At 47.2% G+C, this 71,863-nt stretch overlaps 1 protein-coding gene across 1 annotated transcript; it reads right to left on the minus strand.

Moving 5' to 3' along the window:
- Window positions 1-15,198: 15,198 nt before the first annotated feature.
- LGI2 (leucine rich repeat LGI family member 2) lies at window positions 15,199-43,387 on the minus strand. Its single transcript, XM_012737469.3, has 8 exons — window positions 43,182-43,387; window positions 41,201-41,272; window positions 39,175-39,246; window positions 37,138-37,209; window positions 31,761-31,832; window positions 30,897-31,066; window positions 24,598-24,762; window positions 15,199-17,644 (listed from the first exon to the last, which is right to left on the minus strand). Exons 1-8 carry the CDS (start codon window positions 43,385-43,387, stop codon window positions 16,827-16,829), a joined length of 1,647 nt encoding a protein of 548 aa, XP_012592923.1. The 3' UTR covers window positions 15,199-16,826.
- Between the last annotated feature and the right edge of the window lie 28,476 nt (window positions 43,388-71,863).

Consider the following 71,863-nt stretch of genomic DNA (forward strand, 5'->3'; position numbering starts at 1 on the left):
ACCCACAGCACTGGCCCTAGGAGATGTGGAGAAGCGTCCGGGCGCCCGACATTTTCCACATCACTATAAATAGAAAGAAATTAATTGGCCAACTAATATATATAGAAAAAATGAGCCAGGCATGGTGGTCCATGCCTGTAGTCCCAGCTACTCGGGAGGCTGAGGCAGGAGGATCGCTTGAGCCCAGGAGTTTAAGGTTGCTGTGAGCTAGGCTGACGCCACGGCACTCACTCTAGCCTGGACAACAAAGCGAGACTCTGTCTCATAAATAAATAAATAAATAAATAAATAAATAAATAAATAAATAAATGCATAGCGTGTGCAGGAGAGTGTGTGCAGGGTGAGGGGCGCGGGCGGGGGAGGCTGGGCCCGGGACAGGCGAACTGCCCGGGCGCGCAGAGTGGCGTTGGGATGCCGGTGTTCTGGTGGCCGTTGGAGTGCCATGCATGACCCACAAAGGCAGTAGCTTGAAACGGTCGCTGTGTCATTAGCTCTCACTGTTTCTGTGGGCCAGGAACTTGGAGAAGGGCCCCGGCCAGGGTCCCAGCAAGGCAGGCGGAAGCCGAGCACCCTCGCGGCCACACCCCCGGGACGGCCTGCGGCCCCTGTCCCCTGTGGCAGCACTCTGCACCATCGCCTCCCCTCGAGGTCCCCACAACTGCGCCTGGAGTGTAAATCCACCAAATTGGCCAAGGGCATGGGGTGTCGCTCGCGATCGCGTTCTGTGAGGCGGTAAGGGGGTCGGATGCGAGTAAGGTCCCTCGTCAGTTAACTGTGAGTGGGCCTGACCTAATCCTGTGACCCTCGGAAAGGCAGCCTGGGCCCTCCCTGAAGCCAGAGAATCCAAACAGCAGAGTCAGTCTCAGCCCTGACCCCCAACCTCAGAATGGGAGTGTGGGGGACAGCACTTTTAGCACGGGGACTGTGCTAAAAGGAGACTGTGAGGGTGGGCCCTGAGCCAGGCTGACTGGTGTCCTTCCAGGAGGAGGAGGGAGGGACACCAGGGCAGTGCACACAGGTTGGGAAAGACCAAAGGACCCAGCGAGGACACGGTGAGCAGACGGCCACCGGCAAGCCCAGGAGAAGGGCCTCCGAGAAAACCCAACCTGCCAACGCCTTGATCACATGTTTCCAGCCTCCAGAACTGTGAGAAGATAAATGTCTGTTGTTTAAGCCACCCAGTCTGCGGTATTTTGTCACGGCAGCCCTAGTCTTGCCTTGAAGACGTCAGCTGCCGCAAATTCTACGGTCTCAAGAAAATGGATTCTGCCAGGAGCCTGGGGGAGCTTGAAATGGATTCTTCCCTAGCTGAGCCTTCAGATAAGAACACAGCCAACACCTTGATTCCGTCCTCGGGACGGGAGATCCTGAGCAGGGAATTCAGCTAAGCTGTGCCCCGTCTTCTGACCCACAGCAAGTGTGAGATACTAAGCGCTGTGGTCGTTTGTCATGCCACATAGAAACCTAACTCATGTGCAATGATCCAGCTTTGGAATATGCAACACCACTTCTGCTGCATTTTATTGGTTACAAGTGAGCCACGGGGCCCACTCAAATTCTAGCACTGGGATGGGAGATGTTGCTATGGCCAAATTTGGAAAATACAGCCTGTGACACCTGCGTAATTGAATTTTAATTTGTGGCTCATATTTGAAACTGCAGCTGGCTTTCTGCGTCTACATCGTCTTAATTTACTCTGCATGTTTCCTCCGATTGGTCTTCACATGGGCTTCTTGGGAGGCCTATTTGGGTCCCTCTGAGGGATGTCTCCCTGTCCCTTTGAGGAGCCCCCAAAGTACCAACACCAGCACAATTTATGAAGCAGGCTTCTCCAAACATGCCCTCCACATGTGACGACTGTTCATTCAGGCATTTTCACACGATGCTTTCACAAATAGAAGCATCTATTTATTCGTGTAGATTTTCTTTCATCACACCTTTGCTCCTGGTGGCTGTTCCACTGGTCAAGCCTGTGAAAGCACAGGGCGATTGGCCGACTGAAGTGTGTATCTCGGCACCTTGCAAAGCGGCCCCCGAAACAGGTGCGTGCAGCCAGTTCTCAGGGGCGTACCTGCTCCTAGAAGCCCCCAGTCTGGGCCTGCACTGTTCCCGGGAGCCCAACAGGAAAAGCAGAGACTAGAGCCCTGGCCCAGGCTGGAAAGGCTGAAGGGCCCTTGGCGCTCCAATTGCCATGACACTCTCGTAGGCCCTCAGCTAAGAAGGACCTCGGAGGACATTTGGGCCACCCAGACGTCTGGTGCTCAGTTCCCTTCTACAACATCCCCACCTAGTGGATCTGCCAGAGTGCTTCCCCAGCGGGACGGTCATAACTCCCAGTTGCCCCAGGGAAGGAGACGGAAGGTTTTACCCAGAAGAAAGAGGCCATTAGTCAGCTGGAGTCTCTAGGCTGCCCTTGACCTCTTTAGCAAGACAATGATCTTGACAGCCAGGCGCTGTCAACAGACGAGGATTTTCTACACTAGTTTCATGACTACGTTAGAGCTTGGCTGACTAGGTCATAGAGTTTTACCACAAGACAGAGGGGAAAGAAGCCATGGGTATGCAGAGGAAAAGGCAAGAATATTCCTTCTAAGCCAGGAGATTGTGGGAGGCAGAGGAGAGAGGTAGGAGAAGCAGAGAGGGACCCGCTGAGGTTCTCCATCCAGATGTTCAGGCAAGGGCCAAGAACTCTGCAGAGCCAGGACACCTTCCCCATGAGTCCCCAGCAGAAGCTCCAGGTGTCTCGGAGAAGCCACCAAGTGGCCTGTTTCAACATGATACAACATGGGGGCAACAACTACGGCAGACTTAGCACTTAGCACTGGACACAAGGAACCTTGCTTACGCGCCTTGGTGAGAGACATGGAGATGCTGAGGTGGCTGGCAGAGTGGCCTGCCAGGGGACAGAGAGGCCACTGACAAAATGGCCAAGATCCAGTGATGGGTGCTGGCCAACAACAACATACCAACAGGTATCCCTTGCTTCCTAAGCGTGAGGCTTTTCTACGTGCCTTCCATTTATTGGCTCATATTTTAATCTTTGAATTCGTTTTGTGAGGTAGGTATTATCATGATCCCCATTTTTCAGATGAGGAAACTGAGCAAGAATCAACCAGACTCAGTGGTCCCAAGGTCAGAGACCCCCAAGCTAGGGCAGGGCAGAAGACAAGGAGTATCCAGAAGAGTCTATATGTGTGTGAGGACCCTTCCCTTTCCCACTCCCACTGCCACAGGGATCCTGGAAAGTTCTCCTGAAGGAGAAGAGTGCGGAAATATGAAAAGGTGAGGATTTCTGCATGTTTGAGTGGAGCGAGAGTAAATGCCTGACTTGGCTTCAGTTGCTAGCTTGGCCTGTCCAAGGCGCTCTGCGGTCTGCACCAGGGAGTCGGCTCTGGGTTTGCGTCCAGCTGAGCGACTCTCTTGCTGTTTGACTCTGAACAACTTCGTTAACCCTTAAGGGCTTCATTTTCTCCATGTGAGAAACGATAATAATGGGTGTGTATCCTTTAGAGCAGAGGCCAGCAAACATTTTCTATGAAAGGCTAGCGAGTAAATATTTTAGGCTTCGAAGGCCATGGGCTCTCTGTGGCCCCTCCTCAGCACTGCATTCAGGCACGGCAGCAGCCGCAGACGGTGCATAAAAGGATGAGCGTGCCCGACATCCAGCAACGCTTCATTCACAAAGCAGACAGAGAGCCAGCCAGGCGAGGCCCAAGAGCCGTAGTATGGTGACCCCTGGGTCGAGTACAGGCTGCACAGTGACAAAGACATCCCAGAATATAGTGTCTTAAATAAAGCAGGAGTTTATTTCTGTCCCCTGTTCACAGTCTAGAAGGGAGTGGTCTGGGCTGCTAGGGCATGTCTGCTGCACGTGCCATTCAGGATCCAGGGTCTTTCTCTCTTTTGCTCTTCCATGCCTAGGGAGCATTCAGGGAACAGCGAGAGCAAGGCTGGAATCAGGAGATGAGGTTAGAAAGTGTATGTGTGTGTGTGTGTGTGTGTGAGAGAGAGAGAGAGAGAGAGAGAGAGAGAGAGAGAGAGAGAGAGAGAAATAGAAACAAACAGAGAGAGAGAGTAGTTTAGGTTCTTTTAGGCCATTGTAGAAATTTGGCTTTTGCTCTGCGAATGATGGGAAGCCCTGACTTTCCCCCGAGCCACCTGCTCTGACTTACAGCCTAACAGAGTCCCCGCAGCCACCAAGTGCAGGACAGATGGGGAGGCAGGGAGGCAGCAGGGGCCCAGTAAGGCGGCCACTGCAGTAAGCAAGGCAAGAGAACACAGTGACTTCGATGAGGGTGGCCGTGGTCAGATTTTGGACGTATTTTTCAATGCAAGTGTGTTTTTATTTTATTTTATTTTATTTTATTTTATTTTATTTTATTATTTTCTTGCTGAGAAGGTTCAGCTTATCAAAATTGATTCCCCCAAAAACTATGAGTCACTGTGCAGGCCAGTCACCTTTGAGATATGACCAAAGGCCTCAGGGAACCATGTAATTCCTGTGTTTCACAGTAAATAGCTCCACACGAGCAGGAACTTGTGTCTTTTTTGTTAAACACCAAATATCCAGTGCTTGGCATAGTGTGCGACTCACAGCAGGCCCTTAACAAATATTTGGAAAAGGAAGGGAGGGAGGGATGAAGGGAATTTCTCCAATAAAATGCAAAAACTCAAGAAAGTACACATGCAGCAGTTAACACAGATCTGCCATAAACTAAACCTCTGCGTTACCTTCATACAGGTGCGCGCGGTTCCCACCGTGCAGAGAACAAGAGTGCCAAGTTGAGACAGAGGTGTCGGCACAGGCTGGCCCAGCCCCTCCCAGGCCGCGGCCTCACAGGTCCCCTAGCTGTGATTCTGTAAATCACAAGGTCATGGGCTTTCACAGCCTTGACTACTTGGAACCGAGAGGGTTAAAGCTGCAATTCCCAGGTGGCGCCCTGTTCATAACCCCTCACTGGAAAGGCAAAGCACAAGCAGGAAAATGCCAGGTCACCACCCTTAGGCCAGACTTGTCACCTCTGGACCTCGGCTTCCTATCTGGAATTCGAGGGCGTAGGAAGAAAGGCTCCAAAGGATTTCAGGCCCTCGTGAGCCATGATTCCAGACTCATGCCTGGTCCTCCTGGTCCTGGACACTAGAGAGGGCAGCTGGCTAGTGGCACAGGAGAGGGGCCCACGTCAGGTGGGTAAGTGGGTGAAGTAAGTGCAGAAAAGGCAGCCTTAGGGGGCCGTTGGCCAGGGACTACCTGTGCGGCTTCTCACATCACCCATGCAGCAAAACAGCCCCTGCACCCACTACCGCATGCACATTCTTTCCTTGGAATGGATACAGAAAGTGCATGGACTTTGGAGTCTACTACATCAGGATCAGGACTTGGCACCTACAAAGCTGTAGCTTTTTGTGCATTTGAGGATTGAAAAGGGAGCATAGCACAGTGGATAAAAGTACACACTCCGGTGCCAGAGTTTCTTGGATTCAAATCCAAGCTCCTCTATCCGCTGGCTGTGTGACTCCAGACAAGTTCCTTAACCTCTCTGTGCCTCTGTTGATTCATCTGTAAAATGAGGACAATGATTGGGCCTGCCTCACAGAATTTGTGAGGACTGAGATAGCAGGTATAGAGCCTTTGGTATAGCATCTGGCACTGGCCAAATGTAGGTTAGAAATGATAATTATTTTCCGTGTCACCTTGGGCAAGACACATAAGCTATTTGGGTCTCAGCTTCTTCATCTATAAAAGGAGATAATAATATTGACCCTGTCCATTGGTTATGAGGATTGGTTGTATAAACTACGTAAATATACAAACTAAGATGACCATGGGGTCGCTCTTCCTGGCTGCCGTCTGAGCACCTTGAAGACAGCGCAGTGCAGTGGTTAAACGTGCGGGTTCTGGATGAGGGTTCCCAGATTTAGTATTTACAGGATGGTCTATTAAATTTTAATTCAGAAAAACAAAAACAAAATCATTTTTTAGCATTAGTATGTCCCATGCAATATTTGGGACATCCTTAACTAAAATAAAATTTGTTGTTTATCTGAAATTCAAATTTAACTGGGCACCCTGCATTTTATCTGGCAACCCTTTTCTGGAAGTGAACTCCTTTGCGTTCCAGGTCTTACTGGCTGTGCAAACCTGAGCTAATTACCTAAGCAGTCCTGGCAGTGCTTTCCTAGCTTTGCCACTCTTTTGCCATGTGATCCGAGGAAGCGCTCAACATCTTTGGGTGCCTCCATTTGCTCATCTGTAAAATGGGGATATGAGAGTGCCTGCATCACAGAATAGTCATAAGAATACACGAGTTAAGGCACGTAACACTCTTTGCCTAGTGACTGGCACCCAACAAATACCAGTCATGCATTCAGTCTGCATCCTTTCAGCAAATATTAATTGAGGAGCCCTTTTGGGCTAGGCGTGCTGGAGAAACAGCGGTGACCCACACAGGCACAGCCTCTGAAATGACAGCCTCCTCCTGCCATGGCCTCCCATCCCACTGTCTGCTTTAATGGTTATAGAAAACTGAACGTCAATTTCATGTCTTTAACTTGCTAACAGCTCAGCGAGCGTTTGTTTGAACTCACCTACTTTTCCTTTACAAATGCCCACTTTTCCCTTCCTGTAGGCCGTCATGACTATAAATCACCCTCTACGATTCCATGCTTGGACAGAGCCAGGGCTACAGCCTATGCCATTGGAGGGTTTTACTGGGTTATTTATTGCCACAGAAAATGCAAATGTGTTGGAAGTAAACATAAGGGGAAAAGCTACTTCAGCAGCATGTGTGGAACGTAAATGCAGATGGAAATGGGGGTGTGGAGTGGCATTTATAGTAAGTAGAGCAGATACTCCACTTTGCTGAAAATATGAAATACCAGAAAATTCTCCTGACTTTTGATGTTACTGAAAGAAATGTAAGGCTGACCTGCTTCCTCTTCCAGGACCCAGGAATGACATTATATTTTGCGATAGTTGGTGCTATTCAATGTGAAAAGCTGATAAAATAGCAAATAAAGAGGCAGAAAGGGAATGTCTGAGAGAACAGAGCTTTACTGAGCCGCATCAGCCCTTCTCGTCACCTGCACTGCAGAGAGATCCTCTCCCGGTGCTGCCAAATTTCCCTTGACTCCTCTGTTTCATACCAAAAACGTTTCTTCCAAGTGGTTAAAAATATTTTTTCCTGGGCTCTGTGAATAACTTGCAAATAGAATTAGGAAACAGGAAGCCCGAGCTCCCCAGATCCGCTCGAGGACAAAGAAGCACTGCCTTGTTCTGAGTAGCTGACGTTAGAGGGAAAAGGCTTGTTTGTGCTCCTGATGTTTCCTTCCACGTGGAGGGAGCCCCAGGAGCAGAACACTCCTGCACCAGTCTGCAAGCCTCTCCTTGGTGGGATGTCCTGATAGGATTGGCGAGCTGGGACCAAGAAACTGGGCCCGCTAAAGCCAATCTGGCCCTCTCCTTCCGGCCTGCCTGTCAAGCGCAGACGTTTCCTCCGCTCCTCTGTACTGCAAATCTGTCACCAGTTTTGCCAAAATGCCTGCTTTGGGGGTCAGCATTAGGAACCCCACTTGCCTGCAGGTAAGTCGCAGTCTGCAAGCTTTGCCTCACTTTAACTGTGTGACCGGGGAATCTCTCAACCTCTTTGTGCCTCCATCGGTAATGAAGGTGCTATTCTGGCAGTTTCCCTGTGTCTCAAGGGTTGCAATATTCAGACAGAGAACCAGGGCTTGTGACAGGGCTACATCAAACCCCAGGAGGTGACAGATGACTCTGAGATGTCATAGGTGGTCCTCAGGGTATCTTCATCTTCCTCAGAGTCGGCCACAACCCACAAAACACAGGCTGGAAGACCTTATTTGTCACAAAGAAATCTCAGCAGTGGTTAAGGAAATTAAGGTGATTGCATTCTCTTTGGCAGTCAGCCTCAGTCTAGACTCTGCTTGAAATGCTTTTGAGAAATCTCACCTGATTTTTTAGTTAAATCGATCACTTCCCTCTTTTGACTTTAATACAGCTGTTTTACTCACCCGGGCACAAATTATGTGTGGAAACGGCATGTCTCCATTAAGCAACCTGGGAGCGTGTGTGTGGCATGGTGTGGTGTGGTATATGTACGTGTTGGTTCTTAAACTTTCTCAAATTAATGGAGGCATTGGCAGCAACTTCATTCCTATAAGCCAATGGAAATGGTGATGTATTAGCAATGCATTACTGCGTAACAAATGACTCCAAACTTCCTCAACGTGAACAGTAAACGCGTATTGTCTCGCATGGTTCCTATGGATCGGGAGTCCAAGAGTAGCTTAATAGCAGCACAGGTTTCTCAGGAGGCTGTACTCACGATGTTGGCCAGATCTGGGATCACCTGAAGGCTTGACTGGGGTTGACAGAGCCACGGTGGACAGAGTGACGGTTCACTCTCGTGGTGCTGGTTGTTGGCAGGAGGCTCAGTTCCTCCCATGTGGCCTCTCAGGCTGCGTGAGTGTCTTTTTTTTTTTTTTTTTTTTTTTGAGACAGAGTCTCACTTTGTCGCCCAGGCTAGAGTGAGTGCCGTGGCGTCAGCCTAGCTCACAGCAACCTCAAACTCCTGGGCTCAGGCGATCCTCCTGTCTCAGCCTCCCGAGTAGCTGGGACTACAGGCATGCGCCACCATGCCTGGCTAATTTTTTGTATATATATTTTTAGTTGTCCAATTAATTTTTTTCTATTTTTAGTAGAGACGGGGTCTCGCTCAGGCTGGTTTTGAACTCCTGACCTTGAGCAATCCGCCTGCCTCGGCCTCCCAGAGTGCTAGGATTACAGGCGTGAGCCACCGCGCCCGGCCTGCATGAGTGTCTTGAGTGTCTTCGCATCATGGCGGCCGGCCTCCGAGCAAGCAAGCCAAGACCTATTCTGGGAATCACACACCGACACTTTTGCCAGGTTCTACCCCTTGGAAGCAAGTCGCTAAGTACAGCTCACACTCCAGGGCAGGGAATCAGGCTCCGCTTCCTGAAGGCAGGAGCATCAAAGAATTTGCAAGCATATTTTAACACCACCACAGGTAACATGGTGCAGAAAGATAGGAGCGAGGCAGAAGAATGTTAACATCTACTGAATTTACAATAGAAAGAATAAAATATATTCATGTTTGAAAATCTGGAGCTTCTTCCCCTCTGCCCAGGAAACTGATGCAAAGAAATGGGGAAAGAGGGCTGGACAGTGGAGTGGTCACAGAAGGGGGAGTTTTATCAAAGAGTGTAGGGCGAGCACTGGGGGTGGCTGCTGGTTGTGGGTGGCAGGAAATCACGAGGCTTGGGGGGACCGGGTTTCAGAAGCAGCGGTGTGGACAGTTGTGAACAGACTTTGCGCTTTTGCAGGGACACGGCACAGGCCAGAATCAGTTGTATGACTGCTTGGTTTGGGGGCCGTTTCAGTAAGTGCTGCACTGGGCTGAGACTGGATCACGTGGACCAGATTATTTATTCAGGTTACATTCACATTCTCTGAGAATTTCCACCCCATGTAAAATGGCAAGAAAGCACCATTTTTTGAAGCTTCTTAAATGCTTTTGTATCTTTCTTAAGACTTTTGTATCCTCAGTACCAGCACAGCATGTTCACATAGTGGCTCCTCAAGATTAGCAGAATAGACTCAAGTGAAAAAGATAGTTTGAATTTTCACGTGATTTGTGAGCCAAAATGCTGTGATCCAAAGGGACAGGAAAATGATGTGAACCTGAAATAAAAATATTTGGGGGTGACGATGTGTCTAGAACTCTTAGCTGGATTAAGAGAAACAAAGGCAAGAAACTAGGAGTAAATCATGGCAGGTGGAGCAGGGTCAAGCCTGGCCCAGCCTTAGCCTCAAGAGTGCTGCTTCCTCCTGAGGCCCCGCCCTCCTTTCCCACAGTCCGCAGCCCACACTCCCTTGAAAGCAAACAGGGAGATGGCAGAACTGCTGGGCTGGTGACACGACCTGGAATCTTTCAGGACTACAATCGGGGGTGCTGATCAGAGCTCTGCGTCACTTCTGGGGGTGATGGATGGTATGAGGTAGGGCACAGAGAACCCGACTTGTTTCTCTTTGCCCCTAAAAACTATTTTATGGACGATAAAGAGAACTTAGCTCTACTTTCTCTCTTGGTTTTTGCAGACTCGCTGGCGTAGACACTGGGAGATGTGTGCAGGAGCATGCGTTTTGGAACCTCTGCACATATTTCAGCAAGTGCTAAGGATTTAGGGGTAGCATTTCCATGGCTGTCAGCCTGTCTCCCTGTGTTGCCTTGGTTTGCTGTCTGGCCGAAGGCAGGAGCAGGAAGAGCAAGTCACAGTCAGCAAGGCACTGTCTGGAGCACAGGCCAGGAAGCAGGGTTTGTCCAAGGCTTTCGGTCTCAGCTCTGCTACCAATTTGTTGGAAAAAATCATTTGTGCCAATTATACCCTGGTTAGTAAAGGGTTGTCCTGCCTAGGATGCAAGTACAGGAGCCAATTGCAAGGACAGGTGATCAATGAAGGTGACACATTACTTATGCCTCCAATTCTTCTCAGTCCTCAATTTCTGAGAAACAGAGAAAATAAATGTACTTGCCTTGCTAATGGGTATGTGGTCAAGACTGGGCAATTTACACAGAGCATGTTAGTTCCAAGATGAAATGCACTGAGATATTAGGATTAGTCTCTGCTTTAATGAGTTTCTTTTTTTTTTTTTTTTTTTTTTTTTTTTTTTTGAGACAGAGTCTCGCTTTGTTGCCCAGGCTAGAGTGAGTGCCATGGCGTCAGCCTAGCTCACAGCAACCTCAAACTCCTGGGCTCCAGCGATCCTTCTGCCTCAGCCTCCCGGGACTACAGGCATGCGCCACCATGCCCGGCTAATTTTTTATATATATATCAGTTGGCCAATTAATTTCTTTCTATTTATAGTAGAGACGGGGTCTCGCTCTTGCTCAGGCTGGTTTTGAACTCCTGACCTCGAGCAATCCGCCCGCCTCGGCCTCCCAAGAGCTAGGATTACAGGCGTGAGCCACAGCGCCCGGCCTTTAATGAGTTTCTGACTTGCAGGTTTGAAAAAAAACTTTGTTCTCTTCTGTACTTCTCCACAAACACATAACAGTGATTTAATGGTAAAATAACAATGAAAAGAAACAAAGTCCTTCTCCTCTCTATACTGGTCAAAAGGGAACTTCCCCTGGCCTGAAATAATCTCTTCTCCCATGAAGTTATTATCTGTATTCACAGCTCACATTCCACTGAAATGCACTGGGTCCAGGTAAATGGTTGCTTATGGTCAGTGTCCACTCTGATGAGCTGGGCATCCATTCTGTTTGGTTGGTGCCTGCGATGGACACACCTTAAGGTGACTCCCCGAGCCTCCTGAATCCTATTCTCCTATAATCCCATCCCCTTGAGAGCAGAACATGTGACCTGCTGCAAACCAGTAGGACAGGGCAAAGGTGATGGGACATCTGTTTATCACTGCTGTTTCATTCATTGCACAGTCACACATTATTTTGTAATGCAGAATTTTACCTAGACCTTGTATTGTTCACCATAGCTTCAGGCACCTATGGCTTTCCCTCTTAACTAGATTTTAAGTTTTACGAAAGCAAGAACTCTGTTCTTGAACATGTTTTAAAGACTCACAGCACATCAAAGTACTTGGTACACAGTAAGTATATGTAATTTGAGTTTTTGACCCTTCATTTGTCCAACTAAGCCAAATGAGTCTTAGACTACGACTCACGCAGCAAACACTGCACACCTACTGTGAGCCAGGTTAGAGATGCAGAGAACAAGTCAAAAGTCCTGCCCTCCAGGAGTTCATGGTTCAACCAGCCAGTGAAGTCTTACAATCTCACCTCCTTCTTACCAGGCAGACTCAGAAGACACCCAAAGATCCCTAGTTCTTTGTCAGTCTATCAGGATTATAATTCCCCAGATGAGGCAGAGTTGTAACTGTGAAGTTCTTCAGTGAGTTTTGAGTGACTTTTCAGTTTGCAAGTAGAAGCAGTAAAAGCCCCTGGTGGTGCCCATCTTCCATTCAAGCAGGAAGTGAGCCCCAAAATACCACTGCCCCTCAGTTGCCCATCATGGTGTCCCTTCCAATCTATGACTCAAGTGGGCATATCTACATCCAAGCAGACCAGAGATCAAAGCTACATGAGGCAAAAAGCACTTTTTATTCATAGGCTTACAGAATGTATCGAATTAAGAGGCATATCATTTGTTAACTCTATTTACCAAAAAGAGCTAAATATGCATACAGCCTAAAATGCATCCACTGAAGTCTGCATACGGCAAAACTTGTTTCCATATACATATAAACTATTCTTATTTTACCTAAGTTATGCATTTAAAATACATAAAAATGGTACCCAATGGCATACTGGCCTATTTTGTCACAATTCTTAACACATTCCTGATCATCAAAGGGATTGATAGAGAATGCATAGTTTCCTTACTAGAAAAAAAGTAGATTTTGATACAAACAATGGAATACAGTAAGGATCAGAGTGCCTTGGTTAGGTCTCAGTAGCTTTACAATGTAATTCTTATTCAACTAGCATTACATTTGGTTCTTTTCACTAATAATTGGGATGCTGTTCATTTGCCTGGTCATTCTACCTTCTGCTTGCCTGGTGGAAGCAAAGGAAATCAGTATCACTCTTTCTTTTCTTCTGGTTCATTTTCTACTTTCCCCAAAGAGTATCCTCCAGGTCCATTTGTCCTGCTTCTCTGCCCATTCTGTTTCCTTGCCCTCCCCCCCCCCCAAATCTGGACCATCTTTCTTGCTGCATCAGCAACTAGATTATGGTATTTCACTCCAGGAAGCTGTTGAACAGAATCTTTGGCCACTGCCTAATTAAAGAACTTTCTTTCTCAGCTGCAAATGAGGGGCTGATACCTCTGCAGAAGACTCGGGAAGCCGGTTAAAGAGATCTTTTCCTTCGGTGGCATGCAAAGAGACGCCCCTCCTGCAGATCCCCCATCCCTCTCTCATCATACCCCAGGCCAGAGAAATTTCCATCACGAATGCTCCTGGCGGCCAAACCTCTGGCATCCCACACCGATTTCTTTCCTAAAAATACACAGCTTCTCACTCCACAGGGAAGAAAACTGCAACGGTGCCATTTCCAGCGTGCTCCCTAAAGGCTGACGACGGCCGGGAGCAATTCATCATCACTCGTGCATTTGGGTTTTTAATTTTTCCTTCACAGAAGTCTTCTTGTTTGTCTTCTAGACATTGTGACATGAACCAGATGCATCTCGACCTTAGCATCCCTCCCATACCTCTGTGGGGGCTGGGGAGGGAGAAAAACATTCACGCCACCTAGAAATCCTCTCTAGAATAGCAGAAAACTATCTGAAATTTCTGGAAGACTTTCCAAAGTGGGGCCTCATGTGTACTGGCAGTTCCATAATGTTTGTTGATTGTTAAATGGACCGGTTGATCGAATGGTGTCTATTCAGCATGATTTTCCTTCTGGCTGTGCGTGCTTTGTTGCACTTTTATTTTATTTCAAGGTGCTGCTATATTCAAAATCATGATAAAAATGAAAGTCTTTCTCTGGGAGGGTATAGCAGAGTGTCACATAAAGAAAATACAATGCCCGCTGATCAGAAGGAAAGTTCACTCCCTACTGGATAACCATGGGCAGGCAATCCACTTAGATTTTGTGTCTATTTCCTTCTTCCTGAAATTAGAGTAATACCTGTCCTCCAATCAACTGTAAAACTATTTATTAACAAATGAGATGGACTCCAATGTTCACTGAAAAAATATAAAGCTCTGCTGAAATGCGAGGTGGGCTTATTAGCCAGTGCCCAAGAACACAGTGCTCTTCACATGTAAGGTTTGTTTTCTGAGTTTTGATAAGAGGCCTATTCCCAGCCCTATGGACAAGGGGACAAGTCCAGGGGACAAATCCTGGGGACATTTTCTCCCTTTAGGGGAGGGCTGTATGGAGGGGCGGGCCAGGAGCCTAGACAAAGAGACTATAAAGGAGAAACAAGGTGAGCAGGTGCTGCCCATGAGATGTGGGAGGGAGGAAGAAGCAAGAGCTGCCCCCTCAGGCTGATCTCCACAGGGGACGGTCCCCACGTTTCTCGGCCTTGGGCATTTGCTGTTGTTTAGTTGGTTTTGTGTGTTATGTTATTACTGGAAGAAAGCTTCTTGCAGAAATTGTTTAAAACTTCAGGGATTCTTGGGCTGAAGCAGTAAGATTAATGGAGCAAACTTCCACTACTTCGTGCCAAGAACATCTACGCTCCTTTAGCAAGTTGGCCAGAACAAATTTCTCCTCCCACAGCACAGGCACTCTGTAGATTGCAGGCTCTAGTCTTGTACAAAATCAAAGGAAGGAAGGAAAGAAGGAAGGGAGAGAGGGAAGGAGGGAGAGAGGCCTGACTGTAGTTGAGTGGATCATCCACCTCTCACCCCCACCCATCATCTGCTTAGATCTTTCTTTCACCCCCTAAAACCCCATCTGGACTCAACAGATCCACCCCTCCCAAGCCCAGCACCTGTGCTTCCTGGTTTTCCAGATTCCAGGCACCGGTGAGCAGAGTGGTAAGTGCGGGCGGTCAGTCCCTAACTCACTCTCAGAGGTACAGCTGGGACCGTGGTTCAGCTCTGCAGCGACAGCACTGTGAAAAGACGGCCCAGTTGCTTTCCCTGCAGGCAGCTGGAATCAGGAACATCTCTCTGACCTGGCAAAGTGCTGGGATTGTCTAAATGTCTCCTACACTATCTGCCAAGTATCCATTTTTCTGCCCGGGCTTGTCTGAGGGGTTCCACGCTAGTGAAAGGATAGCTTGCCCGTCTTTACAGCCAGAAGAACAGCAGAGTTTTGTCGTTTCCGCCTCCAATGTGGGGATCTGGGCATTTGTAGTCCATTCAAATACACCACGAAGGCGAAAGACTGCAGAAGAGTGATTTATGCTTTAAAAATGAAAACAAACCACTTTTCTCCTGTTTGCTCAGTATTTAGGAGAAGTTTCAAGCAACAACACAAGTATGTGTGGGTGAGTTAGTTCATTAAAATCCCTGGTTTCCTAGGCTGGAAGCCTCAGCCTGCACTCCCGGAATGTTCCCAAAACACCAGTGCATCCTTCTCTGAGTGCTATTTATTGCCTCAGTCTGCATTGCTTAAATCCGGAAACAACCAACACATTCATATTTGTGGCAAAACATCTACCTACTCATGACATGACAAATAATCATTAGAAAATAATAATACAGTACACAGTGTGATTGTGGCACTTTCATGGCTAGAAGTGAAGTTGTAGGGTCAATCTTTCACGGCTGCCCCTAAAAGCATTCACTTCTTATGCTCTGACGAGAACCAGCCACCTGGGCGGAACATCCACTAGGAACCTTCCACTCAACTAGACTCCGTGAGCTCCCCTGTTGTCTGTGGGAAAGGCCCATTTTGAAATAGGCCACCTGGTCCCCACCTGGTTTGGGGGTTCAGCTTGTCTGGCCCCGTATCTGGTCCCTACTGATCAGCCCGAGGTCCCCAGCCTGTACAGGATGACCCCGCTGCCAACTTGTGGCCCCGTGTGGGTGTGGGGGCGCTGGGGGGAGGAGGGCTCCTTTGCTAAAGTGCAGGGAGGAGAAGGAGTGTTACTATCATGAGTATCCGGGTTGCGGTCTGGTGTCTGCAGCACCTGCAGTCGGCTACACTAGCAGCAGAAATAGCAGCAACTCAACAAAACACGACTGTTACGTGATTAGGGAGGTAGGCAGATGGGCAGGTAGGGAAGTTGGTATTCAATCACTTGAAATATTAAGTTGTCCAGAGGGCAAAGACATGCACACATCAAAGAGCCACCTACAGGTTTCAAAGCACATGGAGACCTACAGAAAGTCCCTTTGGCCCCATACAATCTCACTTCAAAAATTGTACCGAATGCTCATCAGATGGAAATACCTGTTTCATCCCTCTACAGGATGGAACAGAAAGCACCATTCAGTCTTTGGCCTGTCTGCTGGTTACCCACAAACTCAAAGGACGGGCTCGGAGAAGCAGATGAGTCCTGAAGAGCATCAGACAAGCCTTATTGCCCCAGCCACCACGAGGGTCAGCTTTGAACCAGAAGAAAGAGGGAAAACTCCCTTTGTCTCACTGCTGAGCCCTCGCCCCATGCTGGGCCTAGACATGTGTCACCAGGGTGTTTTCTTTGTGGCAGAGGAAGCAATGTCAAAACATTAAATTGTTAGCATACCCATGACAAGCATCCATGCGGGCCAACAAAATAGCCAAGGTTCTGCTATTAAGGAGGATTTGCGGGGCTGGGCGTTACTTTCAGGAAACTAGGATGGCTCAAAATAGCACTGCTGAGTGGTATAAGATTTTTAAACTAATCATCAGCAAATCTTTTCAGCTGACTTTGGCTTTAAGCGTTCTTACCAAAAAGACTGCTAAAGTGGAATGAGAAGGGCCCATAGTTTGTTTGGTTGGGTTTTTTATTTCATTATAAGAGCCGTCCCATCTTATCCAATTTTCTCCTTCCTCATTAAAAAGAAAAAAAAAAAAAAAGAGGAAAAGAAAAAGCACATTACTTTTCTAGATGGTAAGAGTAAATGCTATACTCTTTTCTCAGAAATTACAGGCTTTAGGATGTCTTTTTAAATGGTGGAAGGAGCATGTCATGCAGTTAGCCAATAAATGCAATCCCTGATTAAAATGTGAGCTCTAAAAGTTGGAAAACTTCTAACTATTTCCCCAGTGCATTTTTAACCTCAGAGCGCCGCGCCTGGCTTTTATTGATTCGTTTATTTTCCTTCTTGGTCCTCTCTTGTGAGGGCTGATGCTGCCTGCCTTTTAAACTCACCCGCCACACCTTCACAAACTTAGGTCAACGATGATATGCTCAAAAATCTTTGTCTTCCCTTTGAAACTGGACGCAAAAAAGAAATCTCTCCTGTCGGTGGAGACGGCTGTGAAGGAACGGGGCGCCTGCACGTAAATCTCCTTGAACTTTTTGAACAGCTGCTTCTCTTTATCCCACTGGTAAATCTGGGAGAACGTGTAGTCGCTCCCCAGGGCCAGGTAGTGATTATCTTTAAAAGAAAAGGGCTGCAGGGTCATGGCGCCCCGGGACGGAAGGGCCTGGATCTCCACGAACTGCTTACCGTTCCACTTCATGACCCTGGAGTCCCCGATGAAGCGGGTGAGGGAGAGGTAGAGGGCGTTCTGCATCCGGAAGCTCTTCACGGCCAGCACGTCCTCCATGTTGGGGATGTCGCCGTGGGGGACGAACTTCTTAGAGCTTTTGTTCCACTGGAGGATGATGGGCACCTGGGAGCGGCTGGACAGGATTAGATGCGATTTCCCGTCTATATCCACAAACTCTGCATCCGTGTCCCTGAACCACTCGTGCAGGGACTGGTAAGAGTAGAAGCCTTTGCTGTTCCACTTATAAACTGTGGACAGGCCCGCTTTAGAGCTGTCGGCGATGACGAAGAACGTCTCGTCGTCGATCTGGAACAGCTCGATGTCATTGGGCTTGGAAATGCGAGAGACTTCTATGTCCTGGAATTTGACGAACTTGGTCCAGTTCTCGTCGTATTTGTAAATGTGGGAGCCGCCGAAGAGCTGGGCCACCACCACAAAGACCTGGCTGTCGATGAGGATGGCCTTACAGCCCACGATGGACTGACCTGGGCTCCAAAACAAAAAAGAGGGATTAGCGCAGCTACAGTTAAAAACGCACCTTGAGAGTGGAGTCGGCACCCTCGGGCACGGCTGGCCGGGAATGTGAAATGGTGCAGCCACTGCGGGAAACAGTATGGTGGCTCCTTGGAAAATTAAGCGTGGAATTGCCATAGGAACCAGCAATTCCACCTCCTGGTATATACACAAAAGAACTGAAAACAGGGACTCGAAGAGGTATCCATGTACCCGATGCTATGGACTGAATGTCTGTAGCCCCCACATTAATACACTGAAACCTGATCTCCTGTGTGACAGCGTTCGGAGGCGAGGCCCTTGGGAGGAGATTATGTCACGGAGGAACCGGATGAGTGCCCTTATAAGGAGACCCCAGAAAGCTCCCTCTGCCCTCCCACCACATGAGGACACAGCAAAAAGGTGGTTAGCTGCGAAGTGGGCCCTCACCACACAGCAGTCCTTCCCGGCCTCCAATCAAACCATGAGAAGTAGATTTCTGTCGTTTATAAGCCGCCTCGGCCGCAGCATTCATCTCAGCAGCCGGAACCGACTAAGACACCCACTCGCACGGCCTCGTTACCCACGACGGCCAAAAGGCGGAGCAGCCCAAGCTGCAACAGTGGATGAGTAGATAGCGTGGCACATAAATATACACCGGAATATTATTCAGCTCTAGAAAGGAAGGAAACTCTGACATATGCTACAACATGGGTGGACCTTAAGGACACCATGCTAAGTGGAATGTGCCAGTCACAAAAAGACAAATACTATAGGACTCCACCTACATGAGGTACCTAGAGTAGTCAGAGACATAGAGGCAGAAAGTAAAAGGACGGTTGTCAGGGGCCGGGGGAGAGGGCAATGAAGAGCTGGTGTTTAATAAGTGCAGAGTTTCAGTTTTTCAAGATGCAAAGCGTTTTGGAGGTTGGTCGCTGTGTACAACAGTGCGAATGCCCCTAACACTACCAACCAGAACACTAAAAATGGATAAGATGGTACATTTTATGTTATGTATTATATTTCCACAATTAAAAAATTTTTTAAAATCTTTGTAAAATGTGCTTCCATAGAAATGAGTATGTGAGGTCATCAGGGCCTCTGGAGTCCTCCAAGGCGGGCACACGATTCAGGAAGTTCCCTCACACGCCAAATGAGCCAAATGAACTGTCTTCATGCTATTCAAAAAAAGTATGTTAATTAGCTCATTTCGATATTCCGCAATGTATACATATCTCAAAACAATGTTATATACGGTAAGTATATACAGTCTTTATCTGACAATTAAAAAATAGATTTAAAACAGTGTATATCCTTAAAAAAAAAAAGGATTTCCTGACTCTAAATGTCAGAATGAGGCAATTAAATGGGCTTCTTCCCCTGAGGGGTAGGGAAAGCTTAAAAGGTAGGAGTCAGGTCTCACAGGCAAGAGCAAAAAATGTTGAGGACTCTCGAAGACCTTTGGACTCTTCTGATTCCAGAGCCAAAGGAAGCCAAGTGCAGGGAGAACAGAGTGGTGGTAAACCTATGACCTAGCCCAGGTGGCCTGGGGTTCAAACCCAACCCCCACCACGTGAGCTTTCTGACCCTGGGCCGGTTAACTCGGCTCTCTGTGCTCAAGCTCCTCACCCATAAAAGGAGACTGATGATGCTACCAGCACTGACCTTACAGGTGACCAGAAAGACTAAATGAGATCATTCATGGCAAGTGTTTTAAGCACAGAGCACCTGCGTGCAGATGGCTGATGATCAGTGGCTGCCATTACTGGACAATCAACTGTCTTGATAATCAAAAGACCATGCCCCTTAGTACCTGTCCTTAGCAGACCCTGCAGAAATATCTAGAGAAAGAGCAACCGTCTGAATGATCTGGCTCAAGTGTCACAAAACCAGAACTTTGCAGGGACAGGGGACCATTTTACTCTGGCTCACTTCTCCCACCCTGCACCCAGGCCCCGCCCAACCTCCCAATTCCAGAAGACCAACCAGCAAGCAAGGGGCCACCTGCAAGACCACTGACCCTCAATCTAGAACATTCGATTACAAGTTCTTTCTTTCTTTTAATTTTCTAGATAATTTGGACCAAAGTGAATTTAGTTTGTAAATTATGAGGATAATTACCCAACTTCTGTCCTAATGTTTAACTTTGGGGCCACATAGTGGGTGGTTTCCAGAGTAGCATCTACTTTTCTCTTTACTGTTCTGGCCTTCTTGCAAGAACTTGATCCCTTTCCTTTATTTAAAACAAATTATTGCAGTTTTTTCCCCTGAGCATAAAAATGTTCACCAAATGTTAAATGTTCACCAAAGCAAATTTTGAAAATAATAGTAGGTAAAAGTTATAAAGTGTGCGTCATAACAAGGCACTATTCTAAGTACATGTATTTACACACTTAATCCTCATAACATCCATGTGAGGCAGGTACTATTCTTACCATCATCATTCCCATTTTACAAAGGGTGAAACTGAGGAACAGAGAAGTTAAGTAATTTATACAAAGTCACACAGCTAGTATGTGGTAGGGCCTGGGATTTAAATCCAGGCAGTCAGGCTCTAATCTATATTCCTCCTCCAAAGAAAATAAAAATCACTTATACTACAAATGTAAACTAACGCTTAATATCTTGACATATTTTTAAAGTATGTATTAAAAATACATACTATGTATTTTTATTAATGCATACTCTATATATTAATACATATTCTAATATGCTTTTTTTAAAAAAAATTGGGGCTTATCCTATACATGTGCTTTTTCTAACCTACTTTTTTTTCACTTGACTCCTATGTATTAACATTTTCCCATGTTATTGAATCTTTAACCATTTGATTTTTTTATACTACACACTATTCCAAGCACGGATGTAATATTTTATTTAACTAGTCCCCTACTGTTGGACATTGCAGTTATTTCTTGTTTTTCCTTATTGCTAAATAACATAGCTTTCTTTAAAATGTTGTTAAATAACATGTTTTAATACCATCTGCCAGTGTTCTCCAATATAAGAATTGTTGGAGCAAATGTGCACAGTTTCAAGGCTTTTGGGTTTTACCTGCCAAAATACTCTTCAAAAGCTGCACGGATATCCACCCTGCCAGTACTGAGAGCACACACTCCTCATCCCCTTCCTGAGCCGCCTGGCTACAGAGGCCAGGGCCACCCAGAGGCTTCCTAGAGGTCTGCCCGCTGCAGCCAAAGGACAACATCAGACAGAAGGAATTCCTTTCTTGGGGATGCTCTGTAACACTCCTCTCTGGGTAAACACTGTTAGCCTATGGAGTTGTTGGTAGCAGAGAGATCACTCTGCGTGTGCGTGTGTGTGTGTGTGTGTGTGTGTGTGTGTGTGTGTGAATGTAGGAGGAGAGATTACAGACTGGAACATGCCTAGCATGCAGAAATCAAAATGCAAACAAAATAAACCAAACATAGGGAGCTGAGAAGAGATGGAGAGAGAACGGGGAGAAGGAGTGAACCTTAGGGCGAACGTGACCATGGGTTTCTCTCTCTCCCTTTTGGGGACAGCTGGAGCTGCCGCTTTTGCACCACGGTTACCAGGGCTGCAAAGGAGGGTGTATATGGATTGAGAAAATCCTGCCCCACTCTTGCCAACTCTGGGATCGCCCCGTGGCCAAACAAGATGACATATGAGGCAGGTATGGCCCCAGGAGAGGAGAACGGTCCATGTTTACCTGGTTCTTGTCCAGGGCAAGTGGTTCCAAGGGCTGTGCCCTTGCTTATCCACATGTGCTTTCCTTCATGCCGGGCTCAATGCCAGCTACAAGACACAGCCACGCTCCTCCTTCACCGGGCGGCCCACCTTCCTTCCGTAGCCACCCCTTCTCCTGCCTCCCCCAGGCCAGTCTGCTCCCTGTGTTCACTGTTATGCGGGTTATGGAGAGATTTTAATGGAAGTCAAAAAGTTAAGGTTGGTGGGGGAAGAAGGGGGGGGCACTCTGTTTCATCCCCAGGTGACAAAGCTAACAACTGGTGAGGCGGGACTGCCCGCCAGGCGCGGTGCTGTTACACACACGTTTCCCCCATTAAATCCTTACCATGTTCCCCTGAGTCCAATACCATGCTGATCCCATTTCACAGATGAAATGGACATTCCTAAAACCCCCATCTCATAGATGAAAGGGGCTCATGCAATGAAACAACTTGGCCAAGGTCACCAGCTAGTAAAAGCTGGAGCCAGGATGATCAAAACCCCGTGTGATGTCGGAGCTTGTAAGTTTAACTACCGCACTGCCGGAGCTCATTTCTTGGGCTTGGCTGCGAGAAGAGGAGCCAAGCGAGCTTCATGCCCAGACCTCAGAGGATTCAGACTTGGAGACTAACAAGGTCCAGCCAGCTCTGGCCCTGGCCACATGCAGTCTGATCTCACTGACCACTTCCTTCCCACCACCTCTGCAGCCCACACTGGGTCCAGGCCATGATCGCTTGCCTGGATTCTGCACTCTTGCAATAGTCTCTTTGCTGGCGGCTCTGTTCCCTCCTTTCTACTCACACCCACAACCACAAAGCCTACTCTCCACCCAGTAGCTGGACACAACCCAGCCCTCTGTGCCAGGCCCCTGCTGCCTCCTTGTAGCCCTATCGGCCTCTGCACAGGACCTTCCATGGCTTTGCAGAGCACTCGGAGTAAGAGCCCAAGTCCTTCCCAGGCCCTGCAAGGCCCCCACGATCAGCCCTCCTGACTTCTGACTCATCAACTGCAGCTGCCCTGGCTCATGTGGCTTGTGCCAAACTAGCCCCCAGATGTTCCTCAAACAGGGAAGACCCCTCCCGCCTCTCCACCTGCGCACCTGCTGCCTGGTGTGCCTCCCTCCAGCTCTCCACGGGGACCAGGCCCTCCTGCCCCGCGGGTCTTGTGCAAGTAGCACCTCCCTGATGAGGCCTTTCCTGGACAGTCTCCCCAGAATTTCAATCCTCTCATGCCAAGGGCTCCAAACCTTCCTTCCTCGAATCATTTCCCCTCCTTAACACGCTGTTGTCTCATGTGCTTTTATAGACTGTGATCACTTGTCTTTGTTATTCTCCCTCTCTCCCCCACCAGAATGTAAGCTCCGTGAGGACAGAGGTTTTTATTTGGTTTGCTGACTGTCACGTCCCCAGCACCTAGAATGTGCCCAGCTCAGAGCAAGTCCTCAAGAAATCTTTGTGAATGAATGAATGAATGAGTGAATGAATGAATCTGGGGATGCCACTAGCTACAGTATGGCAGAGGGCAGGTGGAGGGCAGTGCTGTCCTACCAGGGCCAACCTGGGAGAGCCAAGGGGTGGCTGCGAGAGAGCCCAGGCTCTGCCCCCAGTAAACACGGGGTGAGGGGACACACCTGAGCCCTGACCTTGTTGCTTGCAAGGTTGTGAGAAGGACGCGGGCGTCAAGAAGGGCTTGCTCTGTTCCCGGCACTCTGCGACTCCTCACAGCATCTGCACGAGGCACATCTACTCCCATTTTACAGATGAGGAAACCCAGCCCCAGAGGGCCGGGGACTTCCTAGTCCACGGCAGGGTCAGCAGTACAATCCGTGCCCATCGATGTTCAGAACCTGAGCTCTCCACAGTACGTAAGTCACCTCTCGCACGAGGAGCACTTCTGCCCTCTGCCTACGGGCAGGCGACGCACAGGCAGTGCGCAAGGGGCTGCTGTGAGTTCCCAACGGGATAAACCAGGGCCTGGCACCTCGCAGGCCCACAGGACTCCTCACACAAGGGCCACGCGCCACTCTGCTCGCACCTCCTGGCCTGGGCAGGGAGGGAGCAGCTCGTCCGTCCCTCCCCTGCCTTCTAAGTCAGGAAAAAGAGAGAAGCAAAAAAAAAAAAAACCAAAAAGACACTTGCACGTGGAGACCCTCTCGCATCTCCCTTTTTCTCTGCTTCCCCGCAGGGTCCCCTGCTCTGCTCCGTGCTGAGGCTGCACTTCCGGGAGGGCTGCTCTCGGGCAGGTGAGCTCAGCACCGGGAGGCCAGATGGGCCGAGGGCAGCTGGCTCACCTGAAACGGCATCTTTGGAGCATCTGGACGCGCAGCTCGCACTGTGAGATTAGGCCCATTAGCAGCTCTTCCCCCCGAGGGGCGCGGTGACACTTGCCCTGCCTCCCTCTGCCCCTGCACCTGCCGCACGCCACTTTGTGCCTGGGACGCTCCTAGGAGATTCTGCCTGGATGTGCCTCTCGCTGCAACAGTAAAACGCTGCTCTGACGTCACATCAGGAAACTCTAAAGGAAACCCTCTTCCAGGGTGGTAATTAGACTTCTGTGGCAGTTTACAAAGCTAGTATCATTATCAGATTGCACTTTGATAAAGGAGACGTCTTTGAAAGATTATTTTGATTTTATCCACTTATCTAAGCAGCAAGTAGACAGTCCATTTTTAGTAGCACTCAGGCATCGAGATCCCACGATGCAGCGTTAACTAAATCCTACTCCAAATGCCTGAATTTAAGGGTCTATTTGTTCTTATTTTGTATGTACTTATTGAAAGAAAGCAGTGATCACTAGGACCTGGCAAGGGGGCACTAGGAACACGCTACAGTGTGTGTGTGTGTGTGTGTGTGTGTGTAACAATCAGCTTAACAAGAGCCAAAGCATTACTTAGCGGTTACAAATCTGGTGTGGTCTTAGGACAGGGCTGAGCAGCCCAGGAGGGTGACTTCTCACCGCTCCTAGAAAATGCTCCCACCGCATGACACCATCATCCTCTCCCTTTCCAAAAGGCTCACCAACAATAAACAGCAGGATCACCCGAGCTGTCGGCTCTCACTAATAAACGATCATTCCAAGAAAAACATGGGGGAGGCCTTGAGGGTGGGCTAGGGCGCGTTTCCAACCCTGATGGAGTTAGAGAACGCGGCCCTCCACCCGCGGCAGAGAGTGCTCCCTCTCACAGGCGCTCAGCAATGCTGAAGCGACGTCAGTACCTCTGGTCAAAGCCACAACACACCTGTGATGTTGTCGTAGCTCCGGAAGTTCATTTCGATGTGGTCCCACTCGAGCACCATGCAGTTCTCCATGCTGGGCTGGGCGATGGCCACGTACACGTCGTTCTTGGAGTTGAACGTGTCCACCGAAACCGACTGGTAGGGCAACGTCTGATGAACGACAAAATCTAGGAACGGGCGTTTAAAAAGAACCATGTTCATGAAATCTCTTGTGTGAATTATCAGCCGCCATCACCTTCCTATCCTTCCTAACATCCATCAGTTCTGAAAAGGGCGGGAGATGGGGAGGAGGACGGGAGAGAGGCGACACAAACATCGCAGCGTGTGGGTGGCTCTCGGAACAGCCCCCCGAGGAAAGAATCCTGGAGAGTTTCGTTTGGCGTGGTGCTTCACAGACTTCCCTGGCGCTTCTGCCCCGGCATTCTCAGCCCCAGCTCAGCACTACTCCTTTCCGGACACAACGCCGCTGCAGGTTCAAAACTAACATGACACTCCGAGAAGGGCACGCTGAACATTTGGAAACAAAGCCAAACCCTCTGCTATGGTCCAGAGGTTTATAAGCCCACAGCTGTGGGGAGGGGAGGGGGTAGTTAACCTGCGTCTGCTTCCCGGTTACTGGGCTTGGAGCAGTGGTTAAGTGACAGCTGTGCCTTGGGTCGGGGTGGCGTTCTCAGCTCCACAAGCAGTTACCGGAGGTCCACTGGGTTCTGAGCAGCATGGAGCCCCTCCTATCTGAGCACGCTGTCTACTCCTACATTTAGTGGTAAGTCAACGCTTCTCATGCCTACTGCTGCCCTGAGCGACTCCTCACTCCCAGCACTAAGTCTTGGCAGGGAACAGACAATTACCGAGGAACAGAGTGAGCACGCCCTTGGAAACAAGGATAGATGGCATGTTGAGAAACTAGCGGGGAAAAGAGTCTCTAAAAACAGTGTATACCCGCTAATCAGGTTTAAGGAATAAAGTTTAAGTTATTTCTTTGGCCAGAAATGCTTCGACGTGCACAGCTTCTTGGTAGGGTAAATGCACTCAGGGTAAAACGTGGGGTGGACGCCTGGCTAAGGAAGTCGTTCTTCTGAGGAAATCCTGGCTTTGCTCCACTCAATCCTTATCTGTCCCTACCCAGGTCTCCTCTGAAAGCCTTCCCTGACCAGCCTAATCCACAGGACTCTTCCCAATTCACTGGGCTTCTAACTAGGCATTGTTTAAACATTATTATTCATTATTATTCTGTGACTCCAAACAACAACATCAGGGTCTGATTTGGAGATGTGGGAGGGGATCTTAGAGACTTGGGCCATTTTACAGAGCCCAGAGAGGGTGAGCGTCTAGCCATGGCCACACAGCCAGCATGGTGTCTCCTGGACCAAGGGCTCCCTGAGATGAGGGCTGGTTCCTATGCTTCTCTGAGCCTCCCACAGCTGGAGCCCATGACAGCCACTCAGGAAGTGGGGCAGGGATGTGAAGAGCAGGTCCCCAGTCACAGGGCTGGAGGAGCAGCGTGAGGCCCAGGAGTGAACACTGTGCCTGAAGACACACTACCTAAGGCCACTTCCTGCACTCACGACCCAGGGCTGGTCACCTCTCCCCTCAAGGCTCAGTTTGCCTATGCACGTATGGGGACAATGACACCTCCCAAGCTTGATGGCAGGGACGGATCAGGCAAAACTGGTGGAAATGCCCATCTCAGGGGTTGGCACATTGATAAATACGGAATCGAGGTCTAAGAAAGGACGACGGTCCACCTCCTCTGTCCTAGCCAGTGCTGGGCTTGTCTTTTGAAGGAGTGTCGACTTGAACAGCATCTAAGATAAGATGCTGGAGCTGAGGTGCCACCTTCTTGCTAAATGACCTTGGGAAAACCACTTACCTCTCTCTGCCTTGGTTTCCACATCACGTGTTATGACTCATACTCACTTAGCCCGGTACAAAGTGAGTGCGCAACACACGTTAACTTTTGGAGGTGCCCCTCCCTGAATTCTGGGTGCACAGTAGGTGCTTAATAAATGCTTGTTGGCTTAAGAGTATGGGTGGGTTGGCCTCTGCAGCCCGACAGGCAGGAGGTGACTGAGGGCAGCGTGTGCACAGGTGGCCCCAGTGGACAGGGGCGCTCCAGGGAGAAAGCAGGGGCTGGGAGCCAAGAGGGGCTTTGGAGCCCCACCACGCCGCGTTTAGCTACGTGACCCGGGGCAAGGAAATTGGGCATCGGGTTCTTCATCAGTAAAATGAGGGTGACGTCTCTTTCGTGGGTTGCTGCAGGGACTAAATGCGCGTGTAAGTACCCGGAGCAGCGCCTGGTCTACGGCGCTCACTCACCGGTCTGCACCTGCGACAATGATGGCGGTAAGTTGCCTGCTGGAAGACTCAGGGAAGAGTCGCAATGGCTCCTAGACCCGCCCCTTGGCCCTCCCTCCCAAAATAGCAGTGCCACTCAGTGAAAGATGAAAAACAGAAAAGAGCAGACCCCTTGCTCATTGCCGCCGCAGGCACTGGCAGAGCCGGCGGAGAAGCCAGAGAGCGCGTGTCAACGCAGGAGGCTTTGCCACACACGACGGGCGGGGAAAGGAGAAACGGAGCACTGCAGAACACAGCTCTCCCTGCGTCCTGTCATATCCCCAGAAAAGGCAGCACGCGACGACTGCTGCCGTCTTTTAAATACAACCGAGACGGCCACAGACTCCTCTCCCGCGTCTCCGGCTGCAGCTGACTAAGCCAAGTCTGCCAAAGGCTCCGAATACTCCCGCGACGCCCGTAACCCACTCGTGTCCTCAGAAACATGGGCGTTCCCGTACAAAGGCCGGCCGTTTAAAGAGCAGACCAGAAAGTTTCCATCTTTACCGAAGACTCCCAGGATGGAAAAGGGCTGCTGGAATAGAGAGCGCTTTACAAATCTAGCCTCTAGTGGTCCTATATTTGTTTTCCCCAAAGGGTGGTTTTCTGATAATTTCTACTATGTACTATCAGACATAACACAGATTATGAAATAATTTGAATTACAAATCTAATTCTTAATAGGAGACCCCCACCCCACCCACCTCCCACCCTCCAAATAAAGGAGGAGGAGGAAGAGGAAGAGAAGAAAAAGAAGAAACGAGTGAAAAGAAAGTGATTGATGGACAGGTGTTTGTGGGTATCGGAGGAGAGGACTGCAGGAATCTCAATATCCTCTCCCTTCCCCAACTTAATTCACCTCTCACAAATGGCAAAAGCACATTCATTGTGGAAATATCTCGAAAATACACATATTGATATGACATCAATTTACTAGTGTTAAAATATTAAGGGCACTCTGCAAAAAGAGCTGCCACTTCCATTCACACTGGATTAAGTTCATGATGTCAGTGGGACTCCTACAATTTAGGCTTTTCTCCCACTGGAATCAACAGATTTTTACATAGCTATTTATAGCACTTGCAGAAAATAAATTATACATGATGCCGATCCTACTGGGAGAGAAACTGCACATTAATGCATTATTTCTCTTTGCATTTTCATCAGTCCTGAAACAGGGAAGCTAACAGGACAATTAGGATGCAAAATTCGCTCCCTCTAAGGAATTTAGTGAATTATCCACCTAACACAGGGAATCATTGGTAGGTAACAGGGATTTTTGGGGTGGCTATAAATAGACCCAAAGGGGAGGGTTCTGGAAGGACTGTGATTAATCTAAAGAGCTGGAACAGCCCAAGGTGGCTTTGTGGTATTAATTACTCCCCTTGGCTGAGGAACAGAATGGTAACAGTACCTTCCTTTCTCTGGGAAAAACAGGGTGAGACATCTACCTGAAAAAACTTACTCCTTTCCTGAAAATCTGAGCTAAAAGGAAAACAATGTACTCGGAAAATGTGCTTCTTTCCAAATCCTTAGTACTAAGATAAGATAACCCTACTATGAACTCTCAGACTTGGCTTTTCATTTTCCATCCACCCTGACTCATTTCCTTTGCAGCCTTTAACAAACCACCAGAGGCCAAAGCATGATCCGAGCAGAAGACAGGAATCCAAACACTCACAACTTACTGACCCAGTTCTTACATGAAGCGACTGTGTTTGGGGGCGGGTCACCAGTTTGCTGCACTATTTTTTTTTCCCTGATGGAAGAAACTGTGAGCAAGAGCTAATTTGTTCATGAGTCTGAAAAGGATAAAATCACAGTAAAGAAAGAATCGCCATCTCCCTGTTACCAGAAATCCTTCTGCTGACTTGCTAAAGCTTAGTAGAAAGCTTAGTAGTGATGACAAATACACACAAGACAGAGACGGCCCTAAAATGTGTTAGGAGGCTCATGCTGGCCCTTGGGTTTGGACCTGGTTACCTCGGTTCCAAGCCACCTCCATTCCAGTACAGTAACGTAACAATTCTCAGAGCCCAGATCTTTTATTATTATTATTATTATTAAAAGAGATGGAGTCTCCCTCTGTCACCAGGTTGGAATGCAGTGGCATAATCACAGCTCACTGCAGCCTCAAACTCTTGGACTCAAGCAACTGGATCATCTTTATAACCATCCACAAGGCCCCTGAGTTCAGAAAACATGTTTTTTTCCAGCCAGGGGTGGTGGCTCATGCCTGTAATCCTAGCACTCTGGGAGGCTAAGGTGGAAGGATCACTTGAGTTCAGGAGTTCAAGATCAGCCTGAGCCAGAGAGACCCTGTCTCTACTAAAAACAGAAAAAATTAGCCAGGCATCGTGGCATGCACCTGTAGTCCCAGCTACTCAGGAGGCTGAGGCAGGAGGATCACTTGAGCCCAGGAGTTTGGGGTTGCAGTGAGCTATAATGACACCACTGCACTCTACCCAGGGTGACAGAGTGAGACTCTGTCTCAAAAAAAATAGAAAGAAAACATGTTTTCTCATATAAATTATTCCCTCTTCCCAAGGCCCTTTGTAGCCCATGTCATTCCCCTCAAAGACTGGCAAAGTTTTCACACACTATGGCCAGGTGTGAATAGGACGATGGAAAAGCTGCCAACGTTACCTAGGGGCTTGAAGAACTTTCCAGAAAAATTGGGAAAAGGGCAGAAAGGAGTCCTTTGGTTTAGCATTTAATACCAAATGGTCTTCAATGCCGCCTTTTGGTACACATGTCATTGACTATGACCTCTGATTTATTACACTGGCCCTAGAATGCAATAAATAACCTTTTAGTGGCCTCTGCTGACTACAGGGCACCTGCCAATTACACAGCTGAATAAGCTCCTACCCAGTGACGAAAGACAAGGGCATTTCCATGAGATTTCAGGTTTTCCATCAGAAAAGAACAGAATGTGTAGGGTCCCTTGTTTACAAACAAAGATATCTAGCCATCATTTTTACTTTGTGGGTTTGGGGAAGGAAGGGTGTAGCAGGGATTGGCCTGAATGTGATATTTTATTTTTAGAGTTTTGATGTCTTTTGAGTTTCTGTGACTATTTTCTGAGTTCTCATTCCTGCTGCTTCTCCTGACATGACTTGAGGCTTTGTAGATATCAACTCTCAAGCGAAATGTTTATTTTTAAAAAGATGGTAAGCAGGTTTCATACTGCGGATTGATCCTCTCTCCTTTAAAATCTCGCTCTAGAAGCTAGGGAAGCTCCGCCTAAGCTTTTCATATGGAGATACTCACCTGCTCTCTATAGGGTGCGAGAATGGAGGCAGTTAGGATTTTAATTTTATCTTCTAACCTGAAAAAATGTATAAACTGAACCTTGAGGCAGAGCCTGGAAAATAAAATCAAACTTTCTTAACATTTTCCCCTCAGTGTGAGTTTTTGCTTTTGACAATTAGTTGTTGACTTAGATTTTCTACTTTGCCATTGGTTACAATTTACACAGTTACCTCTTTTTACATGGAACTATGAAACTAATCTGTAGATTTAGAAGTATGGTATTTATTCATTAAATTTTCAATAAACATCACCTTACTTAAGCAAGAGAACAGTGACAATGGAGTGACTTAGGCCTCTGTGTGCTGCCTTTCCATGCAACTCAGACTGATCTTAAAAATGTTCTCATGCCAAACTCACAAGTTCATATTTTGACCTTAAAAAAATGGGGGGAGGGGTGGGAGACCTTAGAGAAATTTGAATTTTGTAAAGAATCAAAATTAAAGCCAGTGCAGTTAATAAAATTCCTTCCAAACTGTTGAGATATCTTACTTATCACATCAATTAATTCATTTCTTTTAAAATGCTTAAACTTCCTCTAAAATTATTTTGATGAAAACTTCCACATTCACTTTTCCCCACTCCTTGTAGACGGTCTAAAAGAAAAACAAAAGGATTATTCTAAATATCTGTCTTTGATGCTATAGGTTCTGAATACCTGTAGTTGTGCATTCATAGTCAAAGCTGGTCACATCATTTAGCTTCTTTTCCTGATATTCTGGTGGACCAATACACAGCACATCGGAAACAGTGGAATTTGTCATCTTCAACCACAGGTACAGCCACTTGGCTTTGCAGTCACACTCAAATTTATTACCCCTTAAATCTCTAAAAATAAAAACAAAACACATACACAGAGAAACAGACACATCAGACATGTTTTGGTAGTAATATGAAACTATGGAATTATTAATATCCCGATATATTTAAAACCCCCTAAAATGGAATTTTTAAAAAGTTTGTGTTTAATGCATCTTATTTCTTACACTCATCATTGACTTTATTTAATGTTCCTCAGTGTCCATGATTTTAACTGTATAACATACAGAGAGCTCTCCGAGAGGAACTTTCACCATCTCTCCAAACCTTCTTGAAGCTGTCACCATGCCACGCTGGAAACCGGGGAGGGATGGCAGAATATCCCCCAATTCAGGTTCACATAAACAAAAATAGGACGTTGTAGGAAGATAGTTTTCGCACACACAGTGTAAGCTTTAAGATCTTGTTAAACTATGCCCAGTAAGAAGTGACAAACACTAGAAGCTAAAGCAGGTGGATACACTATCTCAGGAAAGGGAACCTCCCATTCAGCAAAAGTCATTTACCATATTTATACACTAAGTACATAAAATAGCAACATCCAGCACAATACGAACCACCCCCCATTTCCCAGGATGCACTACTTTGTTATAGATTTTTAGCTACAGCATAAAAGAAATGCAGTGAATGGGTGAGGGGATTAAAAGACATGATTAACTGGGGAACAATGACAAGCACATGTAAACTTAATTTCATTACTTACAGTTCAATCAGAGAGTCTAAGTCACTGAAGACATCCCTTGGTAGTGCTTTTATGTGGTTATTGGCCAAAGAACTAGAACCAAGAAAGTCACATTTTAACGTGGTTATTATCTCATGCCCTGTCACACTCAAGTCCCTTTAAATAAAGCTAATGACTTAAAACAGAGCTTTGGTCATCAATACTGAGATTAAAAAATGAGTTCGGTTATACATAGATAACATTAGAGATGATGGATTATAACGTAAGTTTTCTTGGTTTTGTTTTTAAAACAAGCATTTTTTAAGCTCTTTATGTACATTCATTAAACCCCAGCTGGCTTTCCGTGTTTCTTGGGATAAAAGCCAAAGCCCCTCCATTGGCTAGTTACTTCCACTGCTGCTTACCTGTGGGACCACATCTCCGACCGCTCGGATCCAGCCACACTGGCCCCCTTGCTATTCCTCAGACAGGTGAGGCATGCTCCCAGCGCAAGGCTCTGAACCTGTTCATCTGCCTGGAATGTTCTTCTCCCACATACCCACCCGGTGCTCCACTGCCTCCTCAATTATCACCACCTTTTCTGGCCTCTGCACATCTCTTTCCCCCACTCTGTTGATCACCATAGCGTGACCATCATTTGGCACACTGCCTATCTTAATTACCTATTTGCTTATTGGGTGTGTATCCTTCCTATACATAAGCCACTTGAGGACAGAGATTATTGTCTGTCCACTGCAGTATCCCCAGTGCCTAAAACAGTGCCTGGCATTCAGTAGGTACTCAATATGTCTCTGTCGAATGATGAATTAACAAAATTATCACCAAAGCGAGAGTGATAAAAGAAGATGCACAGTCTTGTCCCAAGAACTTTCCCAACGGTGCATCTGAGTGAGTTCTGTTTCTTGTGACTCTAAGAAAGGACTCAGCAAATACTCTATTACCTAAAGACACTCAGCTCTAACCCTTATGGTTCATACAATAAAGTCTCAATGAATCAGAATGTTTAGGGAATGATTGATTATGATCAATTTCATTTTCTCATTAACAAAGGTTGACCAGAAACCATTTTGCATTTTTGCTCTTAGGTTGAAGATCCTTCTAAGATATCCTAGTCCACTCCCCACCTCCAGAAAAGCAACTAGAATGAACAGCATCAACTCTGTCTCTGATGATTCAGGATTTTGCAGTGCCCCGTCATCATCCTGCTGAAGATGAATGTCCGTGGTGCAGGGCTGTTGGTGTAGACAGATGCTGGGTGTTGAAACGCTGTACTCTGAGTTTATGATTTCCCCAGGCACAGCACTCTAAAGTGAGTCAGCTACGAAACTGATACCTACTTTTGCTTTCTTTTACACATATGAATGCAAACAGCAAAACATATAAATGATAAACATGTAAGCAATTCAGCATCAACTTCCTTCAAATATATGTGAAATTAATTTTTTGTAGCATCATAATTACCTATCCTAGAAAGATGAATTAGAGAAATGAGTGTTCCTTCTTAGAGTCAGTTAGCTGGTGATCTATTAAGCTTTGAGCCCAAACATGCTTGCTTCAAGATACAACTGCATATGAGGAGACTCACGGTTTCCGAATTATGCCACTTACCGTCTATATAGCCACAAATGGATTAAAATACAATTTCATGTACTATTTTATCTTTCATTTCTAAATGATTTATTTGTACATTTTTAAAGGTATTGAAAATGGGCTGAATGTGTAATCGGACTAAAGATACTCTGGAAGTAGCTTTTTAAAATTTAAGAAAGGGGGCACTTGTTTTTATTCTAGTTGATGGTCTTTTTCAGGAAAGTAAAGTACAAAAGTGTTTTAGCTAATTAGATGTAAGTTATTTAGCTAGAAAATTAAAAGTTATTGTATTGAAGTAATAAGAATAGACGGAATGACCAGTGCCAAAAAAAGCAGAGTGTTTAGCAATCATTCCAAGTGTTCAATTTAGATTTCAGAAAGCAGAATTATTTAGATGGGTTATCCACCCCACTCACAGTAAGTGCTTAACATTTCCCTTTCCACTTCATTTTGTCTGCAAATTCATGGCATTTACTTCATTTCTGAAACTATTTAATAGCTCCCTGTCCCTTGGGCTTTGCAGGACTGCTGGAAACAAATGTTCTAGATTTTAGTTACAGATTGGCAATGCTTTGAAACCTGATCTAGGTTTCCTCACATACGAATGTGAGTCTGTAGGTGTTGGAAAAGTTCATAAAAGATAAAAATCGATACTTAATTTAAACAAGCACATTCTGGATAGAGACTTTCTGAAGCACAGGAGTGAACTTTAGAGTTGATCTCTTCTCTTTGCTTAGAGGTTGCAAAAAATGTAAGGAGGAGGATGGGTTCGTTCTTTAAACAATGTATTAAATGCTTAAATGACTAAATACATCCCCAGCCTAGAGAAGTCAATTTTATTTTTTTTTATTTTTATTTTTATTATTTTCTTTTTGAGATAGGTTGCCCAGGCTAGAGTGTGGTGGCACGATCACAGCTCACTGCATCCTCAAACTCCTGGGCTCAAGGGGTCCTTGCGCCTCAGCCTCCCAAGTAGCTGGAACAACAGGCATGTGGCACCACACCTGGCTAATTTTGAAATTTTTTGTAGAGACAGTGTCTAACAATGTTTCCCAGGCTGGTCTCAAATTCTTGGCCTCAGTGATCTTCCTGACTCAGCCTCCCAGAGTGCTGAGATTACAGGCCTGAGCCACTGCCCCCAACTGAGTAGTCAAACTTCAAAGTCACCTGACTTGCCTAGAAGTAGAATCCATATGAAAAATCCAGCTCAGTAAGAAACCCATTGGTCAACCATGACTCAGAAAGTATGTCCTGCTGACTCAGCCCTGTGCTAGACACTGGGGAAGAGCAGAGCTGATGGAAGATCAGCAAGAGCCCTGTCCTCCTGGAGCCTTCAACACTGCTGGGGAGATAAAACGAACACCCATGAAATAGCATCAACCAGTACTGCCAGTGTAGACAGTAAGGTGCTGGCTGTGCGGAGGCAACAGAGGGGTGAAAAGGGAGCTCAGGAGTGACTTCATGGAAGAGATAGGACTTAATATTGGCTTTGACACAAAAGGCAGATTCCAGGAGACCGAGGGCCGAAGGTAGAGCACCCCAACCGGGAGACTAGGCTGGAGCCCTGGGGACTTGACTGCATGGTGGTCACACTTTCGGGGACAAGCTGGGCTCTCCTCTCATGCATCCCTCGCGCCCTAGACCCAGGTGCAGGACTCTCTCGCTCCCTCTGTGTTTGTGCCCTCTCTGTGTTGCACAGAGAGAGGTGCTCTTTGCACACGATAGCACATGAAACAACAAATGTACAAGCATGCAAACACAAACACAGTTATGTACGCACACATATGTAATTCCATGCCCCCGTGGACACTTTCTGCACCTGCACAGAGCTATGCAAATATACAAGCACAGGATCTGCATGTTCACACCTTCCCACTGAAGGAAGAGCTGTAGCCAACTGGGCAAATGAACGTGGCCATCTGGGCTATCTCAGCCAGTCACAGGGGCTTTGCTATAGGTTCATAATCTGCCCAGAGCTTTTGCTCAAAAACAAAATCCCTAATTCCTGACTTCTGGGAACTAGACTTATCCAGCCACAGCTGTTGCTCTCCAGACACCCACAGCTGTCTTCTTAGCAGACCCTGTCTGGCCTCCCAAACTGGCAAGATTACTTAGCAGTCCATGGAGAAAATTGGGATTTCATAATGAGAGGAGGGAGGGAATGATGTGATGATGATGGCACCGCCAACCACACCAACCATTTACTACGAGTAATGGGCTGGATGCTTTGCAAGGAAGCATTAACCCATTATGTACAGCAACCCTAAAAAGTCAGTATAATCATCCCCATTACGGTTCTTCCATCCGTAGGAAGGTATGAACATGCAGGTATTTTACATGTATATTTGCATCTTTGTTCATGTGTAGAAAGTGCCGTGGGTGCAAGGACTTACATACATGTGTGTACATAAATGTGTTTGTGTGTGCATGTTTGTGCATTTGTTATTTCGTGTGTTAAGGAGGAGAAAATTGAACTCAAAAAAATCTAAGTAATATGAATAAATTAATGGTCTTAAGATTCGAACCCAAGTCTATGCAATTCTGAGCCTATAACCTTAGCTGCTACAGGAATGTGGGAATTTGGCACCTGGGTTGAATCTGAAAAAAAGTCAAGGCTTTTATAGGAAGCAAAGAAAACCTAGAGCAATAATGCCAACCAGAGTCTGACACTCTCCAGTACTGACTGTGCTGATCCAGTTGTTCTGACTTCTCATGTCCACTCCCTCATCTCTTCACCCTACATGCTTTAACTTAGGCAGAGCTTCTGCTTGGGAAAAGTTCAGAGTCAAGTGCTCATGAGGCCTAATGACAGACATCTTTGCTAGTATCAGGGCTCGGTGTGCATGGTTATCTTATTAGATGACTATATCCATACCGTATCATTCAGGGTTACACAAGCTAAAGGGACTACCACTCCCAACCAACACCCCCAGTCAAAGCCCTCTAATTTTCCCAATTTTCTCTTTACTGCAGACAGGCTGACTATGGAGATGAGACATGTCATCTAACTCAAATATAAAATATTTATCATGCAAATCGAGACCTGGTTCCTGGCTAACAAATTGCTCCCACCAAGACAATGACTATTTTTATATTTTCATAAACACAGTCACTATTTTTTCCAGTTTTATAAATTTTCTAAATGTGTATACTTGCTTCATTCTGATATGCCAATTCAAATTAATTTGTTTTAATTTTTTTTCTCTAGAAAGCTATTGAAGAACCAGAGAGCTTAGCTGAAGAAGCTGCAGATTAACGCAACATAAAAGAAAAAGTGATTTGCATTCAAATGAAAGGAACCACGAAAACGTCTCAATTCCACTTTGTCCTAATGCTGGTCCTGCCTTCAACCAAGTCACGTAAGCCTTGGTTCCCAAATCTGTAAAATGGAAACTCACGGATTATCGTGAAACGTGGTGCATGCTTGGTGCCAGCCCTGTGCCTGGCACCAAGCATGCATGAGACCCACGTTAGTTCCCTTCACATTCCCTCTGTCAAGCAACACACACCCCCTCACAACTCACAGCGCACCTTGCTTCACACGCAGTTACGTTACGTGGCCCCATGACTGCCACTCAGTCATGGAGATGACACTCAGTGATGGAGATAACACTAAAGGCAAGTGTGTGAGAAATCACAATGAGCCAGTGTCTGGCCGACAACACAGAAAACTCCTGGGCAACCTAGAAGCCAGTCTCCCCCAGGGAATGTTACAGTATGGAAATAACAATCAAGGAAGAGAGAGGAACCAGGAATCGAATCTCACCCCACACATTAAAGGGCTCACAACACTTTTGGTAGGACTTACAGGTGAGTCAGGTCGCGGAGGCCACGAAAGGCATTTCGTGAAATGGTTTCTATTTTGTTCCCTTCGATGAACCTAAGAAGAAAAGTGGTTACCGTTAAAATGAATTTTCTCAGCTTAGTATCTAAAAAATTACACTGGTATACTTTCAGAATAAAATCTAAATGCGTTCATGGACTATAAAAGTCCACCTGTGAAGACCAGGTCAGCTACACCGAATTCCACAATGAGAGCAGGGCAAGTGTACAAGGACACACGCACATAAGCATGCGTCCTGTACTCCTTCCAGAAACAGCATGGAAGTCTTCAAATTCCGAGTTGACAACATGGGTAAAACATTTGAGAGGAGGGTGGGTGGAGAAGAAAGCACTACACAAAGGCAAGAAGTTCTCATATGTCCGCAACATTGGAATGCTTCCAGACGTTTTCCCTACTCAACCCCTCTTACATTTCACAGTGCCTGGCTATTAATATTTTTGTTAATATCATTGTCCCTTGAAGGAAGCCCATTGTTTTACACCTACATATTAAAGTTTTTGCTGAAGAAGCATTCCATTAAGCTTGCCTTCTAGCCACCCTGAGTTTATCATGTCCGACACGGTCTGACCAAGATCTCTAAGCCACTAGGATGTAGGAAGTATGATGAAGTTCAGTATGGACTACACTCCTTTCTCTGTACTAAAATGACATAGGCTTACACATAGGATCTTGTAATAGTAACATTGGCCACGCTTTAAAGTCTTTGTGGGAAAGATATGATATGAATGTACTTTACTATTCCCTAGGGCCACAAAGAACTAGGTTTTAGTTTATAGCACTGTGTTCAGTCAGATGTAAGGAGGTCTTTGAGGAGATGGTCCAAAGGAAAGGCTTTGTACCATAACACCATCAGTGAAATAGTTAAATAGTTCTTCATTCTTGCACTAGGAATTTTCTGTTGTCTGTTTAAAAAAAAAAAAAATCAAGCGTCCCTTCATTAATAGACTTCAGAATAAACTGATAAGCTAACTTCCTCCCCAGTAACCTTCACAGTAAGATGAACTGCCTGTAAGAGAAAACGCATAGCTTCACATTGCTACTTCCGTGGTTGTTTATTTGCTTTGACAGACACTAGTTGGATTTAGCACTGCAGTTGTGCCACACTTTCCATACTATGTATACAATCAGAGTATTACGAGAGCATACATATTATGTATACTCTGGGGGAAAATTCCTCCAGAAACATCTTTCCTCAAGACACAAAACCAGCAGAGAGCTTTCTTATACCCAGGATGTGTCTAGAATTCCAATACCTACCTGTTGAACTCAGATAAGAAAGTGGAGACGAGGCTTTAAAAACCCCTCTGAATGCTAAGTAAGGAAATCCCATCTGATAGCAGGATTAACATTATTACAAAGTTACCAAAGACAAGGATGAAAGAACTTAAAGGGGAGAAAAGACATGAAAGTGAGAAAAAGCAGAAATCAGAATGAGGGCAAAGCTCATGGCTAAGGAAAAAAAAAATACTGTATATCCAAAAAGGGGAAAATGATCTTTTTCTTTTAAGAAGAAAAGAAAAGAAAATTAGACCCTCAGCAGGAACTCACAGGAGATACTGCAAAGGCAATGCAGGACAGCAGAATGAAAAACATGAAGTTGGACCCCTCACTAGGGAGACTTTATTTAAAAATAAGTAGCCCTCAGAACCCTTCAGCTCTATTTCTGGCTGATCAGCAAATCCATGCTTAGCTATGAGAGGTGAAAATATACAACACAATTTCCAATTGTGCTTACTACATGACAAATTAAATGTCAGCAGAGAATGAATGAATCTCTCTCCTTCTTTGTTTCCTTTCCCCCTCTTTGTCTCCAACATCCTCCTGTCCCAGCTTGTTTATAAGCAAGTAACAATAAAAGGTCAGTGCTGAAAAGAGAATGGGGTTTTCTCCATTTTCTCCACCCCAAAACCCTCACGGAGATGCTGTTCCAGCACAGAAAGCAATCTAGCAATTCTACTAAGATACCAAATGCTCAGCAAGCAGACAAAGCACAGAACTTACAGGTATTCGAGATGAAAAAGTCCAGCAAAAGCATCATCCCTGATGACCGTGAATGAGTTAGAATTCAGCAATCTGAAAATAAGGGACAAGTTTCAATGCAGAGATATAAAACTTGAGTCACATGGTCAAGCCCTTTCTATTCATTTCTATTTCTTTTGCTATGTTCTGATCTGGGGGCAAACATGGGCTCTTTTCAGCCTAAGAACAACCCATTAGGTCCTCAACCTGACTTTTGCAGAATGCTGATGGACTCAATGGCAAGTGGGTCCCTTTTGGCCAGATTTTTTTGTCATCTGGGATCCTCTACCCCCTTCTCCTCTGTGGGTCTCAGTTAATATGACCTGTTAGCTGTTATTTTAACACATTCTAATATGCAGCACAACTACACAGCCAGTGAAATGTTTTACGATGCACAAGCAATCGCAGAATTAGAGGTCTAAAAGATCTAACCTAATTTTATTTTTAGAGAAATTTGAGCCCAGAGAAGTTAAATCACTTGACCAAAGTCACATAGCTAAGATAAAAAAAAAAAAAATCATTTCTACTACATTATATATTCCCATGAGAAATAATAAAAAAGTTTTTTCAAGAAACCTTCCTATAGAAGACTCTTTATCACTACATAGTTCTTTATTTGAGTCACCACTCAAGGCTATTTGGAAAAAAAAAACCTAAAATTGAATTTCTATCATATGGAAAGTATATTTTAATAACACTGCAATTTCTAACAGGATTCAGATTTTGAAATGTTAAGTATAATGTTATAAGTAGGCATATAACATTTCAAGAACAAAAATATCAAAAGTAAGTTTAGGCTGACTGGTGATCTCCTACACTCCACTTCTCCATATTTTCCTGTAGCCCATTGCTTGTTTAAATTTTGATCTCATCATAAATTTAAGAAACCAATATAGATAAAGAGAATGAGGATGTACGTATGACTTTGCCTGTCACTGACTTGCCTTTGAAAGCTGCCTTTTGGAAATTTCCTTTTATCAGCAAACATTAACGGACCTGGGGTACAGGGTACAACATGGGCACTCAGCACGGTGACATGGGCATTGCTCACTGAGACAAGCGGGGGCCGGGAATAGTGTGAATATGGGCCTTGGTCCCTGGGTTAGAATCCTGCTCTGTGACTTTGGGCAAGTTACTTGACTTCCCTGAGCTTCAGTTTCCTCATCTGTCAAACAGAAAAGTAATACCCTCCTCACAGGGATAATATGATCATGAAATAAAACTATGCACATAGGCCAGGCACAGTGGCTCACTCCTGTAATCCTAGCACTTTGGGAGGCCAAGGTGGGAGGATCGTTTGATCTCAGGAGTTTGAGACCAGCCTGAGCAAGAGTGAGACCCTGTCTCTACTAAAAAAAATAGAAAGAAATTAGCTGGACAACTAAAAAAAAAAAAAAAAATATATATATATATATATATATATATATATATATATAATTAGAGGCTGAGGCAGGAGGATCACTTGAGGCCAGGAGTTTGAGTTTGCTGTGAGCTAGGCTGACGCAAACAACCTGGGGAACAGAGTGAGACTCTGTCTCAAAATACATATATATATATATATATATATATATATGCACATAAATGCACAGTATGCTGCCTATGTAAGTACTCAGTAAGCTAGAAATACTTCTATTTCCAGAGTCACATTAAGATTTTAAAATGTGAGGTTTCTTTTAAAGTGAGGTGTTTGGGAAACAGCCTACTAAGGTGATGTTCCAGTCGTGGTTCAATGTAGTCATCGCCCCCATTGCTGGATCTGGGTATTGGGATCGACAATATAGTCCTTGAGGAAAACATGTACCAAACTAAGGAAAGAAAACTGAGCAAGGAGCCTTGGGACTTCCTTGGGGACACCACAGGCAAATTAACACCAAGAGCCATCTACGGTTTCCTCGTGGGTTTCCTCGCGGAGCTGGGGTGTTTTAGGAAGGGCTGATGCCAGAGAGGCGGAGATCACCCATCCGCTCCTCGGCGCCCCCCTTTTGCAGAGCGAGCGTCCCATACTCACAGCAGCTGCAGGGAAGGCAGATGGGAAAACATTCGGTCTTTGATTTCCGAAAACGTTCCATTTACCAGGCTCCTATGGGCAAAAGAGGGACAAAAGGAAGCCTAGGTTTCTTTTAGGAAGTGCCAGCCAGCGTGGGCAATCAGCCTCATCTTCCACCAGTAGTTCAAATTCTTCCTTTCAGGAGTGAGGCTTAGCACAGCTGGCCATGGGCTGGCCAGGGGAAGGGACAAGAAAAGCCAAGCCATTTGCCAATGCATCGGATCAATATGAAAACTAGTCTGAATTCCAGAAACCTTCACCATCAGCTCCTTTCACAGACGTTATCTCAGTCAGTCCAAATCAATCCCCTCACTTCCTTTCTTAACTACCGCAGGCCCCCTCTGAAAATGGATAATCACTTCACCTCTGCCCATGATTCTGTTTGTGTAGACACAGCGTTAATGTTGGCCGACGAAACTCCGGGGTAGGATTAAGCATTCCCCTGGGGAGCACATCCCCGAAAGACACTCAGAGCACTTCTGATTAAATGCACCGAGAAAGCCTCGGGGAACAGACTCAGAGACACCTGAACCCGGCTGCGCGGCGGGAGGCAATGCCATCTGCCAGGTAAAACGGTCAACCAGGGGCAAGGGCTTGGCTGGGTTTCTGCCCCCAGGTCCCCTGTCCTTTCTGGCCACAGTAGGACCTCAATACATGATTTCAGAACTATTTTCAGTTAACATGCAGGTCAATTAAGCAGCTGCCGGTGTGAAGGATTTAACAAGGGGAATTCTAATTTCTGGAATCCTCCATGACATCCAACTTGGCAGTATTAGAAACTAGAAAGGTCCTCTGTTCCCACCAGCCAAACTCCCTTGACTTCCTATAAATGCAAATGGGAACCCCCTCCCTCCTGGGTTCAGGCCCCTACAATTTTTCTGGGGTGGGAGGCAAGCGAGTATCAGACACCAGAAAGTGTCCCGAGCACAAACGTCACCCCCGGGATTCCCTGCCTCTACCATTGAGTGGGCAGCTGGGCACCTGGGCCTGGCACAAGGGAGTGGTCTTAGCAGGAAACATGTTCTAGCAGCAAAGATACAGCCCAATAGCCACTTCCACAGCCATTACAGAGCTAGTGGCTGTTGCGGGCAAGGTGACAGCATCTCTTGGCAGGTGGATAAGTAATGTTAAGCTGTTTTCCTGTCAGTTCCTGGGGTGCTAAAAAAGCAGCCAGTATAACTGTGTGGAGGCAAAAGGGGACAAGTCCTCCTGAACTCGGGGCAAGAAGTCAGGCTGACTTCCAGCACTTGGCCACTGGGCTGGGCGTCCCACATGGCCCAAGGCTCTGCCAAGCCCACTGTGCCACCCCCCCTTCCAGGCCACATGGGACAGCCCCTGTGCTTCTGGAAGCTGGATGCCTTGACCCAGGCTCTTTCCGACCTGCAGTGTGGGGAAGTCAGGAGGAGGCCATCGCGGGGACCTGCCTCAGACCTGAGGTGGGGCAGTGAGGCCTCAGCCCCCCCGTGGGCACGCACTCCAGTCATGTTCGGCTGCTTGTATCCATGCCCCTACACACTCACGCCCTGGCCCGCAAACACACACACACCGCCCCTCTCAAACTTTAATGCACCCCAGGATCCCCGGGGCCGCCAAAGGCGACTTCAGGGCTCCACTCCAAAGACTCTGCTTCAGCGCCCGCCGGCCGGGTTCTGCATTAGCACAAGCTCCCCCAGGTGAGTCTGATGCAGGTGGTCCGCGGGCCACACTCTGAGAAACACTGCCACGGGACCGGTCTGGGCTCCCGGACTCTGCGGCTCGGGTTCTCACCACCCCACCCGAGGCCACACTCCCCCCACGTCCCGTAGTGCGCCCCCACCCAAACGCAAAGAAGCGGGCTGGGGAGTGGGTCAGGGTCGCGCTGCCCGGGCGCCACGGGCAACTCGCGGGCGGCGGCGGCGGGCGCGGGGCGGGGCGGGGTGGGGGCTGGAGGGGTCCCACTCACAGGGAGCTGATGTCGCCAGGCACGATCCTGGGCACCCAGGACGAGCCCACGCAGATGATGGACTCCTTGGTACAGCTGCAAGTGGCGGGGCAGCGCGCCAGCCGCCTCACCTGCGCGCTCGGCGGGATCAGGCACGCGGCGCCCAGCAGCAGCAGCAGCCGCAGCCGGCCCGGCGCCCCGCCGCCGCCGCCTCTCCGCAGCGCCATGCCCGGTGCCCGGTGCCCGGTCCCCGCCCCGGCCCGACCCCCGGCGCCGCGCCGCGCGCTCGGACCCCGCACCGCTGCAGACGCAGGCGCCGCTCGCTGCTCCGCCGCCGCCGCTGCAGGCGAGGACGAGGGCGCCGCGGGTGTGGGAGGCCGAGCCGCAGCCGAGCAGCATGCTGGCCGCCACCCCCACCCGGCGCCCCCCCACCCGAGCCCGGGCTGCTCGGCCGCCGCTGCGCCCGCCGCACTCGCGCCCGCCTGACATCAGCACCCGCGCCCGCAGCCCGCTCTGGCCAATGGAGGCGGCGCCCCGGCCCCCGCCCCGCCCTCGGGGAGCTGCGGGACCCGGAAAAGTTGGGTGACCTTGGGGGAGGGGCCGGCCTGGAGCGAGCCCCCGGGGGGCCTGGCCGACGGTGGCGGGTCGGGGCCGGCAGTCCCTCCAGGGGCTGGAAATAACCCGGGGGAGGCACCGGGCTCCTTTAGCGGGGCCAGAACCACAGGCAAAATAAATCAGTGAAGTAGGGGCAGGGAGAACTGGCCTGGTCACCGGGGAGGGGACGCGTCCTGGGTGCCATGAAAGGACAGGCTCGTGAGCAGACTTTATTCATTTGGAAGATGAATGAAGTGCCTGCGCCAGTCCCGGAGTGGGGGGGCGGTGTCAGCCGACGTGGCTTTGCTTGTCTTCTGAGCGGGGCGGTGGGATCCGGGCCCCCTCCCCACGGCACTGGGGGTTTGCTGAAGCCAGACACCCTACCCTGCAGAAGGAACATGGGACAGCAAAGCCTCGGCAGCGCCGGCCACCTGGGCCCTGCCTACTTCCTGCTGGAGAGCTGGAAGGCGCTCTGGCCGCCCCACCACTCCCGACTAGACCACGGGGACTATGAACTGTTAGTAGAGGTTGAGGGCAGGACATGTTCTCGCCACTGTAGTTCTAAACTTCTGCTAACCTTTCGAGGCAGGTGCTACTGATATCCTTAATTTACTGATGAGGAAACCCCCCAGAAAACCTCGGTGACTTGCTTGGTGGTGCAACGGGAAGTGGCTGGGCAGGATGGGGTTGGAGCCCGTGGGGACAGCTGGTGGCTGGGCCCTGCTGAGCCCCTCTTCTACCCCTAAGTGTGATGTGATGAGCTGGAACGTTACCACGAGGTAGTGTGCAGTGGGGAAATCAAAGAAAATGTCCAAAGCAGACCCAGAATAATGGCTAATGGGCCGAACCGCTCAGAGTGGGGGGTCAAACGCACCGTGGTCAGGCTACAAACCAAGGAAAGCTGTTTCATGCCTTAAGATATACCCAGAAAAGGCAGTGCCCAGTGCAAAAAGTTAACACTGCAGGCATCAGCAGTACAATAGCTTCTTCAGCAATCATTTTTAGCACTCTCCGATATGAAGAGAATATCCTGACATAAGGAAAATATCAGACTGGCTGCTACCGGAAGAGACAAAGCAACATGCCCTGTCCTCAGGGAGTGTGAACTCTTTTTGGGCAGATAACCCTAAGGGAGTAACTCCAAAGGCTACATAGGGCCATAGACTGACCAAAAAAGGTTCAGAAATTGAAAGCGAGCTTGTCATCGGCAACTGCATGGAGGCAGTTAGACATTCATTGCAGGTCATCATTTATATAGCACCTTGCATCCATGCAAACCAATCTGCAATTTTCACCATTTAATTCTCACATCTACCCTGAGGAATGGATCTTCCCATTTTGTGGATGGGAAAATTGAGCTCAGAGATGTTTTCCTGTTGCCCAAGGTCACACGGGACACACAGCAAGGAGGATCACACTCCAGGACTGGCTGCTGGGTCTGACACCTGCTGTTGTGTGGACAAGCAACCAGAATGCTTCACTCAGCGAGGAACGGCCCTAGGCTCTGAGGACGCAGACCACAGTCTGGGGAGGGAATGGCTGTGTGTGCCGTGCACCAGGAAGATGTCTGCCTTGAAAGAGATGGGCTGCTCCCTTACAGAGCAGAGGGGCTGAGGCTTCTCAGATGCAGCGCTCCCTGCTGACCCAGAAAAAGGAAATCTGCTTTTCAACTGTGAGTGAGAGAGTGGGGTAGGTCAACCCTGGCCCCAGGACCAGACACATACGGCTTGCATCCCAGCCTGCCTCTTGCTGCCATGCAATCATGAGCAAGCTAAGCTGTGCTCCCCTAAGCCTCAATTTGCTACCTGTAAATGGGAGACCATTGCATCCACCTTTTGGAGCTAAATGTGATCAAGCACATTTAATGCCAGACAGGAGGCACTGGGTGTTTGACCAGAGCTCTACATGACCTCATGGGCAGGCCCAGGCTTAGGTAAACCCTGGGGTTGTAGAAAAGTGAGGCAGGAGGGCTGTGAAGGCACATGGGTTTTGCTGACCTCTGGGCCTCCATTCGAATCAAGGTCAGGGACACAGTATTTTCAGTGAGAGCTGATAAGGGGGACACGTAGCCATGTCTGGAGACATTTGGGGTTGTCACAGTGGGTCAGATGCTACTTGCATCTACTGGGTAGAAGCCAAGGGTACTGCTGCACAGCCTGCAGTGCACAACAAAGAATGATCCAGCCCAAAATGTCACCAGAGCCAAGGTTGAGAGAGCCTGGCTTGGTGGCCTGGATAGGCTCTTGGCATGAGGAATTCCAGAGATTCAGATTCTAGGCCATGCCGCACCACTCACAAACACGCCTTCTTGGTCATGCCGCTCTCATCTTCAGCTTCTATTTTTTCCATCCATAAAATGGAAGTAAAGAACCTTTTCTCTCTCTTTCCTAAATAAGTGTGGCATATCATCATTTAACTCCCCCTTCCTCCCCTTCCCCAGGCTAGGGCTGGCTGCAGCCCATCCTCTCCAACCTGAAAGCTGAAAAGTTCCTGATAGGCACGGTGCAGAGACAAGACTTGAGCAGGGTAGCTGGCAGAGTTGGTATTTGTTTCGGCTCTGCTGGAGACACTAAGTAAGTGAGTGCTTGTAAATTATAAGGCGCAGTTTATAAATTAAGATATAAAAATGGAAATGCAGATTACTTTGGTTTGGTTCCAAGATCTTCAGCAGTTGAAAAAAAAACTTAATAGACAATCAGAGAGACACAATCTGTTTCAGGAAATAGCAACAGTGTTTCAAAATGTAAAAATCCTTGTTCAGATGTACACTTACTAGGGCTGTGTCATGACACGAACAGCACATACTCCTATAGCAGCTGAAGTGGTGCAGGCTGGAATGGCTTCTTTAAAGTCTCACAGCGGTTCTACCTTAGACAGTTATATGTGTCAGCAGCTCAGAAATAATGTCCATTCATGCACCCTCGTATTCAGCTACTCGTCAGTTCATTTGGTCAGTATGGACTGAGCACCTACTATGTGCTGGGCATTGAAAATAAAGCGATGGCTAAGACAGACATGGTCCCCACCTTCATTGTAGACAGACATTAAATTAAAAGAATGAACAAATAAGTATGCAGTTGCAAATTATGAGACAGCCTATGAAGGCAGAGGGGAGACCTAATCCAGGTGGTGAAAGGCTGTCTGAGAACTTAGCTGAGATCCTAGGGTGAGAAACCACAGGCAGAAGGCACAGCATGGGCAATGCACCAGGACCAGAAGAGATGTGTGTGTGGACAGACCTGAATGGAGGGCAGTGTGGCCAACACTTGGGAATGAGGGAGAGAGAGAGCTGAAATGAGGTCTGTGAGGTGGACAGGAGCTAAATTGTGCAGGACCTTGTAGGCCAAGGCCTGTATGTCAGAGGAAGCCATGGCAGGGCTTTAATCAGAGAAGCAGCATGATGTCATTTCTACTTCAGAACACTTATTTGTGACTGCTGAGTAGAGAACGGGAAGTGGTCCCATTGAACTAGCCCCAGTGAGAGATGGTGGCTGCCAGGACTTTTCACATGGCTGAGAAGATGGAGAAGAGTGCATGTGGATCCAAGTTGTAATATATCTTAAAAGGAGTATCAACAACACTTGCCGTTGGGTTGGATTTAGGAGGAAGGTTGAAAGAAATGGCAAGAATGCCTCCAAGGTTTTAGCTGGAGTCAGGGGGTGGATGGAGGTGCCATTGGTTAAGATGAGAAAGGCTGGAAGAGGAGAGGGTTTGGCTGGGAGACAGGTATCAAGAGTTTGGTATTGCAGATGTGGAGTTTGAAATGTCCATGAGGCATCCACATGTGGATGTTGAGTCAGCAGCTGGAAGACCCATCAGGATGGTCCGGGGGAAATAGGGAGTGGTTAACGGAAAATCTTATACTGTAGGTGAAACCTTGATTCTCTCTCAGTAAGCCCTCAGCGATACATTGGTGGATTGAGTGAACGAATGAGCAACATTTCAGAAGTATCGACATTAGGGAGAAAACATCTCTCAGGTGCAATGAGAAAGGAACACAGAAATCTCACAGTACTCTAAGAATACTGCAGTTTGGGGATCTATTTTTAGACCAAAAACAATCTTCAAATCCTAAACCAAACTGTGAATCTTGTAAGAATCTCAGAGACCGCATTGTGCTGCTAATCCTCCTCCTCCTTCTCCTCCATTTCCAACAGAACTCCACCCCCAGCCCCTACCTGGTCTTCTTGCCAGAACCATAAGCTTTGGACCTTCACTAATGTCTAACAACCAGCGCCTTCACTAATGTGTAACACTCTTGACTCTGAGGCTTGTAGTAACAACCTCAAAGGCACTTGGTTTGAGTGGATACAAATTGGATTCTATGGCAGGGGAGGAAGGGGAGGCCTTGTGCATTTGTTTTTTTATCAAAGAGTTTGCCAATCTTTCTCGGACTGCATTGCCTCAATGTGCTATTCTTGTGGTTGGCTGCAGATCAAACGTAGATGCCGTTTCTGGCCTCCCATCACTTGCTTTCTTCATAAGCTCAGCGAGTGTCTCAAGTCTGGACCCATTCCAAATCTGCCCCTAATTGGGCTCTGGAATTCCATCACATTCTTGAAGGGCTGCCTATGGATATCTTACTCAGTTTCCCAAACTAGCCGAAAGACCCTTAGGACTCTGCCCTTGGTTTCTAGTGACCTTTGTCACCTGCTCCCCACCATCGGGTAGTGGACACCTGTGGGATTGTTGCTGCCCAGCACCTGCTACCTCTTCTCACGACAACAGGACACGATTTGGCTTTAGGAAGGAATCAGTCCTCCTCAACATTCAATGCATGTGGCTTACTTGATGAATGCCTTCATATCCCAGTGCATATGTCATCTAGGCTAGGGCATTCCAGAATATTCCATGCTCCATGGAATGCTGGGAGCATTCCATGCTCCCAGACACAGTGGCTGGTTTAGAGGTGAATATACCACCCAGCTGGAGCTATCAGGGCTAACAAAACCCCTTGACAGGGCTTTTTCTTCAGATACTGGGAAAGAGTCTCTTCTCCACTGGCGAGGAGTTGTGTTCCTGTGAGCCTGAGAACCTGCATATTCAAAGAAAGGCACGCACCAAAGGGAAGAATCCTGATGGCATTATTTGGGTCTTGAATCAAAGCACCCCATTCGATTCTTAAGTTATATGAGACAATAAATGCCCTTTTTTGCTTAATTAGTCTGAACTTGGGTTTTGGTCTATCGCAACCAAACGAGTCCTAACCAATCCATTCAGCCACAACAACTCGCAGAGGCCACCGGAGTGACTAGGAGATGAGAAACAGGTGAAAGTCAAAGCCAAGTGGCCTGGATCTGCCTCTCCATGTGCCCTCCTCTCTCTCCTCAATGCTGTGGTGACTTTTCCCTCCTCTTTATTAAGGAAATTTTGAAATTCTGTCCCCTGACCTCATTTTTTGGTCATCTCTTCCTTTCTTGATCAATACTGGCAGAGTTTTGTCTATTTTATTAGTTCTCTTCAGGAACCAAGTTATGCCTTTGTTGATTGTTCTCTATTCTATCTTGGTTTTCTATTTCATTATGATGTGCCCTTGTCTTTATCATTGCTTCCTTCTACTTATTCCGAAGTTCTGCACTCCATTAAAAAAAGTTAATCAGTTAGAAGCACTTTATTATACAAGTCACTTTATTTTATGAGTCAGTTTATTTTACACTTTATTTATGTTAAGATAGACTGCCTTTGGCTATGTTCCTATTTCTAGGAGAACGTGCCCAATCTTTTAGTTGGGATGAATGGGCTTGAAGTACATCTGTGGGGTCACAGACAGTGGGTCTGTGAGTAAAGTCGACCCCCCCTAAGACAAGCTCAATTTTCTATATAACAAACTTTCAAGCTTGTAAGTCAACAATAATACTTTTATAGGAAATCTCTTCCTTCTTCTTAGCAAACAGACTTAGCAGAAATTCTACTTTAAAAGAACAAGTTACAAAATAAGTAGAGATTTAAATTTATAATAATGGGTCTGTAAATATCCTCTAAGCTCTTCTCTTATCCATAAACCATGGTTAATCCAATGCTTTGCATTCCGAAAGGTCTTATATCCTCTCAAGATTCTTGCTATTGAAGACCGGCCTCTGGTCTCAACTTAATTTTAATCAAGGCTAAATTAAATATATTTGGGGCTTATAATTTTTCTGTTCTACAGCATCTGAGTTATTGCGTGATCTTATGCCCTCTGTTCAACCTACCCCAGGCCACATCAAAACGTCTTCTGGGAAAAGCATCTGAAATGCATCCACATTTAATCCCAATGACTATTTATTGGACTAAGCTTCCCAGGGACATTCGTGTTTGAACACAGCTCTCAGACTGAAATTGAACACCATGGGGGGAATTTCAGACAGAGTTCCTGAAATCAGAAAATGGATGAAGGTTTCCGCAGCTACCTACAGGCCTGGATGCGGGTCTCTCCTCTTCACCTATGTCTTGTAGGAAGAATTTCCTGGAAAAACAGCAGACAGAGCTTGCCTTCAGAGCCCGCCCCTGTGCCTCCCTCTCCTGAGCTCTTCAGAATCCAGCGCTAAGAGAAGCTGGAGCTGGGGGGAGTGTGGCCTGTGTTGACAGAGGGCTTGATTTGAGTCCCAGCATCACCAGTTATCTCCAAGGCTGACTTCCCTCTTCTGCAAATGGGAGAGGACAATGTGCATCACCTTGGATCGCTTGAAGGATGAAGTCAGTTGAAGAGTGTGAAAATTCTTTATAAGCAGGACAGCTTAGCTAATTAAGCAGTTAGCTAGTTGGTCTTTACCTATATATTGAGGGCCCCAAATCAATATAAGTTATAGATATGGGTATGTATAGATAGATAGATAAATATAGATCACAGTAAAGGCAGAGATGGCTAATTCCCCTCAAGATGTTTAAAATGTACCAAGGAAATAAGACTCTACTGTCAAAAGAGCCTGCTAGTACCTCAGAAGTGCCCTAGTTCTTCCCCAAAACTTTCTGTCCATACCCCCAAGACAAGTGCATTTCTGTGCATTTCTCTGAAAGCTGGAAAACGTAGTTTAATTGTTCAACAAATACTTCTTGGGAGGCACCTATGGGCCAGGCACTGTGCTGGACTCTGAGAATCCAGTGGTGACAGGGCCGCTCCTGCTGCCTTCAGCCCGCCCTGCGCATGCAGCAAGCCCAGGTGGACCATTTGCCCTCTCGGGTGAGCAGCCCCTGAGCAGCGGGCAGTGACTCAGGAGCGCAGTCCAAGGGTACAATGTGGAGACCCCAGCACACGTCCCCATTGCTTCCGCCACACCAGGGCAAGATCAGAACCGCCACTGCCCTGAAATGAATTCCCATCCCTTAAACAAACCTCGTGACTCCTTGTTCTCGATCGTTATGATGACATTGGAGATTAGAATTCATGTGGCCCCTGAGGAACGCTAATTCGGTAGGAGAGTGGGTGATCCGTCACTTAAGGAAGGCCCAGGGGGTGTGTCCGCTGGCCTGCACGCTGACACGCAGGACCAGTCCTTTCAAGGGGAGGGCAGTTGTAAATCCCAAATTTGTCCTCAGCAGGCTGTCTTAGCTCATGTCTGGTGAAGGCTTGCCCTCTGCTATGTAGAAAGTTCTGGAAGAGTTTCTATCTCAAGCATCCCTGTGCTGGGATATTTACCTTCCCTGCAAGGAGAATTAAAGAGGCCATTAAGGATACAAGGATAGTATCTGACTTTCACACAGAGGTTTTACAGTTTACAACGTCTTTTCAGCCTCACCTTCTCAATTGCAGCTCACATAACCCTGGAACAGGAGTTTTCAGAGGAAGAAACAGAAGCTTGGGCAGGGCAGGTGGCCTGCCCAAGATCTGGCAGCCGGTGTCAAAGTGTCCAAGACTGTAGTGGATGGAGCTGCCCTCTTCCACCAACAAGGATGTTGGAGGTGCAGGAAACTTCTTTGGCATATGGGGCGGGGGGGAGGCTATTAGAGGGCACCGGAATGAGGGGGAAGAAGTGTCAGTGCCTTCCACAAGGTTCTAGAAGGCAGAAGCCCTGCCATTCCATCCTCCATCTGACCCCAAGTTATGTGAAGACATCTCTTTGATGTTGGAATATTGTCCAAAAGCAATGTTAAGTATGACCATTCTTTAAGCCCTCAGAGGGTGGCTCTCGATGGCCAGCATGCACACACGAATTCCAAGGTGAATATGTCCAAATATCCAAGGAAGCACCAGCTGCATGCCAAAGGGGGAGTGGAGAACGGAAGCCCTCTGCAAATTCCCCCTCAATCCAGGTGAGGCCTGGCTTGAGGCAAGAATCCCAAGAGCCAAGCGAGAGTTGCTGAAGATTGACAAGGGCAGAGAGAGGGAAAGACATGGTCGACCTTGGGGATCGGGGATAGTCCTGGAGCCTCCAGACCAGAAAGGGCCCCAGACACCCTGTACTCCTCTCCCCTGCCAATACAGTTCCCTGGGGGTGCGATCCAAGATAGCACTATATATTTTTATCTTGTATCCTCCAAGAGAAATAATAGGATTCATCAATAACATCTTGGTTTAAGACTCATTTGGGAAATCAGAAAGTTTGCCATCAGAATAGCACTCTCTCTGACCAATTTTACTATGTGTCATATTTTGGACAACATAATTACAGCTAGCTTCCCCAGAAAAACCAAATGATTCTTAGTGTCCTTCTGGTACATGGTCAGGCCACTGGAAAAGGCTTCTGATGACCACAGCACGGCCCAAATTGGTGCTGTTGGGTCAGCTCACTGCTCTGTGCTTCTTCACCTGCCGTGAATGTGTGCTGCCCCTGCAAAATGAGGGCAGTCTTCCTTCTGGCTCTTTCTAGGCTCTCTTGGGACACTGGTCTGCAGTGGGGTGCTGCTTGGGGTCTTTGGGAAGCAGAGACTGAGCTGGAGTGGAGAGTGCCAAAGGCTTGTTAGGAAGTGACACCTATAAAAGAAAAAGGGGGAAAGCAGGCCTGCGGGGGCTGGATGAGACAGCACAGGGAAGGCCTGCACCCCAGGGAGCTCGGTGGGCAGGAGTGGCTGGGCCCCTGCACCACTGCCTTTCTCAGCGACAGTCCCGGGGTTCCCTGTGAGAAATGGCCTGGGCTGGCAAGGGGAGCAAGATGTGGAGGAACTGACAACTAGAGACTGACTGTGAAGGACGCACATTCTCAGCCGCTGGGCAGCCAATCCTTCCACCAAGAGAGATCCGAGCTGCGATTCTCCGTTTTGGCTACAAACAGCAAAAAGGACCTGGGGCTTGGGCAGTAGGCAGGAACGGAGGGGGTCGCCGGCAAAGCTGTTACAGGTCTCCAGGTCTTTCTGAACCCATGAGAATATTAGCAGTGATTCCTTCCTAGAAGTTCACTGCTTAATAGGAGTTAATAACTGCTGCTTATTGAATTCCATTCTTCCATAGTTCACTGGCCAATTCAGTACACATCTCTGGAGCACTTCCCATCTGTATCAGCTGAGCTCCTGGAACCTGGCCACCCCTGAGTGAAAGGTTGAGGCTACAACGTTTCCTGAGGCTTATCCCCTGCCCTGGAAGGGCTTGCACTTCGGCAGCAGATACATAGAGTGTACCAGTAACTAAAGAAATGAAAGAAATCATGGCACAGTTGCTACTGAAAATAAAGACATTTGGGCTTGATCAGTTGACAAAAGCTGAGAGGAACCTCAGCAGAAGTGGTTACAGAAAATCTTCAGGTCTTTTCTCGACCCAAGAGACGATTAGTGACAATTGTTTTCCTTATAAAGTTACTGTTTCCCAGGAGTTGATAACACGGAGGACCGCAGATGCACAGAAGAAGGAGTGATTTCATCTGCAAGGTCAGGCTGGCTTCCCAGGGCTGCTGTCGCTGGAGCTGAGCCGTGAAGGATGGGTGGGATCCACACAGGCAGATTCAAGGAGAGGGGCGATGAGAAAACAATGAGCAAAGCCACTGATAAATAACACCACGAATAGTAGCTGACATTTTTCTAATGCCTGTCACGTGCCACACATTTTATGTAAGTTTATCTTACCTGAGCCTTGAAACAGCTCTGCCTGGAAGGTATAACCAGCAGAGCTGTTTTAATATCCCCAATATACAGATGAAGAGTCTGAGGCCCAGAAGGGTTAAGTAGTTTGCCTAAGGTTGCACAGGCAGCAGCAGATTCAGGTTTCAGTCAGATGATCAGACTTGAAAGCCCATCCCCCACCCTACACTTCTGCTAACGTGGGTGAGTCTGAGGCCGATGTCACCACTGCCAGGGGGGCACATGGCAGGAGGAGGATGGAGAGGAGGAGGGATTCTGGGTGGTCTGTGGGACATCCAGTGGACATGCCCAGAGGCCAGTTGGACATTTGAACTTGAAATGCAGACAGGAGGCTGGGGCGAGAAGGGGTTCGGGAGAGAGACAGGAGAGATCATTGCTATGTTAGGAGGGGGAGAATACTGTGAGCATGAGACTCCAAAGTTGTCTTGTAGGAGAAGAGCAGAGTGTGTTTGCCAGGGTGAGAACAGGCCGGAGAAATAGAAGGAGGCAGGGCAGAGGCAGAGAGAGGGGTGGGGAGGGCTCTGCTAGCTGTGAATCCATCCTCATGACTGCCTGGTCTTTCTCTGGAAAAACTGCCAAAAGCACACACGCCCTGAACAAGTGATTGTGTGTGTGTGTGTGTGTGTGTGTGTGTGTGTGTGTGTGTAAGTCAACAAAGCAGCCTTCATGCCTCGGCCAACATGGCATGAGACAGAGTCTGTGTACTTGGGACAGGGGTCCAGGCAGAGGGACCCTGAGAACCCAAGCCTGGGGACTTTGCAGAAATCACAGGCAGGGCTCTGGCTTCCTCGGGCTGGAGATTTGAGTCCGATCTTTCTCATTCTCCTTGGAGCTAGGAAGCCGCCACTAAGAGAGACCTGGCTGAGGATGGAACTTTGCTTAAGGGCACCGCTTAAGAAGGGGCGGAGGACGCCCAGTCTAGTGAAGGAGAAAGCAAAGGGAAGGATACAGAGAAGATGGAGGCAACATTGAGCAGAGGGAAGAGCCTGGGGTCTGGCTGCCCTGAACCAACCCTTAGGCTTTGGATAAATCAACGGAGCACCTCTGCGTCTCATGTCCCCATGTGGGAGCGCCAGACCCCATGACCCCAGAGCTTTGCAGGTGAGGACGCTGTGGCTTTGGGGAGGATGGGCAGGGAAGTGTATGCAAAGAGGGCGCTGCAGGAGGTGGCCCACGGTGCTGTTGTGTGTGGGGACAGAGAAGGCTGGGACCAGAGCTGCCTGCTGGGTGTGGTGAGGGCAGGTGCCTCTGGGGAGAGTGAGTGGTGGGACCAGATCTCGGTTCCCCATGCAGGAGATGAAACGTCCACGATTCCTTTACAATCAGGTGCGGTGCCGAGCGTAGGTGTGTTTAGTCGTCCACGGCACAAGTCTCTCAGGTGAACCAGCCCCGAGGCCTGTACCTGGCAAGGCTGCCCACTCTGTGAGGCCGGCACATTCTGTCCTGGCAGCTGACCCATTTCTCAGTGCCAGGTGACAGGAATCCCACTGCTCAAACTCATGGCTCCGGGGATAATTAGGTTCTGATCAAGCAGTTCTGGGAAGGGACACCCGCTCTCCTCAACGGATGAAGGACTCTCAGGAGGCAGGAGGGATGCAATCTCCTTTCCGTCGCTCTGACTTTGACTGCTCCAGCTGGCTCCCACAGTCCCCCGCTGCCTTCAGCCAAAGAGGACATCGAGCAAGGCAGACACAAAACTTTCCCTGCCTGCCCCGTCTAAAACGGTTCCTCCATCCCCTCCACCTGTGCACCCATATTTGTTGGGTGAATAAATGAAAAGGAGGAAGGACCCATCTTCATGCCAGCATTCTCATGGTGTGACTAAGTGTCCTAGACAGCACTGGCACTTGCAGGACCTGGAATAAGCACTAACAAAAAGGAGAAGCCACACAGAGAGAAGCCAGGGAAGGCCAAAGGTTCTGTGGGCCCTGGAGTCACTTGGATCTTGGGTATAGGCCACGGCTGTCCCTGTCACAGCGTGAAGGTTTGCTTCTTAAATTCTGTTTCCATCGCAGGGAATAAGACTTCAGCCAGAAAGGACAGACTGCCACTGACTGTCACTGTGACTTTAATCAGTTAACCTCTCTGGGCTCCATAAATGGCTGCACGAATGAATGAATGATGAATGGAAACACCAGGGATTTTCAATGGCTCAAACTTTCAATGGGGCATGGAGGTAGGGGGGATTATATTGCATTCAAAATTAGATTGCCTCAAAGATGTTCTCCTAGGCTAACCGGCTCCATTTCCATTTTTCCAAGTGTAGAGGAAATTTCTTCACAAGTTAAGAAATGAGATATATTTAAAGACAGCAGGGCTTAGCTTGGAAGTAGATCCATCTACTTCTCTCCCCACCTTCCTTTCATCCATGCTCTCAGCTCAGAGCCGGGGTTCATGCCTGTGTTGGGAAGGAGGAGAGAATCCTCTTCTGGGGACAGAGGTTAGAACCTAGTAGGTCTTATAGTGAAATTCTTGTGGAGTTGTCGGGTTGTTATCTCTGACAACCGAATGAAAACCGGTCCTCTTTCCTGGCGCGGAAGGCCCAGCCCGTGGGGGTTAGCTGGAGCAGTTTCATTCGAACGACGTCTAGGCAATGCTTGAGTAACTTGAAATCATTCCGTTTAGTAACAGGCACATCCCATCGTCCAAGTGTGCCTGAATTATTTACATGTGTAAATAATTAGATGAATTATTTACTCCAAGCTTCCAATTAAACACAGTGTTCCCCATAAGCTGTTGACTTTCTTTTGAGTCTCCTTTACAAGTCCGTGCCATGGCTTTGTGCTATGGCGCCCCTCAGCGGCCAGGAGGTGGTATTGCAGGACGTAATTTGCCCCAAAGGAGTTGAATGCCTTTGTGCCGTAGGAGTGGTTCATTTGGACAACTTTCGATGTGTTACTGGGGGTGAGTGGCAGGGGTTCAGGAAAGAGTCGTACTTTTTCCTGCCTGAGTGTTTGTAGAAACCCTTCCCTCTGCCTGGAGCTTTCTGCTCTTCCACACCTCGCCCACCCTACTTGCTCACTTAAGTCCTAATGAATCTCTAGATCCCTGTCTAAACATCACTTCTTCAAGGAAGCTTTTCTTGAAGCCCCTCAGTAGGTCAGGTCTCCCAGCATATCTCTACTTTCCCCCTAGAAAAGTGCTGTCGAACAGAAATAAAATGCAAGCTATAGATGTAAGTTTAAATCTTCTATTAACCACATTTTTAATAAGTAAAAAAAAAATAAATTTTAGGGGGAACAGAATTCAACCCATAACACCAAGATATTCAAAATAGTATCATCTCATCATGTTAACAATATAAAAATTATTGAGATATATTACTTTTCTTCATACTAAGCCTTTGGAATACTATGGAAACTTTCATATTTATAGTATAGTCTGTAGTGATGTATTTTATAGTTATACTAGTTGATATTTACAACATTACGTGTCATCAGAAATATTTTATCTGTATAGTTATTTATTTTACCTACAGTTCATAAAATTTCCAGTTGAAGAAGTAAAATCACATATCCAAAATTTTCAAAACATACTTTAAATTTTCCAAGAACTGAATCGAGTACCAAAAAAACCGTTTCACCTTGATATTGGCAGAGTGCAGGCACACAGTGGGTCTTCAGTACGGCAGAAATACAGAAAAAGTGGGGAGGCCTCACATGACCTAGGCCAGTCACAGCCCTCCTTCCTGTCCCACTTTGTGTGTCATCTTTGGCAACATTGTCAGTGGGGTCTCTGGCACTATATACACCTGGAATATCTGTGCTGCATGAGCCAAGAAATTCTACTTTTTTGTTTTTGCCAATTGGAGCTGAGTTTTCTGCCACTTGCTACTTAAAATGCTAACTATTACAGCAAACAAGATCTCATTTAATTCTCACATCAACAGTCACTGTTTCTGTTCCACAGATAAGGAAAAGAAGGCTCAGAGAACTTGAGCAAAGTTTCCAAGTTCACCCGGCCAGGAAGTGGCAACAGTAGGATTCACTTCCATTTCTTTCTGACTTTACCAGGGGTGGCGTTTCTACCCATCCCCACTAGCTCCTAAACACAGGGCACATGAGAACCAGGCAAAGGAACAGGTGAGAAAACAATAAATCAGGTTGAAGAATGACAACACCAAAACCGCTAAATGCGAGTGACATGGAGTGTTTTATTTCCTGTGTGTTAAAACAAAATGGAATTTAATTTCATTCAAGTGCATGAGGTGAAAAGAACTAGGTTGAAAAGGGTAGCTGAGCAAAGGCTCTAAAGAGAAGTGCTTTAATGAGTGGGGAAGAATAATGAGAAATCATTGTGTCAATTGTATATAAACGGGGGCTCTTAACGTATTTTAGAGTCTTGGAAACAATGTAATGTGTTGCATGATTGCACCATCCTCCCTGGATTTGTTCTCTTCCCAACTAGTAGTGGCTTTGTGGTTGCAGCTGACCCTTTGCGAGGCAGAAGACAGTTCCATTTGAAAGTGTACGTTGGGGCTTAGTGGGGTTCACCCTCCCACCCTGGGGAATCATTTGGGAGATACCGAACATTGAAATGAGGTGGAAGAACTCTTGGGAGAAGAAAACCCTGTATCTCAGGGTATGTCAGGAGAGGCATGGAGATGCTAGCATCTTCTCTAGCAGAGGCTGGGAGGCCCATTCTCATAGAATATCTCACTAGTCCTCAGTCCCTTCTCCCCAATGAAGAAACTGAGGCTCAGAGAGACTAAGTAGATTGTCCAGGTCTTCCAGCACATAGGGACGGAGCTGAGATTCATTGTCCTTCTTGTGCCCAGAGACCTATATTAAGAAGTCTGATGGTTTTTATTCTCTTTGCATTTCTTTCTTGTTTGCCTTTATACATCCTCCTTAGTGCTTGGTCATGTCAGTTTAATTCCTCCAGGCCTCCTGACCTTGTGTTCTCGTATGAAAATGCACGAACAGCAATGCACGAATGACATGAGTGGGAGGTCTCGGATGTGCTCACCAAGGAGTCCCAAGTGGCGGGCTCTGGAACCCTTGGGAAGCCAGGAAGCCTCCTGATGGAAAGTTGAAAGGGCACTGAGCTCCTGGTTTTGCTTACTGCCCTGATAACAAGGTATTCTAGCAGCACTGAGTGAGCCTAAGCACCTTCTAGAGTTTTTATGAAAAAGACTTTTCATGTCTTTTCAAAGACTCTCCATGTTGTTTCATGGAACAACATGGTACTTTAGAGCTAACAGTCCTTGTTCCCCAACTTACAGTTGGGTGAACTGGATGCACCATTTACTGTATCCAAGAACCAATTTTCTTTTTTTTTTTTTTATTTTTTTTAGGCTATAGGTGTTCGGGCACCAAGAACCAATTTTCTCATCTACAGAGTGGTCAACATTGCCCTCAGCTCATAGGGGTCGTTAGGTGGATTATAGGTATCATTTACACATTATTTTCCTAATCGACCCCCCCCTTGAAATGTGTACGTATATCTGTGCCTTATACATAAAACAATAAGACTTTTCACCACCCCAAAAACGGTTTTCACGTTAAAAATGCATGATCTATATCATTTTGTATCATCTTTCTACATCAGCCATTGATGTGTCTGTTTCCAAAACCAACTGTCAGTGCTGAGAACCTTCCACACAGGTTCCTCCTCTTCCAAGTTACCTCCTTTGAGTGTCCAGGAAACACAAGAGCAGAGTTGAAGATTGAGGAGCCACATCCTGTTGCCTGTGGAATGTGACACACACTGTATCTCCTTTATAAAGTGATGGAACCTTTTGTTTCTGGCTTGAGATTTCATTTCCTTGGCACTGGCATCCCTCCTTGATTTATCTAACTGCGTGGACTTCCCACAGGCAATCACAGGCGCAAGGGCGCTGGCTTCCTCACTCTCGTGTTGGGAACATGGGGCATAAACAAGAGGTCTTCGTGCTACTCCGTCCAGTGCAGCCCATGGGTCTACCAGAAGGAGGAACAGTGATTGTCTTTTAGCGTCTTGTTGTTGTTAATGATGATAAATGATCCTAGCTCAAGCCTATGTGATTACAGAATTAGATATTGATAACATTATTGAATCACAGAAATATGGTTCCTGAAAGCTCAAATTGGAAAAACCACTGTTGCATGGAATTCATTCATTCATTCAACAGACATTTACTGAGCACCTAATATGTGCGGGGCTCTGTTCTAGGCCTTGGGGACGCAGTGGTGAAGGAGGCCATCAGTGTTCCTGGAGCTTCCCTTCCAGCGTGGGAGACGAGAACAGACCGGTGAATACACGGTGGTGAGCAGCGTCATGGCGGAGATGCACCCAGCAAGGGGCTGGAGAGGAGGGAGTGCTGCCTTTGAGGAGAGGAGGTGGCTGTCAGGAAGGCAGGGCACAGCAGAGAAAGGTCGGGAAGGTCATCCTGCACAGAGGGGACAGAAGGCAAAAGGCCTTGGGGCAGGAAAGGGCTTGGTGTGTTCAAGGAGCAGAAAGGAGGTGATCAGACCAGAGAGATCTAAGTGGAAATCGGCAGGCTGGACGTCAGAGGAGCCAGCAGGGGCCTTGCAGGGCATGGTGAGAAGTTTGGGTTTCATTTTTAGTTTCAATGGGAAGCCACTGGAAGGCAAGGAGTGACGAGAGCAGCCATGCCGTGTCCAGAGAGGACATGCCGTGCAGAGAGAGGATAGACTCTAGCAGCAAGCGTGGAGCAGGAAGGTGAGGCCACAGGAGGGGCTGGCAAGACGTGGTGAGGGCTTGGACTGGACACCGTACTAGGAGGTTGGGGGGCTGGAATCTGTATTTTAAATAGCTATGAAAAATATTCTGTCTCTTCATCATGCTATAGTCACCAATCTTGAAGGTACTACACTATAGATAAGTAGCTATGATGCACAAACATTAAACATTCGATACCGTAATGGCAGGAGGGAATGCATTCGGACAAAAGCATGATTGAGTGACATAGAGTCGAAATATTTATTGAGCGCTTACCATGGACACATCCTGGGCTAATCACTCCATGTCATCTCAAGTAAGCGTCACTTCTGCCCTGTAGGGTGCGTGCTAACGTGATCCCCAAGTGACCAAGTGCAGCCAGTGAGGTCTTGCTAGGAAGTAGCAGACCCAGGATTTGAACCCAGTCCAGCTGGTCATCTGTATCTCTCCCCGCCTCCTTTCACATAAAAATGCCTCCCAAGGTCCTTTTCAGATCTAGGCTTTGTGAGTCAAGGGCATTCTCCAAGTTATCAGAGTGGGGCGAGGTTCCTGGCCCTATGGGGAGGCCACTGAACACCCCTAAGAGAAGAACCTGTGTTTTCTCTACCTGTGATTCCCACTGGCCACCACGTTACCTGGCTCGTGGTAAGTCCTCAGTGACATCTGTTCATTGAAGGACTGAATAAATGAATGAGCTTAAGCCATTCACTCTTTCCAAACCAGAAGCTTTTTTGCCTCTTGGGAACACATTACTCAGGCACAGAATTAGCAGGTAGCTTGCCTGGAAGTGTGCAGTGGATGGTAGACAAATTTTATTCATTTATTTCCACATGAATGAGATAAATATTTAATGAATGCATACCATGTATAAATTATCATTGAGTGGAGGTGTTCTCCAGTCTCCAAATGACAGAAAACTAAGCTGGGAGGAGAAAACAACAACAACTGAATTGAGTATTTAAAATCTTGGATTTAAAAGTTCCAGTTCAAAAGCTTACTACCTGAATAAACTTGACCTGTCAAGACTCGGCTGCTTTAGCTGCAAAATACTGTTAATCATACCTCTTTCATTAGGTTGTAAGCACTAAATGGAAAGGGTATGCAAAATCATGCTCTTAACATAGATTCTATGTAGTTAAATTACATTATTATATTGTTATCGCTACAGTTATTATTAGTCTGTTATTCCTTGGTATGAAAGGAAGTTGACTCTTCATTTTTTTCCTTTCTCTGTCTCTTTCCCTTCTTTGGAAGGAAGAAAGAAGAAGGCAATGTCAGTGCCATGAGGCTCTGTCATTAATTAGATTGTAAAAACCCTTGAAAAAGCAAGAGCCATTATTTTAGAAAATATCCTTTCTCACTTAATGTATCTGAATCAAACCCGCTTCATTTAGCAAAGACTCTCAAGTTAACAGCATAAGACATTTTATGGCTTTAATAAATATCACCAAAGTAATGCTAACCAACGACCAAAGTAAAGATTATGCCTAAGCACTGAATAGGGGCGTTTGTCCAAACTCGCTGTTATGACCTGTTGCATGCAAGGGTTAAATTAAACACTGTCCTACGGGTGTAAACCAAACTTTTTCACAAAATAATTTTAGCATCATTTACCGCAAAATAGCATGGCTTCTAATTCTTCGAATTGTATGAAACCACAGTCTTTATTTTCTTGGCCACTTGCCTTTACGTGGAACTTGGAACCCTCCTGGTAAAGAGAGGCACGAAGGAAGGAGTGAAAAAAGAAAGGGAGTCCTTCTGCGCCGTGTGTCAGCTAGAAAGACGACGACGTTGGCTGCTTCATCCTACTGGTTGAAGTAAGAGGGGTCTTAGCTTTTCCGTTGCTGCAATAAGAAATTGCCAGATACCTCCTGGCTTAAACCAGCATAAATGTATTAGGCTGCAGTCCCGCAGGTCGGAAGCCCACAGTCTGTCTCACCGGTCTGAAGCCAAGTGCCACCAGTGCTATGCTCCTTTCTGGAGGATCAAGACGAGAAGCCATTTCCTCACCCTGGCTGGCTTCTAGAGGCCCCTACCTCCCTTGGCTTCTGCCCCGCTCCCCATCTTCAAAGAACGTGTCCCCAGTCTCTGCTCCGTGTCACCTCTCCCGTTCAGTCTCTGACCCGCCTATCTCTCTCTTATGAGGCCCCTGGTGATGACGTCGGACCCACCGGATAGCCCCGGATAAGCTCCCCGCGTCAAACCCTTAACGCAATCACACGCGGAAAGCCCCTTAGCCACATAAGGTGGCACGTTCACAGGTTCCAGGAACGAGGGCATGGCCATCTCCGGGGAGCCACTATTCTGTTTGCCACAGAGAGGGAAATAAGAAACAAAGAGGAATTATCTCCCTAGTCTTCAGGGAGATAAGTGGAATCCCATCCCGTCATCTGGAGAAGCTTCTGGAATGTGTTCTCAGGAGTGGCTCCGACGTCCTACAGGTGACCCTGGCTCCTGGGCTCCCCGCTATCCCCTAGACGTGCTCACGGCTTCCTGCCGCTGCTCCTCCCAGACGGCCTGTCTCTTTTTGACCTCTCAGCCCCCTCTCACCTGTATGACAAATCCGTGCATTAAACTCATTGTCTGGTGATGCCCGAAGTGGTTTCTGTTTTTCTAGCCGTGTTATATTCGAGATTCACAAGGCCGCAGGACAGAGAGACAGAGTCACCGAGGCTGTAATTATCAAAAGGAGTTTTACTGTCTAGCTTGAGCTCGCGTCCGCGCCCCCAGAGTGCCAGCGCAGTGGCCTCTTCTTCGGGCAGGGAGCCCCCTTTGTGTGTTGGTGACCCTTTTATAACTCAGTTGTTTACACACTGGTCATGCATCCGCCCCCACAGTGATTCTTACTTCATCCTGCCCCTCATAGGCTCCAACCTGTTCCGGGTCCCAGCTGAGAGACGGTTTCCGCGTTCTTTGTCTTTCTCCTCTGCATCCCATAATGTACTCATAATGCCTTGAGGTTAGCAAGCAAGCAGTAAACAGAAGCTGGAAGGTGTCCATTGTCCTTATAGCCCAGTATCTTACAGTGGGACCATGATGGACTAAATTGGTGAGAAATTACTTTAAGTAGACATTAGGGGAAAATAGACACTTATTTCAGTAATACCTACGCTACTCAAATTAGTTCTGAAATTCCTTTCTCTTTGGGAATTGTCTTAAAACCAAGTTTTCAAGCCAAAAAGAAAGAAAGACAGTTCATTAACTTTGTATAGCTGCCACAAAAATTACCACAATCGTGGTGGCTTAAAATAATAGAAATGCATTCTCTCAATTCTGTAGGCCACACGTCCAAAGTCGAGGTGTCGACAAGGCCGTGCTCCCTCCGAAGCCTCTGAGAGAGAATCTCGTGTTGCCACAGGCTCCTGGTGGCTCCAGACGTCCCTTGGCTCGTGGCTGGACCACTCCAATCTCTGCCTCCGTCTTCACACGGCCTTTCCTCTCTGCTGGCACAAATCGCCCTCTGCCTTTCTCTTGTAAAGACACCTGTCATTGGGTTTAAGGCCCACTGGGCTAATTCAGGATGATCTCATCTCAAGATCCTTAATATAATTACATCTGCACAGACCTTTATTCCAAATCAAGTTACATTCACAGATTCCACAGATTAAGGCATAGATATAATTTTGGCAGTGGAGCAGGGGGCACCATTTGGCCCACTGCAATCATTCTCGTTGCTTTATGGTCAATTAGGAAAATCTTTCTCTCTGTCTCTCTGCTACTTCACTTCATCACCAACTTCGTTCGTTCAGCTTAGCCCTCAATGCTTTTTGCTCTTTCCAAACATTAAATCAATTCTTAAAAGACAAGGAATCTGTTCCACAGCAAACAGTGGAAAACCTTACCATAGTGGCATAAGTAGAATGGAAAAATTATCTGCCGACACCCACAAAATTTGGTCAACGGAAAAGCTATGCTTTGAACTCTTTCCCCATGGCCAATTCACAACCAGCAGAAAAGGCACTTGGGCCTCTCCACTGGAAAGATGTCATCAGTCCATTTTGTACTTTTTCTCTGCCCTAAGTCAGCATTTGCTTTTTCTGTTTTTAGTCTGAATATATGTTTTCTAGTTTATTCTTAGTACACATTAATCTGCCAAGTTAAATGTGATTAAGACATCTCTCGGGCCTGTGATATTTTTAAGGGTGAAGGGAGGTCCTTCAGAAAAGCACAGTTTGTCACAGAATCATCTGAAGGCTTGATTTATATCATTGCTCACATCGCGGCTCAAGTCACTGAAAGAGCAAACAGTGACGTAAATGAAGATTTTAGATGATTTTCTGAGATTGTACTCCAATGCTCCAGTTACTGGTTCGGAGCAAATAGAATCTTTAACTGAAATATAGCTACACTGACTAATACTCACCAAGAATAAACTGGAAAGAACATTAGAGGTAGAAATAGAACAAGTAATTGCCCTGAGTTAAAAAATAAAATAAAAAGTGACGTGTTTCATAGATGAGTCAAATTTCCATATCATTTTTTTTTTTTTTTTGAGACAGAGTCTCACTCTATTGCCCGGGCTAGAGTACAATGGTATCATCCTAGCTCACAGTAACCTCAAACTCCTGAGCTCAAGCGATCCTCCTGCCTCAGCCTCCAGAGTAGCTGGGACTACAGGCATGCGCCACCATGCCCGGCTAATTTTTTCTATTTTTTTTTTTTAGTTGTCTGGCTAATTACTTTCCATTTTTAGTAGAGACGGGGTCTCGCTCTTGCTCAGGCTGGTTTTGAACTCCTGACCTCAAGCAATCCTCCCACCTGGGCCTCCCAGAGTGCTAGGATTACAGGTGTGAGCCACCATGCCCGGCCTCTATATAATTTTTGATGGACAAGAGAAGCAAAGTCCTATGTGGAATGTTTGTAGAGTCTTTAGAAGATGGAGGAGAGAGAAAAACTGAGCCTTCAGGGCACACCCTAGTGATGGCGCCTCCTCCCCTGGCTGTGCTGGTGAGGGCTTGCCTCACAACGTAGAGATGTGAGGAAGAGGTCTTATACAGAATTAACTAAAATGTAAAGAAGACAGAGCCCCAAATTCTTCTCTCTTGTTTCTTCTCTAAAATTGCGAGTAGCCAAATATATGACTGACCATGCAAGCATATGGATTATTCCAGCAAAACACTAATCTGACACATATTTTATGAAACTCATAATAGACTTTCTGTTGATGAATTAAAGCTCGAGTCACTGTAGTGAGGCTATTACATACATCTCCAATATTTACAACAACCCTGCCCTTTTATAGATAAGGGAATTAGGACTCGGAAAAGCAGAGAATTTACCCAAGGCCACAAATGGAATGTCCTCGATTCCAAAATGCCATTGATTGTGGTACTCACCATTGATTTCATAACTGCTTCACAGGGACCAACAAAAAAATACACTTCATTAAGTGTACAGCTCTGTGGTAAGATGAATTTTGCTTTCGAAAACATTAAAATTTAAAGGGGAGAAAGAGAGAGTCTGAAATCCACAGAACTATGGCAGGCATCAGCGCTGAGGACAGGCTGTCCACGTCCAGGTCTCTCTGGCCCCAGGACCCAGGCTCTCTCCGCTGCAGAGCCGCTCGCACCCTGCTCTGAGCTCTAGGTCCTGACGATGGCAGGTCACACCCAGGACTGTTACCACAACTATGACTGCACGACAAAAATGTTTAGTTCTATTCCCCCTTGGTAGCTTTTCCATAATCTATATCAGTAAGGACTGTTTTTTGGTTTTGGGATTTTTGACAGACAGGGTCTCGCTCTGTCACTCGGGCTGGAGTACAGTGGCACAATCACAGCTCACTGCGACCTCTAACTCTTAGGCTCCAGCGATCCTTTCACCTCAGCCTCCTGAGTAGGAGGGACTACAGGTGTGTGCCACCACACCCGGCTAATTTTTTTTTTTTTTTTTTATCTGTAGAGACAAGATCTCAACATGTTGCCCAGGCTGGTCTCAAACTCCTGGCCTCAAGTGATCCTCCTGCCCCAGCCTCCCAATATGCTGGAATTACAAACGTGAGCCACCATGCCCAGCCCAGGACTGTTTTTAAAAGGTCATATCATGTATCACTGATGCATCAACATCCTCCTCATTCGTTTCTTTATTCTGCAAATACTATGAGCCAGACCCCATGTCAGGCTGGAGGGACAGCGGAGAGCAAAGGAGAGGGGAGGCAGGAGCATCATCAAATACTCCCCCAAACCAGCGGGAGGTAGAACTGAAGCATTGGTGTGCAGGGGAAGTTAGTGCTCTGAAAGCCTCTCAGAGATTTGATTTACTTGGGGAGATTATGGATGGCATCCCCGAACTGAGGTCTGGAAAGTGAGAAGTTAACCTTGGCTTAGAGAGGAAGGAAGAGCAAGCCCAGCACAGGGTAGTGTGTGTGCAAAGGTCCTGTGGTGGGTAGGAGTGGGAAAGGCACGAGGATGTGCCAACAGGCCAGTGTTGTGGAGAGCAGGAAGTGAGGAGGCTGGCAAGGTAGCAGGGGCATTGTAGAGGGCCTCAGAGGCCACCAGGCCATTGTCCGGAGTGGCAGCTAAGAACACAGACACTGGAGCCAATCCCTCTGGGTTCGAGTCCCAGCTCTATCACTTATTAGATATGTTACTTAATTTTGCTCGTGTGATGTATGAGAATTTAATGGTAGGATTAAATTAATTAATAAAGGTGTGTTTAAAATTTCTCAAACAGTGCTTGGCACACAGTGCCATATACATATTTACTATTATTCTAAGATCAAGGAGATATTCCAGGTGACATTATAGGGTTTGAGTTTCTAAAAGATCACTCTAGTCTCCATGTAGAAAGTGGCTTGTGTGGAACTGAGAAGCTGCAGCTTGGCCAGCTAGAACCGTTGCAGTAGCCCAGGTGGGATCTGAACAAGGATGATGGAGTGGGGGTAGAGAGAGCTGGGCAGAATGAATAGACAGCTAGGAGAGAATCAGCAGGACTTGGAGAGGGGCAGGAAGGCATTCCTGGTCAAATTACCTTTCAGCTGACCCTTGACAGCTAAGGCAACTGTAAAAAGAAGACTCAGGCAAAAGCAAAAAAATCCATTTGCAAAGAGTTGCGAGAAAGCCAGAAAATTTAAGCACAACTGTTATTTAAAAGGAAAAAATAAAAAATAAAAAAACACCTGCAAAACTACCAAGGTTGCCAACTTTCCTTTAGTCTGTTCATGGGGGAAATAATGGCCATTTTCAGACAAGATTATCATCTCCACATCCGCAGAAATCAGCATTGCATGAGTCAGGGATAAAGGCGTTTTGGTTGGCAATCAGCAACTGTCAGGAAATGCTCAAAGATTCATTTGTTTCAGGTACTGGAAGTTGACGGGGTGATCCAATCCAGCTCTTTTGTTGTTTCATCCCAGGATGCAAAGTGTTTTATATCTCTTTCCATCTGTGGGGTGTGACAGGTGCACATTTATTCATAGTGTGGGGGGGTGCAAATTTGCTCCTGTGCTCCCTCACCCCCCCCTCATCTGCCACCTCCAGTGCCCAGGGGCCCTCTGCCCTGCATATTCTTCTCCAGAATTCTTCTCTTTTCTGGGTCCTCCTGCTGTTTGGGAGATCCGAGGGGCTCCGTGAGCCCTTCCTTTGCTGTAGGTATCCTGCCTGCCAGGGGCTTTGAGCAGCAGAGATGCAGGGCTAGGCGGGGAGGGTGGCTGGAGAGCCGCCGGCCGTGATGCACAGCCCTGGGAAGACAGGGTGGTGGGTTCAATACTGTCTCCCCAAATCATGCCAACCTGGAATGTGACCTTATTTGAAAGTAAGTCTTTGCAGGTGTGATCAGTTCAGGATCTTGAGCTGAAATCATCCTGGATTTAAGATAGGTCCCAAATCCAACGACTGGTATCGTTACAAGAGGAGGAGAGCGCACAGAGACCCGGAGGAGAGGACGACAGGAGACGCAGCAGAGACGGGAGTGATGTGTGACAAGCCAAGGAAGACAGGAGCCACCAGAAGCTGGAAGAGGCGGGAAGGGGGCTTTCCCCCAGGACTTTGGAGACAGTGTGCTGCTGCCAGGCCTTGATTTTGAACTTCTGGCCTCCAGAACTGCGAGAGAATAAGTTTCTGTTGTTCTAAGCCGCCGCATTTGTCATAATGTCATGGCAGCCCTGGGAAACTGATACAGGTGCAGGGAACAGAGAAGGATGCAGAATGGTGGAGGGATGGGAGGTGTCAAAAGGAGAAAGATAGATCCTGAATCAAGAACCCCCCTGCCCTTCCTTTCTGTTTCGATGGATTGACTTTCAGGACTAGCCTTGGACCAGAGTGGGATTTCAGAATCAGAGAGAAGGCTCTGTTGAAAATTAATGAAACTTAGATAGCACGGCAAAAATTGCTAACTGCCTACCAATACCTTTCCTCCCCTTCTGCCTTTCAGTGATAGGACTGCTCACCACATTTTAGCTGAGCACACAGCCACCCAGCTGGAGAATACATTTCCCAATGTCCTTTGTGCCGGGGGTGTCCGTGCGATTGGATTCTCACCAGTGTTGAGTCAGGGAAAGGGATGCATGAAACTTTGGGGTCTTAAGGCTAACACAGTCAGGCATGTGCTCCCCTCCCTTTAGCCACGATCTGGAATGCAATAGTGGTGCCGATGGGCCACTTTAACCACGCAGACAAGAGCAACAACCCTCTAGGGCTGTGCTGTCCAATATGGTAGCCACTGGCCACATGTGGCTACCACGCACGTGAAATTTGGCTTATCCAAATGGAGGTGTCATAAGTGTTTAATACATACTGCATTTCAAAGACTCAGTACTAAAAAAATATATAAAATATCTCACTAATACTTTCTATATTGATTGCATGTCAAAATGATAAAAATTTAGATATATTGTATTATGAATATAATATTAAAATTAATTTCATGTTTCATTACATATTTTAATGTGGCTACTAGAAAATTTAAAATTATATATATGGTTTGCATTGTATTTCCATTTTACAGCATTGTACTAGAGCAGGGGTCAGCAGGTCAAATGCTGCCCACCACTTGTTTTTGTAAATAAAGTTTTATTGGCACACGACCATGTCCATTTGCTTTTGTATAGTCCCCAGCTGCTTTAGTAGAGCTGAGTAGTCACAACAGAATCCATATGGCCCACAAAGCTGAAATTATTTACTGTCACCCCTTCACATTTGCTGGAGAATGGTTGACATCAGGGTAGAAGTGACCAGGTCCCGTGGGCCAGGTCTCAACCAACCAGAGTTGTCCACCCAACCTGGACCATCCTCCTATGTCCAAAGTGTTCTGTGAGAGAGAAACAAATTTAGGCCGGGCGCGATGGCTCACGCCTGTAATCCTAGCACTCTGGGAGGCCGAGGCGAGCGGATTGCTCGAGGTCAGGAGTTTGAAACCAGCCAGAGCAAGAGTGAGACCCCGTCTCTACTATAAATAGAAAGAAATTAATTGGCCAACTAGTATATATAGAAAAAATCAGCCAGGTATGGTGGCACATGCCTGTAGTCCCAGCTACTCGGGAGGCTGAGGCAGGAGGATTGCTTGAGCCCAGGAGTTTGAGGTTGCTGTGAGCTAGGCTGACGCCACGGCACTCACTCTAGCCTGGGCAGCAAAGCAAGACTCTGTCTCAAAAAAAAAAAAAGAAAAAAGAAACAAATTTAAATCTTGTTTGAGGCTCTGCATTTTCTGGTATCATTACAATAGTTTAGTATTTGCACCTAAAATGTGTGGGGAGTCCACAAGAGGAAGCTGCAGTGAGTGGCCACCAAAGATGGGATATTTATAGTGGGACTCGGGAGCACAGTGAGGAAAAGGCATTTCCCAGGGGCTTGGGCCCGGAATGTTAATTGTCACCACAGACCACGAGTCTGTAATGTAGGGTCAAACTTCATGTGGAGTTGGCACCTAATTTTGAGAAAACCAAGTGATAATAAGGAGTCATGAAGGTTAATTGCCAGCTTTTGCTAAACGGTCACACGCTTGGCATTTTAAACCCTATTGTCACCAGGCTATCAATTTAAAGCCTTCGGTAATAATGACAGTTCTGTGTGAAAACAAGCTCCAAAATGCACAACCAGCTCTCTTTCCCAAGCTTAACTGGGCTGGACGATAGGACTCTCCAGGTGACCGTGACAGTGTCCCCAAATGGGAAATGTCTAATCACATAGCTGGGTTGTCTTCTCCCTCCTAGGCCTTGCGCTCCCCTGTGCTCCTCCTGCCTCCAACTTTGAGCAGAAGCCTGTCCCCCTCCCACCGCATCTGCGATGGGTTATTTACCTGGTTCCCAGTGACAGCAGTACCTGCCCCGGTGATAAATTCTCCTCTCCCCATGGGCCTGAGAAGGCAGCCTGTCCAGCCAATGGGAGAAGCAAGCCATCAAGGGAGGGCCTTACTACCGGACACAGCGTGCAGCCCTGTGGCCCACCCCATCCCTCTCCTTTTCTCTTATTATATAAATTATTTATTTACTATATAAATAAGAATGTCACAGCAATACATGGGACTGTTTCCATGGGCATTCACGTCAGCTTTGCAAATGGTCACCCATTAAAGGAAGGCAAAAATGTATGCAGGGTGGATGGGAGAGAGTGGTGTGTGTGTGTGTGTGTGTGTATTTGTGTGTGTGTGCACGACTAATTTCCAGTGTCTGCAATTATCCTTCCTTTTGGAGAGGGGCTACTGTGGATATTCACAGAAAATCCATACGTTGTGTTTGGCCACTGACCGCACTCTGCCATCTGTGGCAAATTCAATTTAACGAACTTTCGTTTCCCCTACTTGCATTATGGGGACAACTGATAGAGAAAGAAGATGCCAGAAAACTGATATGAACGTAAACTAGCCCACCTGCAGCCCTCGGGAGTGCACTGGGCTCCCCAGACGCCCTCCAGGGAGGAAGAAGTTTTATTTTCCTCAGATAAGGCTGACACCAGGTATGAAAGTGTTCTTCTGGAACTCCTACTGTTTGAAGCAATAACTTCCCCAATACCTACTTTTCCCACCTTCCTTCTTGGTATCCTTTTGCATTCTTGATTGCATGTGTCAACTGTATTCTGATTATTTGTTCCCATTTGTCTCAAAAAAATCTCAAATCCAGGAATTCTGTCTGTGTTTATTCTCGTCCTGGCAGCCCTTCCCCTTCATACCTCTCTAATCCTTCCCCACCTTTGCCTTGGGCCAAACTTCAGCAAGTCTTGGCTGGTCTCTCTCACCAGAGCTTCCTAAATGTCCCCCTGCCTCCAGGGGGGGAGGGAGGGGACTCCTGCCTCCAGGATGCCTCTGTGAACCTCCCTAAGCAAAGCGAATCCTCTCAAAATTCTGCTGACAAGTCAACTCCCTACTGTGTAATTCTCAGGATGGCACCAAAATCTTTCCGACCCCAAGTGACTTCTCCCCTTTTACCTTTCCTCCCTTTCCCAATTTAAGCTCTGGCCACATCAAACTCCTCACTGTGCCTTAAACATATTGTGTCTCATACAAACTCCACACTGTGCTTCTTTTAG

The sequence above is a fragment of the Microcebus murinus genome, chromosome 3 (genome assembly GCF_040939455.1).
Source record: "Microcebus murinus isolate Inina chromosome 3, M.murinus_Inina_mat1.0, whole genome shotgun sequence".
Taxonomy (NCBI): Eukaryota; Metazoa; Chordata; class Mammalia; order Primates; family Cheirogaleidae; genus Microcebus; species Microcebus murinus.

Bases quoted from the DNA above. Each gene is read 5' to 3' on its own strand.
- LGI2 (XM_012737469.3), bottom strand. From the start codon at position 43,387: ATGGCGCTGCGGAGAGGCGGCGGCGGCGGGGCGCCGGGCCGGCTGCGG. The intron at 41,273-43,181 runs GTGAGTGGGACC...TTTTGCCCATAG, and splicing joins CCTGGCGACATCAGCTCCCT to GAGCCTGGTAAATGGAACGT. The intron at 31,067-31,760 runs GTAAGTAATGAA...TTTTATTTTTAG, and splicing joins TTAGACTCTCTGATTGAACT to AGATTTAAGGGGTAATAAAT.